This window comes from Aegilops tauschii, chromosome 4, assembly GCF_002575655.3.
Source record: "Aegilops tauschii subsp. strangulata cultivar AL8/78 chromosome 4, Aet v6.0, whole genome shotgun sequence".
Taxonomy (NCBI): Eukaryota; Viridiplantae; Streptophyta; class Magnoliopsida; order Poales; family Poaceae; genus Aegilops; species Aegilops tauschii.
The window spans coordinates 35,709,767-35,781,855 of NC_053038.3; the positions used below are offsets into that span (position 1 = coordinate 35,709,767).

Consider the following 72,089-nt stretch of genomic DNA (forward strand, 5'->3'; position numbering starts at 1 on the left):
AGGATAGACAACATACATCTCATCAAAATATCGAACGAATACCAAATTCACATGACTACTAATAGCAAGACTTCTCCCATGTCCTCAGGAACAAACGTAACTACTCACAAAGCATATTCATGTTCATAATCAGAGGAGTATTAATATGCATAAAGGATCTGAACATATGATCTTCCACCAAATAAACCAACTAGCATCAACTACAAGGAGTAATCAACACTACTAGCAACCTACAGGTACCAATCCCAGACTTAGAGACAAGAATTGGATACAAGAGATGAACTAGGGTTTGAGAGGAGATGGTGCTGGTGAAGATGTTAATGGAGATTGCCCTCTCCCGATGAGAGGAGCGTTGGTGATGACGATGGCGATGATTTCCCCCTCCCGGAGGGAAGTGTCCTCGGCAGAGCAGCTCTGCCGGAGCCCTAGATTAGTTCCGCCAAGGTTCCGCCTCGTGGCGGCGGAGTCTCGTCCCGAAAGCTTGCTTATGATTTTTCTTCGGATGAAAGACTTCATATAGCAGAAGATGGCCACCAGAGGGCCAACAGGGGGGCCACGAGGCAGGGGCGCGCCCAGGGGGTAGGGCGCACCCCCCACCCTCGTGGACAGGTGGAGGCCCTCCTGACGTATTTCTTCCGCTCATTATTTTTTATTATTTCCAAAAATAACTTTTGTGGAGTTTCAGGACTTTTGGAGTTGTGCAGAATAGGTCTCTAATATTTGCTCCTTTTCCAGCCCAGAATTCCAGCTGCCGGCATTCTCCCTCCTTATGTAAACCTTGTAAAATAAGAGAGAATAGGCATAAGTATTGAGACATAATGTGTAATAACAGCCCATAATGCAATAAATATCGATATAAAAGCATGATGCAAAATGGACGTATCACCAGCAAAAGCCCGAATAGCTCTAGAGCGCACTTCGGCGTCGCAAGTTTGGCCTTATATGCATCAGCTCCGAATCATTGTCTTGGGTCAATAGTTGGGTTGCCCGGCTCCTGTGCTTGCTACCCTACTTTCCGTTCTATCGGCTAGGGTAGTAAAGGGAGAACTACTGCGATTGTGCCCTGGTCTAAACCGGATGAGCACCTCAGTAGAGAAAGCCGAAAACTGACTGTCATGATGCAGCGAGAGCTGGTCAACCACTTGACGACTTCTTGGAATCTTTAGCGATTCTCCGTGTCACACGAGGGATCTTTTTCAGATCGAACATGTAAGGCATCCTACGCCGCATACATACCAGGGGCTATGTTGTAGCCCCACAATAAAACTCCTATGGCTAAGTGAAAGTGTTAATGCCCTATAGTCCGATTGCCTGGTTCGCCGCATTATCACCTCCTTCGTGGACCAAGACGTTGGATAAAGAGTGATTAAATGCTTTTCCGAACACCCACGTACTTCCTACGAGGGGGCTGAAGCCGAAGACTGGAAAATTTTCAGTTTATATCAAAAACGGCCTCACAGGGGGAATTCAAGCTTTCAAGCAAAAACATATAAATAGATTAACTATAAAATTGTCTTTTACAATTTCCATACACCTCACTCGAACATTTTGTCTTTCGAGCACTAACCCAATATCAAGCGGGCGGCCTCTAGGACGTCTTCAAAATAATGCTCCGGTTCCGGGTGGTCCTTGCCTTTGGGTGGACTCTTCGTCGCAACATCGACGGCCTTCATCTTCCCCCAGAATGTCTTGACTCGGGCGAAGGCCATCCGTGCACCCTCAATGCACGTTGACCGCTTCACAGCGTCGATCCGCGCCACCGCGTCAACAAGCTTCTGCACTAAACCGAAATAGCTATTCGGAGCAGGCTCGGTTGGCCACAACCGGATTACGACATCCTTCATGGCAGCGCCGGATATCCTGTGAAGTTCAGCCCATTGGGACATCTGTTCATTGAGCAGCAGAGGGCGCTTTGACGCGCCAAAGTGCGACCAAAAAAGCTTCTCCATTGCATATCCATCTTGCGCTTGGTAATACCGCGCCGCATCGGAAGAACTCTTCGGCAAGTCCAGATACTCGTCCGGAGAACTCCACACTTGGTTAAGCTGAGCATAGTCCGGGTCACCGAACTTAGTTTGCAGCAGAAAAGGCTTTCCAGCCACAATCTCCTTCGCCTGCCGAACCTCCTCACGGATTGCTCTGGATTCTGATCGCGCTTCTCTCGCCTCCTGGCTTGCCTTGTCCAGTTCAGCCGTTAAGGCTTTATTCTCCTTCTCCAGAAATTCGCAGCGGCCAGTTGCATTCTCCAGTTTGAATGTCATCATGGATATCTTCTCCTCACCTTGACACCGTGCAGCTTGTTCGGCCTTTAATTCAGCCGATGCCTTTTTGGCAGCAGCATTGCTACGACGGGCCTGCTCCTTGGCCCGGGCAAGCTCTGCTCGAAGAACTTCAACGGCGGCAGCACCATCTGCAGCCATGCACATTCCAGCATCTAAATCTCAGCATCATGCTTATACCACAAACAATGTATGAGGATTGCCCCGAATACATACCTTGCGACTCGTCACGACGCGTATTGATTAATGCAAGATCATCCCCTGCCACGTCAAGCTTCCGATGTAGCTCGGCAATTTCCATAGTCCAGGAAGTGGCCAAGGGGGGAGCAGCCTGTGTTCAAGCTCATCGGGTTAGTCCTCAAAACGATCATTTTTTATCCTCTGTTTGCTTCCTAATGGAAGACAACCTGAGTCTCAAGGGCTACTACCTATACACAGGCACATCTTTGCAAAGGAAACATAGCTGAAAAACATTATGTCACAAACCTCGAAGCCTTTAAGTAGGCTCATGAAGGCTTCATTCAATCCGCTCTTAGCGGACGAAATCTTTTCAATTACTGTACCCATCAAGGAATGCTGCTCCCCCGAGACAGATGCTTTCCGCAACATGTCCCACAATATATCGGGAGTCTTCGGGTTTCCGGACACTGCTCCAGGGGCACAGTCATCCTTTGAAGGAATCCGTTCACCCGTCTTCAGAATCACTGTCAGTTGCGAGCCAGACAGTCCGGGGCCTTTGCTATCATAAGCCCCGGACTCCCGGACGGTCGGAGATCCACCTTCGGGGACTACCGCGTTTGTCCCTTGTGCAACTGGTCGATTAAAAGGGACCCTCCGCGACGACACTTCAGAGTCATCCGCCTTATTGGGCGAGGAGGTTTGAGGAGGCGTCTAGCTCTCCATCATCTCTGGGAGGAGACTTCCCGAGAAAGAGGATTGCCCAGAAAAACTCTGTGCTGACCTGTAAAAATGCGTGAACGCATTACGAATATCTTCGGTTAACAGCAACGAAGCGGACGCTATCAAAGTACCCTGGATTCACTTATGGTTCGGCCGAGGACTTGTCCCCTTGCTGGAGCTGTTCAGCGGCATCGCTTCCCAAACCCAAGCCGCTCGCTGGTGGCATCTTGCCCCTCTTAGAAGACCGCCCCTCCCAATCTTCGGAGGCGGCCCTTTTTCTCCTGCTAGGAGAAGGGATACTAGATCCTTTTTCGCCCCTATCTTCAGGCGAGGAAAGGTCGATCTCTCCGGACTTGGTGTCCGACTTACCTCCAGAACCAAGGTCCTCTTGGGCTTTCTCACTCTCCTATTTGCCCTCCCTTACCGGCGCCTGGCGTGGTGCCGAGGCCAGCATCCTTACTAGCACTGGAGTAGCTGAGTCTTCGGGAAGAGGAGCCGGACACCTGACTCGTTCCACCTTCTTTATCCAGCCCTGGAAAACGATGGATTGCTCAGTATCTTATTATGGAACGCTCGACTATAGGGTGTTCAGAAGTGTAATACTTACCGGGGTGGTTGAATGATTGCTGTGGAGGCCGATGTCTTCGGTGATGGCTGGCAATTGCTCTCGTTCCCCAAAAACAACCTCCACATTCCTTTGTGCGTAGTGCCGAAGAAGTGCTGAAGAGTTTGCGGCCCTTCTGGGTTAAACTCCCACATGCGGCGAGGCCGCCGCTGGCACGGCAGAGTCCGGCGGACCAGCATTACTTGAATGACGTCAACAAGATCGATGCCCTTCTCGGCAAGGCTTCGAATGCGACCCTACAGAGTCCGCACTTCATCAACGGATCCCCAGTCCAACCCCACAATGATCCATGAAGCAAGCCGAATTGGGGGGCCGGATCGGAACGCAGCCGCAGTTGCCCACTTAGAGCCACAAGGCTTGGTGATGTAGAACCACCCCTGCTGCCATAAGTCGGAAGATTCGGCAAAGGATCCCTGAAACCAAACAGTGATAGCGAGCTTGCCCACTATGGCGCCACCGCACTCTACCTGCTCCCCCTCTATCACTTGAGGTTTCACATTGAAGGTCTTGAGCCACAAGCCAAAGTGCGGAGGAGTTCGGAGCAAGGCTTCGCATGTGACGATATACGCCGATATAAGAAGAATAGAGACCGGGGCCAGATCGTGAAAATCTAGCCCGTAATAGAACATAAGCCCTCGGACGAAGGGGTTAAGTGCGAACCCTAACCCGCGAAGGAAGTGGGACAGGAACACGACCCTCTCGCCAGATCTGGGGGTAGGAATAATCTGCCCCTCGGCAGGAAGCCGATGAAGGATTTCCGCGGTCAGATATCTGGCCGCTCGAAGCTTAGCGATGTCCTCCTCCGTGACAGAAGAAGCCACCCACCGGCCTTGACGGTGGGATCCGGACATGATCGGAGCTTGTGCTGGTCGAAACTCGGGTGTTGGAACTCGAGGTATCAAGGGTTGAGGAAGAAGCAGGCCTGAAGGAAAAATACGGGGTTGTACCCCTATATAGAGACTGTGAATATTAAGCGTCTCCTTCCGGGCCTCAAAACTTGCTTGTTCCTAAGGAGTTGTACCCAAACGATGGTTGGGTTACCCACGTCCGGGTTGACAGGAATCCCTTAAAAACGGGAGCCACGATCTCCGTTTGGATAAGACATGCCAATAAAATCGCGTCTTGGGACGTGGGGCGACGGGCCAGCTAAAGCGGTTCATAAACAATGGCCGAAGCAGGCGTGATGTCATATTACCAAAAAGTTGTTGGGGGATTGAACTCGTAAAATATTATATCCTCTGCGGTTGTGTATACAGGTCCGGATACAATCAATACATCTGAAGATTATCTTGGAGTTCGGAAAAAGGGGAACCCGCCTTGCAATGCCGAAGACAATCTGCGTGCCAGACTCCTTGTCATTGAAGCCAGGTTCAGGGGCTACTGAGGGATTCCTGGACTAAGGGGTCCTCGGGCGTCCAGCCTGTTATCCATGGGCCGGACTGATGGGCTATGAAGACATGAAGGCCGAAGACTGTCCTCCTGTCCGGATTGGACTCTACTTGGCGTGGAAGGCAAGCTTGGCGACCGATTATGAAGATTCCTTCTTATGTAACCGACTCTATGTAAACCCTAGATCCCCCCGGTGTCTATATAAACCGGAGGGGTTAGTCTGGAAAGGATACACACATTACCATAGTCATATAGGCTAGACTTCTAGGGTTTAGCCATTACGATCTCGTGGTAGATCAACTCTTGTAATACTCATATTCATCACGATCAATCAAGCAGGAAGTAGGGTATTACCTCCATAGAGAGGGCCCGAGCCTGGGTAAACATCGTGTCTCCCATCTCCTGTTACCATCGATCCTAGACGCACAGTTCGGGACCCCCTACCCGAGATCCGTCGGTTTTGACACCAACACTAAACGCCCTCACCGCCAGTCTTAACGAGGACTTTGGCAATGTGGCGTCCAACCTCACCCTGCTGTCGCAGCCCACTTTTCAGCGCGTTGTCGCGTACCTCAAACTTGAGGAGCGCCGGATGACGAAGCTTATGCAGCGGGTCCAGCACATCGCCCTCGCCGCCGGCACCACCCGCGGTTGCCCTGCTCCTCTAGCCGCGCCTCGTCAACCTGTGCCGGCCGGCTACTACCCGCTGTCGCCCGCATCGCCTACGCCCCCCGGCGCCTCCCCAGCAGCCGCAAGGTGGCGAGGGCCTGCGCAACCGGCGGGGCCACCGCCAGTAGCAGCCGCAGCAGCAACAGGCGCGGGGGGGGGCGCTACCAGCAGCCGCCCCCACCGTGGGCCACCGGGCAGAACCCGTAGACGGGCGTTGTCCATGCCTATCACATGCCCGTCCTATCAGCCCCCGCACCGGGTCTCCTCGGTCCCCGTTCCGCGGGCCACCAGGCGTTCCTCGGCGCCCCCTACCAGCCTTACGGTGCTCTGCTCGCTCTGCCACCGCTCGGTGAGTACGGCGCGCCAGCTCAGGCACTACCCTATGGAGGCCAGCCGCCGCCCCCGCTTCCTGCACCATGGGACCCCGCCCACCTGGCCGCCCTACACTCGGCGCCGTCGCCGAGTAACTACGATGGTGGAGGCGACTGGTACATGGACTCGGGTGCTACTGCGCACACGAGTCCTCATCCCGGTAACCTATCCTCTTCCGCTCGAGTTAACACTCCTACTCGTATCACCGTTGGCAACGGTTCTTCTTTACCTATCACACATGTCGGTAGAACTAGTTTTCCTTCTAGTTCCACACCTATCACTATGTCTAATGTCCTAGTCTCCCTTGACTTAGTAACCAGTTTAGTTTCCATTCGTCGTCTTACTCGTGAGAATCCTCTTACTATTGAATTTGACGGTGTTGGTTTTTCTGTTGGGGTACGCAGTATTTCAAAAAAAAACTACCTACGATCACGCAAGATCTATCTAGGAGATGCATAGCAACGAGACGGGAGAGTGTGTCCACGTACCCTCGTAGACCGAAAGCGGAAGCGTTTAGTAACGCGGTTGATGTAGTCAAACGTCTTCGCGATCCAAACGATCCAAGTACCGAACGCACGACACCTCCGATATCTGCACACGTTCAGCTCGGTGACGTCCCTCATACTCTTGATCCAGCTGAGGCCGAGGGAGAGTTTCGTCAGCACGACGGCGTGGTGACTGTGATGATGAAGTTACCGACGCAGGGCTTCGCCTAAGCTCTACAACGATATGACCGAGGTGAAAATCTGTGGAGGGGGGCACCGCACACGGCTAAGACAACTGTCAATTTGTGTGTCTATGGGGTTCCCCCCTCCCTCGTATATAAAGGAGGGGAGGAGGGGGCCGGCCGGCCCTTCATGGTGCGCCCCAAGGGGGGATTCCTACTCCTACTAGGAGTAGGTTTCCCCCCTTTCCTAGTCCTAATAGGAGGGGGAAGGAAGGGAAGAGGAGAGGAAGGAAAGGGGGGCCGGCCCCCTTCCCAATTCGGATTGGGCTTGGGGGCGTGCCCCCACCTCTTGCTGGCTCCTCTCTCTCCCACTAAAGCCCATGTAGGCCCATTTAGCCCCCGGGGGGTTCTGGTAACATCCCGGTACTCTGGTATATCCCCGAAATCATCCGAAACCATTCCGGTGTCCAAACATAACCTTCCAATATATCCATCTTCATGTCTCGACCATTTCGAGACTCCTCGTCATGTCCGTGATCACATCCGGAACTCCGAACTACCTTCGGTACATCAAAACACATAAACTCATAATATCGATTGTCATCGAACGTTAAGCGTGCGGACCCTACGGGTTCGAGAACTATGTAGACATGACTGAGACTCACTTTCGGTCAATAACCAATAGCGGAACCTGGATGCTCATATTGGTTCCTACATATTCTACGAAGATCTTTATCGGTCAAACCGCATAACAACATACGTTGTTCCCTTTGTCGTCGGTATGTTACTTGCCCAAGATTCGATCGTCCGTATCATCATACCTAGTTCAATCTCGTTACCGGCAAGTCTCTTTACTCGTTCTGTAATGCATCATCTCGTAACTAACTCATTAGACACATTGCTTGCAAGGCTTATTGTGATGTGCATTATCGAGAGGGCCCAGAGATACCTCTCCGACCATCAGAGTGACAAATCCTAATCTCGATCTATGCCAACTCAACAAACACAATCGGAGACACCTGTAGAGCATCTTTATAATCACCCAGTTACGTTGTGATGTTTGATAGCACACTAAGTGTTCCTCCGGTATTTGGGAGTTGCATAATCTCATAGTCATAGGAACATGTATAAGTTATGAAGAAAGCAATAGCAATAAACTAAACGATCATAGTGCTATGCTAACGGATGGGTCAAGTCAATCGCATCATTCTCTAATGATGTGATCCCGTTGATCAAATGACAACTCATGTCTATGGCTAGGAAACTTAACCATCTTTGATTAACGAGCTAGTCAAGTAGAGGCATACTGTCATGACCGGTTTTCCAATAAAAATATTTATTGAGAAACCGATCCCTTTTACGGACCAGTAGAGAAGAATCCTCCTCACTGGTAGACAATCTCTTGATCACAGAAGAAAAACCAGAAGTACTAAATATAATACAAGGTTGAGCGGAGACGGCTCAACAATTTATTACAAGCACGCCGATAATACATAAAGGCGGATAGGGTGGCATAACTACTGACTCACAATAAAAGCGGTGGTGGATATGTCACAGTGAAGTGGGTGACATGACTCCTGAATCTAACAGCTCTTCGAGCATCGGAGTGAGGCTCGAGGATTCTTATTGTGGGTGGCGGAAGCGTGTATAATACAAGTGACCAATATCCAGGATCGCACGGGACTGACTGGGACTCCTCTAGGCGTCGGACTCACTATCAAACTCTTCATCCATGAGATCGCCTTCGTCAACATCTGGCCAAATCAACAAGCCAGGTGAGCACTATGAAAGTACTCGCAAGACAGTTCGGACATAAGATATAACAAATGTAAACATGATGCATATGAACAGATTAATAGAGCGCACTCAGACAATGAGATAGCAATGCATGGGAAATAAAAGGGAAGTCGGGCGGTAGTCCTCCCGAAATCCCAATGTAATACTGAAGGCCAATCGAGTGTCTGAATGACTCCTCGAAAGGATACAAATGAAATAGCAATGCCGCAGACGGGCGTCAAGGCGACACCTCATAAAGGGCTTATAATGGAATATAAATGACAGTGCGTGCCACAGTCGGACGTCTGAGCGACATCACATAAAGGGCTTATATCAAAATTAAATGACGAGCGTGCCACAGTCGGACGTCTGAGCGACATCACATAAAGGGCTTATATCAAAAGTAAATGACAAGAGTGCCACAGTCGGACGTCTGAGTGACATCACATAAAGGGCTTATATTTCATAACTTGATATTTCAGTAGCTCATGAATTTAAATCATTTCAAGGGAATATTCAGTTACGAGATAAATAAAAGGTTAGTCCATCCACAGGAATAACGTTCAACCGGGTTTACCACTCAAGCCTGTTCACCGGGGATTTCCACGAAAACTGACACAGGGACTGACATGGATATGGATATGCTGGCCATGGTCCTTGACCATGGACACGATGACTCGGAAGGATTTGACTCTGCAGAGTTTTGTACTCTTAACCACAGCCAACGGATTTCAGTAGCCACAAGGGACTAGTTCCGTTTACGGTATTTTAGGAGAAACACATCTAACCAGTACACACCCATTCAACATTCCGATGCCAAGAATCACCCTCGGCAACGTTCAAGAAAAACTTTGAGACGGGGAGGCTACAACCTCGCGTAGCATGGGATCAAATTTATACCGCGCGCTCTAAGGGGTGCCCCCCTCTCGGTCCCAACCGGAAACACCCATGCCCCCTGACCGGATGACTGGCTTTAATCCAAGGCCATGGAACCCTCATCCCGGCCCCTCTATTTGGTGTGTACAAGGAAAGAGGTTAGCAACTTACTAAACTGTATTCTTTGCAGAAAACATGTGGCAGCACGAAAGGGGAAGAACGGTAACGTGGCTCAGTCCACGTTAACGTCGGAGTTTATCGGATGACGTAAGACTGGCATGCTACAACAATACCATCTTACTACCTTTCACGTCACCACATGATCAGGTCATCTCTCATCAAAGATCACAGTAACTTCGAAACACACGGTTAGTTGCCTTGCATGCAACGTAATACTCACCGATGCTCATATGCCATGCACAAACCATTCAAGCAAACATGCAAAACACCTATCATATCAAAGGTTCAAACATGCTTGCCTGGTTCGGAGAAGTCGGAGTCTAGCTCGGCGAAGTTCGCGGTTCCGTCACCTCCTCTGGAACCTACGGTATAACGAAACCGTATACTAACGTGAAAATCGTTGCGTGCATAAAAATTGTTCCAAATTTTTTCCAAATAAATACTATAAAAAACTAGACAAAAATACAAGACTGACAGAAAAAGAATCAATCAAAAAGCATCTTTTATTAAAAAGATATAAGGGTTTTAGTCCAAGGACTAATCTGTGATGAAATAGAAAAGATCCAGGGGCTTGTTTGAGAAAAATAGAAAACGGTTCGGTAGGAAGTACGCCAGCCCAGAGAGAAAGCACGTTTTGCCCGAAGGCGCTTTCAGAAAACGGTTCGAAGGGGAAAAGAAGAGAGGCTGACGTGGGGGGTCCCACCCGTCAGGTTCAAAACTCCCAACGGAGCTCGCCGGCGCCCGAAGGCTGCGGTGGTCGCCAGCGTTGAACCACAGCGAGGCAGAGTGATCGGAGGGTACCTACAGGTTTAGGGTGTTCTTCCGCGTCGGTGGGTGGTGGACTTGGCCGTCGGAGAGCACCACGTCGACGGCGACACTATCTCCGGCGGACGGTGGTTCGGGCGATGTTAGAATGCTCCGGTGGGTGCTGCAAGCGTCAAATTGATGCGCGGTTCAGAGATGTGGATGTACTAGGAGGGTACTGGCAAGGGCTGAGGGGTAGGGGTGCACACACAGGAGTGAATCGCGCCGGATCCCGAAGCGGGTCGAGGCGGCCGGAGTTGGGGAAGAAGACTCCCTCGGGGCTCTCCCAGTGGCTTGGCGTGGTACTGGTGGTGTGTAGAGGTGGTGCGGGTTCGAGTTCGAGCTCGGGACCTCCTTTTATAGGCGATCCGAGGGGGTGGCCGTGAACGGGATAGCTTCGGCGAGCAATTACGGCGAGGCAGAAGTTGGGCAGGGGGTTTAGGAGGCTAGGCATCATAAGGGAGGATCACTGGCGCCGTTTCTCTGCTCAAACCTCGGTCGGGCTTGCGTAATGCACTGGCCCTCGACGGAACGGCCGTACGGGCACGGCGGCGGCAGGGAGCGCGCTCCGCGCCTACCAGTTCACGACGACGGACCTGCGGCATCCACGGGTGAGTGGATGGCCACGCGGTGGCCTCTGGTGGCTTGGGCGGCGCTGGACGGCGCCGTCCAACGCTGCGCCTCTCTGGCAGCCGCAAAGGGCGCTGCTGCCGTCGCTCACGGGGTGGCGCACCTCCACCTGCTCGTCGCCGACGCCCGCAAGCTTCCAGGCGTTCGTGCGGCGCAGGGATAAGAAGGAGGCACAGGGCGCACGACGCCACCGCGGCTACTGGCGAGATCGAGAAGGGGTTCTGAAGAAAACGACATCGGCCACTGAAACTGTATCTCTGAACTTCTGAACTTCGAGAGTAACAGTGCCCTTCAGGTGTTCGACAAAATGATTTGGCATGAAGAAAAAAATTTCTGGAGCTGGGACTTGGTGAGGTGACCTCTCAATGCATCCAGGGGCTGCCTGAATTTTCTCAGATTTTTAGGAGGAGAAAACAAATGAATCTCATCAAATTTGACAAATGTGGCCCAAACTTGCAGCAAGCACAATTTGAAATTTTTGAACTGGAGACCAGTGGATCATCATGGATCTTGGTTGAGGGCTCTAAGGACTAGCCAGGGAAATTTGTTTGGAGGCCAAACTCAAAGTAGAAATGGTAGTTCCTTTGTAAACCTCCAAGGATCAAAATAGAAGGCAGAAAATAATTTTGATAAGGAATAAATGGAAACAAAAACATGGGGGAGTTCAACTTGCTGGATTTGAAGTATACCTTGATACAAAGATGGGGAATGGCTTTTGGGAGGGGGTTTCCACTCATGTCGTGGCAAGAGGGGATTTTGAAAGGGGAAAGGATCACTCCAAATGCCATAGGCTATTTTAAAAAAAGAAAAGATTTTCCAAAACTTTCCCAAATGAAAAACAATTGGTGTTGAGCCAACATGAGATGAAAAACCTCCAAGACCAAAGACCAAGTCTTGGGTGAAACCAAACAAAATATTTGTCATAAAAGAAAATCTTTGAGAGGGAGAGTTCTTTAGAAGAAAAAATTTAAACAACCTCCCTCAAATCAGGATAAAAGTTTGAAAAAGCCAGATAAATTTTTTGGGTGTCACACATACTAGTGACACTTTGTTTGTCTATGTATTCACACATGTACTAAGTTTCCGGTTAATACAATTCTAGCATGAATAATAAACATTTATCATGATATAAGGAAATATAAATAATAACTTTATTATTGCCTCTAGGGCATATTTCCTTCAGTCTCCCACTTGCACTAGAGTCAATAATCTAGTTCACATCGCCATGTGATTTAACACCAATAGTTCACATCGCCATGTGATTAGTTCACATCGCCATGTGACTAATACCCAAAGGGTTTTACTAGAGTCAATAATCTAGTTCACATCGCTATATGATTAACACCCAAAGAGTAATAAGGTGTGACCATGTTTTGCTTGTGAGAGAAGCTTAGTCAATGGTCCTGTCACATTCAGAGCCGTATGTATTTTGCAAATTTTCTATGTCTACAATGCTCTGCATGGAGCTACTCTAGCTAATTGCTCCCACTTTCAATATGTATCCAGATGGAGACTCAGAGTCATCCGGGTCGGTGTAAAAGCTTGCATCGGCGTAACTCTTTACGACGAACTCTTTATCACCTAACCGAGAAATATCTCCTTAGCCTTCTAAGGATAATTTTGGCCGCTGTCAAGTGATCCACTCCTAGATCAATATCGTACCCCCTTGCCAAACTCATGGCAAGTTACACAAAAAGGTTTGGTACACAGCATAGCATACTTTATAGAACCTATGGCTGAGGCATAGGGAATGACTTTCATTCTCTTTCTATTTTCTGTCGTGGTCGTGTTTTGAGTCTTACTCAATTTTACACCTTGCAACACAGGCAAGAACTCCTTCTTTGACTGTTCCATTTTGAACTACATCAAAATCTTGTCAAGGTATGTACTCATTGAAAAAACTTATCAAGCGTCTTGTTCTATCTCTATAGATCTTGATGCTCAATATGTAAGCAGCTTCACCGAGGTCTTTCTTTGAAAAACTCCTTTTAAACACTCCTTTATGCTTTCCAGAAAAATTCTACATTATTTCTGATCAACAATATGTCATTCACATATACTTAGCAGAAATGTTGTAGTGCTCCCACTCACTTTCTTGTAAAAACAGGCTTCACCGCAAGTCTGTATAAAACCATATGCTTTGATCACCTTATCAAAGCGTATATTCCAACTCCGAGATGCTTGCACCAGTCCATAGATGCATCGCTGGAGCTTGCACACTTCGTTAGCACCTTTAGGATTGACAAAAACTTCTTGTTGCATCATATACAACTCTTCTTTAAGAAATCCATTAAGGAATGTAGTTTTGGTATCCATTTGCCAGATTTCATGAAATGTGGCAATTGCTAACATGATTCGGACAGACTTTAAGCATTGATACGAGTAAGAAAATCTCATCGTAGTCAACATCTTGAACTTGTCAAAAACCCTTTTCGACAAGTCGAGCTTTGTTGATAGTAACACTACTATCGGCGTCCGTCTTCCTCTTGAAGATCCATTTTATTCTTTATGGCTTGCCGATCATCGGGCAAGTCAATCAAAATCTATACTTTGTTCTCATACATGGATCCTATCTCAGATTTCATGGCCTCAAGCCATTTTGGGGAATCTGGGCTCATAATCGCTTCCTCATAGTTCGTAGGTTCGTCATGGTCAAGTAATATGACCTCCAGAACAGGATTTCCATACCACTCTGGTGCGGACCTTACTCTGGTTGACCTACGAGGTTCGGTAGTAACTTGATCTGAAGTTTCATGATCATCATCATTAGCTTCCTCGCTAATTGGTGTTGGCATCACCGAAACTGATTTCTGTGATGAACTACTTTCCAATCTCGAGAGAAGGTACAATTACCTCATCAAGTTCTACTTTTCTCCCACTCACTTCTTTCGAGAGAAACTTCTTCTCTAGAAAGGATCTACTCTTAGCAACAAAGATCTTGCCTTCGGATCTGTGATAGAAGGTGTACCCAACAGTCTCTTTTTGGGTATCCTATGAAGACGCACTTCTCTGATTTGGGTTTGAGCTTATCAGGCTGAAACTTTTTCACATAAGCATCGCAACCCCAAACTTTAAGAAACGACAACTTGGGTTTCTTGCAAAACCACAGTTCATATGGTGTCGTCTCAACGGATTTAGATAGTGCCCTATTTAACGTGAATGCAGCTGTCTCTAATGCAGAACCCCAAAACAATAGTGGTAAATCGGTAAGAGACATCATAGATCGCACCATATCTAATAAAGTACGGTTATGAAGTTCAGACACACCATTACGCTGTGGTGTTCCAGGTGGCGTGATTTGCGAAACTATTCCACATTGTTTCAAATGAAGACCAAACTCGTAACTTCAATATTCTCCTCCACGATCAGATCGTAGAAACTTTATTTTCTTATTACGATGATTTTCCACTTCACTCTGAAATTCTTTGAACTTTTCAAACGTTTCAGACTTATGTTTCATCAAGTAGATATACCCGTATCTGCTCAAATCATCTACGAAGGTTAGAAAATAACGATACCCGCCATGAGCCTCAACACTCATCGGATTGCATACATCAGTATGTATTATTTCCAATAAGTCAGTTGCTCGCTCCATTGTTCCGGAGAACGGAGTCTTAGTCATCTTGCCCATGAGGCATGGTTCGCAAGCATCAAGTGATTCATAATCAAGTGATTCCAAAATCCCATCAGCATGGAGTTTCTTCATGCGCTTTACACCAATATGACCTAAACGGCAGTGCCACAAATATGTTGCACTATCATTATCAACTTTGCATCTTTTGGCATCAATATTATGAATATGTGTATCACTACGGTCGAGATTCAATAAACCATTCACCTTGGGTGTATGACCTCAGAAGGTTTTATTCATGTAAATAGAATAACAATTATTCTTTGACTTAAATGAATAATTGTATTGCAATAAACATGATCCAATCATATTATGCTCAACGTAAACACCAAATAACATTTATTTTAGGTTCAACACTAATCCCGAAGGTAAAGGGAGTGTTTGATGGTGATCTTATCAACCTTGGACTCATTTCCAACACACATCGTCACTTCGCCCATAACTAGTCTGTGTTCATTCTGCAACTCCTATTTTCAGTTTACTACTCTTAGCAACTAAACCAATATCAAATACTTAGGGGTTGCTATAAACACTAGTAAAGTACACATCAATAACATGTATATCAAATATACTTTTGTTCACTTTGCCATCCTTCTTATCCGCCAAGTATCTAGGGAAGTTCCACTTCCAGTGACCATCTCCTTTGCAGTAGAAGCACTCAGTTCCAGGCTTGGGTTTAGCTTTGGGCTTCTTCATGGGAGTGACAACTTGCTTGCCATTCTTCTTGAAGTTCCCTTTCTTTCCCTTGCCCTTTTACTTGAAACTAGTGGTCTTGTCAACCATCAACATTTGATGCTTTTCTTGATTTCTACCTTCGTTGATTTCAGCATCACGAAGAGCTCGGGAATCGTTTTCGTCATCCCTTGCATATTATAGTTCATCACTGAGTTCTAGTAACTTGGTGATAGTGACTAGAGAACTTTCTCAATTACTATCTTATCTGGAAGATTAACTCCCACTTGATTCAAGCAATTGTAGTGCTCAGACAATCTGAGCACATGCTCACTGGTTGAGCTATTCTCCTCTATCTTGTAGGCAAAGTACTTTTCAGAGGCCTCATACCTCTCGACATGGGCATGAGACTGAAATATCAATTTCATCTCTTGGAACATCTCATATGCTCCGTGGCATTCAAAACGTTTTTGAAGTCCCGGTTCTAAGCTGTAAAGCATGGTGCACTAAACTATCAAGTAGTCATCATACCGAGCTTTGCCAAACATTCATAACGTCTGCATCTGCTCCTGCAATAGGTCCATCACCTAGCGGTGCAACAAGGCATAATTCTTCTGTGCAGCAATGAGGATAATCCTCAGATCACGGAGCTAGTCCACATCATTGCTACTAACATCTTTCAATATATTTTTCTCTAGGAACATGTCAAAAAATAAACGGGGAGCTACATCGCGAGCTATTGATCTACAACATAATTATGCAAAATACTATCAGGACTAAGTTCATGATAAATTATAGTTCAATTAATCATATTACTTAAGAACTCCCACTTAGATAGACATCCCTCTAATCATCTAAGTGATCACGTGATCCATATCAACTAAACCATGTCCGATCATCACGTGAGATGGAGTAGTTTTCAATGGTGAACATCACTGTGTTGATCATATCTACTATATGATTCACGCTCGACCTTTCAGTCTCAGTGTTCCGAGGCTATATCTGCATATGCTAGGCTCGTCAAGTTTAACCTGAGTATTCTGCGTGTGCAAAACTGGCTTGCACCCGTTGTATGTGAACGTAGAGCTTATCACACCCGATCATCACGTTCTGTCTCGGCACGACGAACTGTAGCAATGGTGCATACTCAGGAAGAACATTTGTACCTTGAAATTTAGTGAGAGATCATCTTATAATGCTACTGTCGTACTAAGCAAAATAAGATGCATATATAAAGGATAAACATCACATGCAATCAATATAAGTGATATGATATAGCCATCATCATCTTGTGCCTTTGATCTCCATCTCCAAAGCACCGTCATGATCACCATTGTCAACGGCTTGACACCTTGATCTCCATCGAAGCATCGTTGTCGTCTCGCCAACTATTGTTCTACGACTATCGCTACCGCTTAGAGATAAAGTAAAGCAATTACATGGCGATTGCATTTCATACAATAAAGCGACAACCATAAGGCTCCTGCCAGTTGCCAATAACTGTTACAAACATGATCATCTCATACAACAATTTATATCTCATCACGTCTTGACCATATCACATCACAACATGCCCTGCAAAAACAAATTAGACGTCCTCTACTTTGTTGTTTCAAGTTTTACGTGGCTGCTACGGGCTTTAGCATGCATCAAAACCAAAACGATTTTTTGTCAAGTTTGCTGTTTTAACCTTCAACAAGGACCGGGCGTAGTCACACTCGATTCAACTAAAGTTGGAGAAACAGACACCCACTAGCCACCTGTGTGCAAAGCACGGCGATAGAACCAGTCTCATGAACGCGGTCATGTAATGTCGGTCTGGGCCGCTTCATCCAACAATACCGCTGAATCAAAGTATGACATGCTGGTAAGGAGTATGACTATTATCGCCCACAACTCTTTGTGTTCTACTCGTGCATATAACATCTACGCATAGACCTGGCTCGGATGCCACCGTTGGGGAATGCAGTATTTCAAAAAAAAATACCTACGATCACGCAAGATCTATCTAGGAGATTGATGTCTACTACACAACCTCTTCTTGTAGACGTTGTTGGGCCTCCAAGTGCGGAGGTTTGTAGGACAATAGCAAATTTCCCTCAAGTGGATGACCTAAGGTTTATCAATCCGTGGGAGGCGTAGGTTGAAGATGGTCTCTCTCAAACAACCCTGCAACCAAATAACAAAGAGTCTCTTGTGTCCCCAACACACCCAATACAATGGTAAATTGTATAGGTGCACTAGTTCGGCGAAGAGATGGTGATACAAGCGCAATATGGATGGTAGACATAGGTTTTTGTAATCTGAAAATATAAAAACAGCAAGGTAACTAATGATAAAAGTGAGCACAAATGGTATTGCAATGCTAGGAAACAAGGCCTAGGGTTCATACTTTCACTAGTGCAAGTTCTCTCAACAATAATAACATAATTGGATCATATAACTATCCCTCAACATGCAACAAAGAGTCACTCCAAAGTCACTAATAGCGGAGAACAAACGAAGAGATTATTGTAGGGTACGAAACCACCTCAAAGTTATTCTTTCTGATTGATCTATTCAAGAGTCCGTAGTAAAATAACAAGAAGCTATTCTTTCCGTTCGATCTATCCTAGAGTTCGTACTAGAATAACACCTTAAGACACAAATCAACCAAAACCCTAATGTCACCTAGATACTCCAATGTCACCTCAAGTATCCGTGGGTATGATTATACGATATGCATCACACAATCTCAGATTCATCTATTCAAACCAACACAAAGTACTTCAAAGAGTGCCCCAAAGTTTCTACCAGAGAGTCAAGATGAAAACGTGTGCCAACCCCTATGCATAAGTTCACAAGGTCACTGAACCCGCAAGTTGATCACCAAAACATACATCAAGTAGATCACGTGAATATCCCATTGTCACCACAGATAAGCACATGCAAGACATAAATCAAGTGTTCTCAAATTCTTAAAGACTCAATCCGATAAGATAACTTCAAAGGGAAAACTCAATCCATTGCAAGAGAGTAGAGGGGGAGAAACATCATAAGATCCAACTATAATAGCAAAGCTCGCGATACTTCAAGATCGTGCCAAATCAAGAACACGAGAGAGAGAGAGAGAGAGAGAGAGAGAGAGATCAAACACATAGCTACTGGTACATACCCTCAGCCCCGAGGGTGAACTACTCCCTCCTCATCATGGAGAGCGTCGGGATGATGAAGATGGCCACCGGTGAGGGATCCCCCCCTCCAACAGGATGCCGGAACAGGGTCCCGGTTGGTTTTTGGTGGCTACAGAGGTTTGCGGCGGCGGAACTCCCGATCTAGGTTATTTTCTGGAGGTTTCTGTATTTATAGGAATTTTTGGGGTAGGTCTCATGCCAGGGAGGTCTCCGAGTCATCCACGAGATAGGGGGACGCGCCCAGGGGGGTAGGTGATACGTCTCCTTCGTATCTATAATTTTTGATTGTTCCATGCCAATATTATTCAACTTTCATATACTTTTGGCAACTTTTATACTATTTTTGGGACTAACATATTGATCCAGTGCCCAGTGCCATTTCCTGTTTGTTGCATGTTTTATGTTTCGCAAAAACCCCATATCAAGCGGAGTCCAAACGGGATAAAAACGGACGGAGAATTATTTTGGAATATTTGTGATTTTTGGGAAGTAAACTCAACGCGAGACGGTGCCTGAGGTGGCCACGAGGGTGGGACCCACGCCCACTCCAGGTGGGCGCTCCCCCACCCTCGTGGGCCCCTCATAAGGCGGTTGATGCTCTACTTTGGCCGCAAGAAAGCTAATTTTTGGAAAAAGATCTGGGCGAAGGTTTCAATCTAATCGGAGTTACGATCTCTAGATATAAAAGAAACAGTGCCAGGGCAGAATCCCAGAACGCAGAAACAGAGAGAGACAGATCCAATCTCGGAGGGGCTCTCGCCCCTCCCACGCCATGGAGGCCAAGGACTAGAGGGGAAACCCTTCTCCCATCTAGGGAGGAGGTCAATGAAGAAGAAGACGAAGGGGCCCCTCTCCCCTTCTCTTCCGGTGGCGCCGGAACGCTGTCGTGGCCATCATCATCACCGCAATCTTCACCAACAACTTCACCGCCATCATCACCAACTCTTCCCCCCTCTATGCAGCGGTGTAACCTCTCTCTTACCCGCTGTAATCTCTACTTAAACATGGTGCTCAACGCTATATATTATTTCCCAATGATGTATGGCAATCCTATGATGTTTGAGTAGATCCGTTTTGTCCTATGGGCTATTTGATGATCAAGATTGGTTTGAGTTGCATGTTTTATTATTGGTGCTGTCCTATGGTGCTCTCCGTGTCGCACAAGCGTGAGGGATCCCCGCTGTAGGTTTTGCAATATGTTCATGATTTGCTTATGGTGGGTGGCGTGAGTGAGAGAAGCACAGACCCGAGTAAGTAGGTTGTTTGCGTATGGGATAAAGGGGACTTGATACTTTAATGCTATGGTTGGGCTTTACCTTAATGAATCTTTAGTAGTTGCGGATGCTTGCTAGAGTTCCAATCATAAGTGCATATGATCCAAGTAGAGAAAGTATGTTAGCTTATGCCTCTCCCTCAAATAAAATTGCAATAATGATTACCGGTCTATTTATCGATTGCCTAGGGACAAATAACTTTCTCGTAGCAAAAAGCTCTCTACTAAAACTAATTTAGTTGTGTCTTTATCTAAACAGCCCCTAGCTTTTTATTTACTCGCTCTTTATTATCTTGCAAACCTATCCAAAAACACCTACAAAGTACTCTAGTTCCATACTTGTTCTAGGTAAAGCGAACGTCAAGCGTGCGTAGAGTTGTATCGGTGGTCGATAGAACTTGAGGGAATATTTGTTCTACCTTTAGCTCCTCGTTGGGTTCTACACTCTTACTTATCGAAAGAGGCTACGATTGATCCCCTGTACTTGTGGGTTATCAGTAGGGCGCGCCCCCACCCTCGTGGACGGCCCGGGACTCTTCTGGCCCAACTCTTTTACTCCGGGGGCTTCTTTTGGTCCATAAAAAATCATCAAAAATTGGCACGTCAATTGGACTCCGTTTGGTATTTCTTTTCTACGATACTCAAAAACAAGGAAAAAACAGAAACTGGCACTGGGCTCTAGGTTAATAGGTTAGTCCCAAAAATCATATAAAATAGCATATAAATGCATATAAAACATCCTAGAAGGATAATATAATAGCATGGAAGAATCAAAAATTATAGATACGTTGGAGACGTATCAAGCATCCCCAAGCTTAATTCCTACTCGTCCTCGAGTAGGTAAATGATAAAAACAGAATTTTTGATGTGGAATGCTACCTAACATAAGTTATAATGTAATTTTCCTTATTGTGGCATGAATGTTCAGATCTGAAAGATCCAAGACAAAAGTTTAATATTGACATAAAAATATTAATACTTCAAGCATGCTAACCAAGCAATTATGTCTTATCAAAATAACATAGCCAAAGAAAGCTCATCCCTACAAAATCATATAGTTTGGCCATGTTTCATTTTCGTCACACAAAATGCTCCCATCATGCACAACCCCGATGACAAGCCAAGCAATTGTTTCATACTTAGCCTTTTCAAACCTTTTCAACTTTCACGCAATATATGAGCGCGAGCCATAGACATAGCACTATGGGTGGAATAGAATATGATGATGGAGATTTGTGAGAAGACAAAAAAGGAGAAAGTCTCACATTGACGCGGCTTAATCAACGGGCTATGGAGATGCCCATCAATTGATGTCAATGCGAGGAGTTGGGATTGCCATGAAACGGATGCCCTAGATCTATAAATATATGAAAGCTCAACAAAAGAAACTAAGTGGGTGTGCATCCAACTTGCTTTCTCACGAAGACCTAGGGCATTTTGAGGAAGCCCATAATTGGAATATACAAGCCAAGTTCTATAATGAAAAATTCCCACTAGTATATGAAAGTGACAAAATAAGAGACTCTCTATCATCAAGATCATTGTGCTACTTTGAAGCACAAGTGTGGAAAAAGGATAGTAACATTGTCCCTTCTCTCTTTTTCTCTCATTTTCTTTATATTTTTTTATTTGGGCTTCTTTGGCCTCTTTTTTTTTATTTGGGTTTCTTTGGCCTCTTTTTTTTCGTCCGGAGTCTCATCCCGACTTGTGGGGGAATCATAGTCTCCATCATCCTTTCCTCACTGGGACAATGCTCTAATAATGATGATCATCACACTTTTATTTACTTACAACTCAAGAATTACAGCTCGATACTTAGAACAAAAATATGACTCTATGTGAATGCCTCCGGCGGCGTACTGAGATGTGCAATGAATCAAGAGTGACATGTATGAAAGAATTATGAAGGTGGCTTTGCCACAAATACGATGTCAACTACATGATCATGCAAAGCAATATGACAATGATGAAGCGTGTCATAATAAACGGAACGGTGGAAAGTTGCATGGCAATATATCTCGGAATGGCTATGGAAATGCAATAATAGGTAGGTATGGTGGCTGTTTTGAGGAAGATATAAGGAGGCTTATGTGTGATAGAGCGTAAAGTATCACGGGGTTTGGATGCACCGGCGAAGTTTGCACCAACTCTCGAGGTGAGAAAGGGCAATGCACGGTACCGAAGAGGCTAGCAACGATGGAAAGGTAAGAGTGCGTATAATCCATGGACTCAACATTAGTCATAAAGAACTCACATACTTATTGAAATAATCTACAAGTCATCAAAACTAAGCACTACGCGCATGCTCCTAGAGGGATAGATTGGTAGGAAAAGACCATCGCTCGTCCCCGACCGCCACTCATAAGGAAAGCAATCAAAGAACACCCCATGCTTCAAATTTGTCACACAACGGTTACCATACGTGCATGCTACGGGACTTGCAAACCTCAACACAAGTATTTCTCAATTTCACAATTACTCAACTAGCACGACTCTAATATCACCATCTTCATATCAAGTATCATAGTATTCAATGCACTCTATATGAACGTTTTTGTTATACCCATCTTGGATGCCTATCATATTAGGACTAGTTTCATAACCAAAGCAAATTACCATGCTGTTCTAAAAGACTCTCAAAATAATATAAGTGAAGCATGAGAGATCAATAATTTCTATTAAATAAAGCCACCGCCGTGCTCTAAAAGATATAAGTGAAGCACTAGAGCAAACGACAAACTACTCCGAAAGATATAAGTGAAGATCAATGAGTAGTCGAATAATTATGCAACTATGTGAAGACTCTCTAATATTTAAGAATTTCAGATCTTGGTATATTATACAAACAGCAAGCAAAACAACATAAAATAAAATGATGCTCCAAGCAAAACACATATCATGTGGTGAATAAAAATATAGCTCCAAGCAAAGTTACCGATGAACGAAGACGAAAGAGGGGATGCCATCCGGGGCATCCCCAAGCTTAGGCTCTTGGTTGTCCTTGAATATTACCTTGGGTTGCCTTGGGCATCCCCAAGCTTAGGCTCTTGCCACTCCTTATTCCATAGTCCATCGAATCTTTACCCAAAACTTGAAAACTTCACAACACAAAACTCAACAGAAAACTCGTAAGCTCCGTTAGTATAAGAAAATAAATCACCACTTAGGTACTGTTGTGAACTCATTCTAAATTCATATTGGTGTAATATCTACTGTATTACAACTTCTCTATGATTCATACCCTCCGATACTACTCATAGATTCATCAAAATAAGCAAACAACACATAGAAAATAGAATCTGTCAAAAACAGAACTGTCTGTAGTAATCTGTAACTCTCGAATACTTCTGTAACTCCAAAAATTTCGAAATAAATTGGTGGACGTGAGGAATTTGTCTATTAATCTTATTAAAAAAGAATCAACTTAAAATCACTCTTCTGTAAAAAAAATTATAGCTAATTTCGTGAGCATAAAGTTTCTGTATTTTACAGCAAGATCACATTAACTTTCACCCAAGTCTTCCCAAAGGTTCTGCTTGGCACTTTATTGAAACAAAAGCTATAAAACATGATTAGTACAGTAGCATAATCATGTGAACACACAAAAACAGTAAGGGTAAATATTGGGTTGTCCCCAACAAGCGCTTTTCTTTAATGCCTTTCTAGCTAGGCATGATGATTTCAATAATGCTCTCATAAAAGATAAGAATTGAAACATAAATAGAGCATCATGAAGAATATGACTAGCACATTTAAGTCTAACCCACTTCCTATTCATAGGGATTTTGTGAGCAAACAACTTATGGGAACAATAATCAACTAGCATAGGAAGGCAAAACTAGCATAACTTCAAAACTTTAAGCACATAGAGAGGAAACTTGATATTATTGCAATTCCTACAAGCATATGTTCCTCCCTCATAATAATTTTAAGTAGCATCATGAATGAATTCAACAATATAACCATCACATAAAGCATTTTTTCATGATCTACAAGCATAGAATTTTTAATACTCTCCACATAAGAAAATTTCTTCTCGTGAATAGTAGTGGGAGCAAACTCAACAAAATAACTATCATGTGAGGCATAATCCAATTGAAAATTAAAATCATGATGACAAGTTTCATTGTTATCATTATTCTTTATAGCATACTTGTCATCACAATAATCATCATAGATAGCAACTTTGTTCTCATAATCAATTGGAACCTCTTCCGAAATAGTGGATTTATCACTAAATAAAGTCATGACCTCTCCGAAACCACTTTCATCAACATAATCATCATAAAAAGAAGGCATGCTATCATCATAATAAATTTGCTCATCAAAACTTGGGGGACTAAAACTATCATCTTCATCAAACATAGCTTCCCCAAGCTTGTGGCTTTGCATATCATTAGCATCATGGGTATTCAAAGAATTCATACTAACAACATTGCAATCATGCTCATCATTCAAATATTTAGTGCCAAACATTTTAATGCATTCTTCTTCTAACACTTGAGCACAATTTTTCTTTCCATCATTTTCACGAAATATATTAAAAAGATGAAGCATATGAGGCACCCTCAATTCCATTTTTTTGTAGTTTTCTTTATAAACTAAACTAGTGATAAAACAAGAAACAAAAAGATTCGATTGCAAGATCTAAAGATATACCTTCAAGCACTCACCTCCCCGGCAATGGCGCCAGAAATTGCTTGATGTCTACTACACAACCTTCTTCTTGTAGACGTTGTTGGGCCTCCAAGTGCATAGGTTTGTAGGACAGTAGCAAATTTCCCTCAAGTGGATGACCTAAGGTTTATCAATCCGTGGGAGGCGTAGGTTGAAGATGGTCTCTCTCAAACAACCCTGCAACCAAATAACAAAGAGTCTCTTGTGTCCCCAACACACCCAATACAATGGTAAATTGTATAGGTGCACTAGTTCGGTGAAGATATGGTGATACAAGCGCAATATGGATGGTAGACATAGGTTTTTGTAATCTGAAAATATAAAAACAGCAAGGTAACTAATGATAAAAGTGAGCACAAACGGTATTGCAATGCTAGGAAACAAGGCCTAGGGTTCATACTTTCACTAGTGCAAGTTCTCTCAACAATAATAACATAATTGGATCATATAACTATCCCTCAACATGCAACAAAGAGTCATTCCAAAGTCACTAATAGCGGAGAACAAACGAAGAGATTATTGTAGGGTACGAAACCACCTCAAAGTTATTCTTTCTGATCGATCTATTCAAGAGTCCGTAGTAAAATAACACGAAGCTATTCTTTCCGTTCGATCTATGCTAGAGTTCGTACTAGAATAACACCTTCAGACACAAATCAACCAAAACCCTAATGTCACCTAGATACTCCAATGTCACCTCAAGTATCCGTGGGTATGATTATACGATATGCATCACACAATCTCAGATTCATCTATTCAAACCAACACAAAGTACTTCAAAGAGTGCCCCAAAGTTTCTACCAGAGAGTCAAGATGAAAACGTGTGCCAACCCCTATGCATAAGTTCACAAGGTCACTGAACCCGCAAGTTGATCACCAAAACATACATCAAGTAGATCACGTGAATATCCCATTGTCACCACAGATAAGCACATGCAAGACATAAATCAAGTGTTCTCAAATCCTTAAAGACTCAATCCGATAAGATAACTTCAAAGGGAAAACTCAATCCATTACAAGAGAGTAGAGGGGGAGAAACATCATAAGATCCAACTATAATAGCAAAGCTCGCGATACTTCAAGATCGTGCCAAATCAAGAACACGAGAGAGAGAGAGAGAGAGAGAGAGAGAGATCAAACACATAGCTACTGGTACATACCCTCAGCCCTGAGGGTGAACTACTCCCTCCTCGTCATGGAGAGCGTCGGGATGATGAAGATAGCCACCGGTGAGGGATCCCCCCCTCTGGCAGGGTGCCGGAACAGGGTCCCGATTGGTTTTTGGTGGCTACCGAGGCTTGCGGCGGCGGAACTCCCGATCTAGATTATTTTCTGGAGGTTTCTGTATTTATAGGAATTTTGGCGTAGGTCCGACGTCAGGGGGGTCTCTGATGTCTACTACACAACCTTCTTCTTGTAGACGTTGTTGGGCCTCCAAGGGCAGAGGTTTGTAGGACAGTAGCAAATTTCCCTCAAGTGGATGACCTAAAGTTTATCAATCCGTGGGAGGCATAGGATGAAGATGGTCTCTCTCAAACAACCCTGCAACCAAATAACAAAGAGTCTCTTGTGTCCCCAACACACCCAATACAATGGTAAATTGTATAGGTGCACTAGTTCGGCGCAAGATGGTGATACAAGTGCAATATGGATGGTAGATATAAGTTTTTGTAATCTGAAAATATAAAAACAGCAAGGTAACAAGTAATAAAAGTGAGCACAAATGGTATTGCAATGCGTTGAAACAAGGCATAGGGTTCATACTTTCACTAGTGCAAGTTCTCTCAACAATAATAACATAACTGGAGGTACCAAAAAACCCATGAGAGGTGAGACGAAAAAACCCTGAAAGCGAGACTACCAACTGCTTCATTAAGAGTAGAGAAATAATAAAGTGAACGGGCAACAAAGAAAAACATAAAAGAAAGGACTGTGCTAACTTCCAGTCGACTGGACGTTAGCAACAGATCTGGACGATCGATCCCGCGATTCACTTCTCCAGTCCTCAATCCCATCCCACCGCTTCTCCCGCTTCATTTTTGAACGATCGATCCCGCGATCCACTTCTCCCGTCCTTGATCCCATCCCACCGCTTCTCCCGCTTCATTTTAATTTTCTGGCGTGGTAGAAAAATATGGTAAAAAGTGGTGAGAGGCGGGACTCGAACTCACTACCTCTTGATTCATTATCGAATTTTATATCCATCTGGTCCAGTTTCAAGTTGTGATCACAAAGAATGCCAATAAATATTTGTACTTCTACATACGCGACCAGAAAAACAAGCTGTTTTTCTTTCTTTCCTTTTTATTTACCAAATTTTCTTTCCTTTTGTACATGCTAATCCATGCACCACAGATCTGATAACTCACGCCCTGCTGTAAAGAACATGATAATTTATACGCACGAACCTGATAACTCACGCACAAACATCGTGATAACACACGCACAACAAATATTTTCGCCCAAGTAAAAAGTTACTGTGGTGTTTGTACATAAGTTATCAGCGTTGTGGGCACTCAAAAGTTACCGGAGTTGCATTTTAAACAACCTTTTTTTTCCACGGATTAAAGTTATTAGGGTGTTTCTACCTAAGTTATCAGGTTTGTTGGCGTATATTACCATGCTATTTATACAGAAGTTATCGCGGATGTGTCTTCAACATTTTTTTGCCCGGATAAAAATTACCGTGGTGTTTGGACCTAAGTTATCAGGTTTGTTGACGTATATTACCATGTTATTTATACAGAAGTTATCGCGGATGTGTCTTCAACATTTTTTCCCCGGATAAAAATTACCTTGGTGTTTGGACCTAAGTTATCAGGTAAGCGGTGCGTATATTACCATATTATTTTACACATAAGTAATTGAAGATATGATTTTAAGAAAGAAAAATCCCAGGTCAAAGTTATCACATTGTCTTTGCCTAAGTTATCTGGTCTATGGTGCGCATATTTCCATGCTATTTATATTGAAGTCATCAAGTTGTGTATTTAACCAATATTTTCTGTTGGGTCAAAAATACCATGAGTATTACGTACCACTGAAGATGCCGGAGTATATTTAAGCAACTTTTTTCTGGGTCAAAGTTAACATAATATTTGTTCATCAAGTTATGAGATCTATATCTCGCCAAAAACAAGTCGTTTTCATGGGCCGGACCACTAGCACGCTATAATGATGTTTGTACAAAAGTTATCACGGTGTTTGTATATAAGTGATCAAATTTGTTATGCGTGAGTTACCATGCTATTTACACATAAATTATCGTCAAACAACACTCCCCCACTGGACCAAACTTATCGTGTATACGGTACTTATATTATCATGCTATTTTCACACGAGTTGCCAGGGTGTGTTTCAAAAATTGTTTTTCACCTGATCGAGGTTTCCACAATATTTGTACATAAGTTATCAAGGTTGCGGTGAATAAATTATCATGTTAAGACCATGAACGCAGCTCACATCTATGTACAAAAGAGTACAAGAGTCTAGTCTTCTATGTTAAATCGTGAGCTCAACTCACATCTCTAATATATTTTTGATAAAAATGTATGTTTTGTATATTTTTTGGTAAAAAGTTTGTAAGAAGAGTCTGCCTCAACATGAAGGTATGAAAAGTATCTAACATGAATCAAATCACAATATAGAGTTTGTTTAGGTGGTTGCCGGTAGATTCCTAATACTACCTTGTCTGTTAGATCCCAGGTTCGACTCCCCCAGCCCTCCTATTTCCTTACCGAAATAAAAAGGAAGACAACCCAAAAAAGGCGTCTTGGAGTTGCGCAGGGAATGAGCGGGAATTACAGATCGAGTGGGACGAGTGAGACGTGCGGGAATTGTATCGAGTGGGAACGAGTGAGACGTGCGGGAATTGTGGATCGGGAGTGGGCGGGAGCGGGAGCGATGTAAACAAAGATCGTAGGAAAAAAAATAGACGAGAACGTGCCTGTCGCTAAATGCCAGTCGGCAGGAAAATAGCATTCTCCTAAAAGAAAATTAGAGTTGAAGATAGGTCTAAAGCAAAAAAATGCAAAGACAAAAAGAGGGGTCATAAGATTGTAAGAGGTGAATTGTTTTGTTAGGTTTGCTCCCTACGTGCAACCAAGAGGCGGCTCTCCACTAGTCGACGCTACCCTGGGTTCCCCTACTCCACGCCGACCGCCACGACGATGGGTGGGGTGAGGACCCCTGGATCTGAGTGTCTGGTTCATGTCTTCTAGGTCTCAAGTTCTTCACCATCAGTAAAGTTGGGGCATCGACGTCGATGGGAATAACGATTCCTCGGCTTTCCCCATGCCGATGGACTTCCTTGGAAGGATTTCGATGGTCAGAGTATGATGCCAATTTCGGGCATTAAGTTTGGCATGATTAACATTTTCCCACGGCGGCGACATGCTGCAGAAGGGACAAGGTTGCGACATGTTCTTTCAGCCAGTTCTATCTTCTCCCAACGAAGCTTAGCTATATATGGCCCCGTAAGGGAACTTGTGATGTTTGTGTTCCCCTCATATGTTTGACCGGAGTTAAGATTATTGTCTGACCCTCCTCGGTGCTAGCTTCTATGGGACAATGATCTTTCTAGATCATGGTTGTCGGCGTCTTCTGGTTTACATCGATGGCTTCCCGATCACTATTTGTACAAGCTCATGGGTTTCAACAAGATTGTTGGAGTCCTAGGGTCAAAAACGAGCTCTGCTGACAGCGCGCTATCGGTGGATGCAAAAGGAAGTGATGATTTCTTCAAGGACTTGTCTGTAGTTTCTTATTCTTGAACTGAAGTTCTTGTAAGGCTTGGTTTTATTTAATATATGGCCTTAGGCCTCTTTCACAAAAAAGAGGTCGTTGGGCCCCGGGGGAGAGGGGGTGCTAAGACCTATCATGCCCCCCTTCAACTCATAGGTCCTTTATGATTGCCAAACTTCATTCGCATGTAAGTCTTTCCAAAAAAATATTAACAATGAGCTCTTATCCATCAAGAGTATGTTGACAGTTTGTTGTTTTTTAGATCATCAGCATCACGGTTTGGTGGTTTTCACTTTATTATAGTAAGTCGATATCTTCATTTGCTCATCCCGACCTATCCAGTGTTAGAGGCATGATTGTTGAAATCCTTATGTTGAGGGGAGGGGGCAACGAAAGGAACAAGAGAAATTTCTACTGTTCACATGAACTTAAGACCAAATACATATCGTTGGGGTGGGGGTCAAGGCCCTAGCTGCCCCCCTGCCAGCGCCATGGAACCTATCGGTGCTTCTTGTATAATATCTATAACAGTCAAGCTAATTGGACTAAGGTATAAGATCTAGGGCTAATTTACAACTGTTATCATGCATCGTGAATCCAGATATGTTTTTTGTTGTTGTAAATTTAGTCAAGAACCCTCTCAAACTTTAGAATGATTTTGATTATCAAATAATACTTATAGTGAAACTAACTCTTGTCCAAACTCAAACATTGTGTAAACTTGATACTGGAGGGAGCCTTTTGTTTTTGCAGGGAAAGGGAGATGGAGCTTAATTTGGATTAGCTCAGGAATCCAAGTAATATAACACTGTTTCTTTCATATATCTCCCAAGCGCTTAGCTAGTCAGCTTGGTGGTTGTGTTGTGGTCCGATGATCATGGATGGCAAGAAGACACCGTTTATTCCTAGGTTTCAAACTTGAATAAGTAAGCACCTAGAAGCTTAACCGTCGATTGTCGTAGGAGCAGAAACTTTACATACCTAAAGGAATAATTGGACTATTCTTTTGTTCGAGTTTTGCCAAGAAATTCTCATTACAAGGCTTTGTAGAGGAAGTTTGTGCAATATGCTTAGTATACAAGTATCACTTCTTCATTTCCTTCCACAATAGGTGATACGTCTCCAACGTATCTATAATTTTTTATTGTTCCATGCTATTATACTATCTATTTTGGATGTTTTATATGCATTAATATGCTATTTTATATTATTTTTGGGACTAACCTATTAAGCTAGAGCCTAGTGCCAGTTTCTGTTTTTTTCCTTGTTTTAGAGTTTCGCAAAAAATGAATACCAAACGGAGTCCAAACGGAATGAAACCTTCGCGACAATTTTTCTTGGACCAGAAGACATCCAGAGGATTTTGAGTGCAAGTCTGGGAAGCCACTAGGCGGCCACAAGGACGGAGGGCGCGCCCCCCACCCTTGTGGGCCCCTCGTGACTCCACCGACCTATTTCTTCCGCCTATATATTCTCAAATATTCCAAAACCAATGAGGAGAGCCATGAAAACACTTTTTCACCGCCGCAACCTTCTATACCCGTGAGATCCCATCTAGGGGCCTTTTCCGGCGTCCTGCCGGAGGGGGATTCGATCACGGAGGGCTTCTACATCAACGCCATTGGCTCTCCCATGAAGCGTGAGTAGTTTACCTCAGGCCTACGGGTCCATAGCTAGTAGTTAGATGGCTTCTTCTCTCTCTTTGATTCTCAATACCATGTTCTCCTCGATGTTCTTGGAGATCTATTTGATGTAATACCTTTTTGCGGTGTGTTTGCCGAGATCCGATGAATTGTGGATTTATTATCAGCTTATCTATGAATATTATTTGAATCTCCTCTGAATTCTTATATGCATGATTTGATATCTTTGCAAGTCTCTTTGAACTATCGATTTGGTTTGGCCAGCTAGATTGGTTTTTCTTGCAATAGGAGAAGTGCTTAGCTTTAGGTTCAATCTTGCGGTGCTTGATTGTAACATTCCAAATTTTCCAATCTGGATTGTTAATAGGATCATTCTTTTTCATCTTGATTTCTATGCATATTTGAATTTTCTGAATATTCAAATCATTATTGCAACTTAAGGCAAACTGTTGGAGTGGAGATGACATGACTTCTCCCCTGTTATAAAAAGTTCATAACGATCAAAATATTATTTGGAGTTCACCTGATGTATTTCTGTAATTTTATGAACTACAAATGATTTTTAGATTTGTTTTATACTGCTCTTTGTGTGTTCTTTATTGCATAAAATAGTTTTACAAAATTGCGTTGGGGCTGGAATTATATTTACTGTAGTATATATTAGTAGTAGTATTTTACTGTGTGTTTATGTATTTTAGAAATTCCATTGGCATTTTTTGTTAGCCAATAATTCCTGTAGTTTTCTTTACCAGCAAGTTTTACTGTGCATTTGGTCTGCACACAGCCCGCCTCTATCCTCGCCTACGCGCCGCGCTGAAGCGGAAGCAACAGCAGCTAGCAGGCCAGCCCATTTCGGCGCAGACCGTAGCCCAGACGCAGCTCACCCCGCAACTTTTTTCCCCTCCTGTGACGCTGACACTTGGGGCCCGCCAGGTCGTCTCTTTCCTCAAGACGAACTCCTGTTCGTTCACGAGTTCTTCCTGCCGACACAAATCCTCTTCGATTCGGCCAAGTATTTGCCCCTAGGCCACGTCGTCCACACTATAAATATTCTACAGGTTCTTCTCTGCCAATTTTTGGCAAAATCCCTCTCTCCCGTACCCTTTAGCGCCCCCAAGATCTCGCGGTAGTCCGCCGCCGCAGAAGCTCTTCCGCCGGCAGAAATCGTCGCCACCGCGGGTTCCCAGCACCTCCTATTCTCCCTGTAGTGCTCCTATTGTTTCCCTCTACCTCCCTCATCTATTAGTTCTCGCAGGGAACCACCCAGCCGAGTGATTCGAGCTCCCCCCGACGAACAACTCGGACGTCGCCGCTCCAGCCGGTCGTCGCGGACGCTAGCAGAAGCCCCAGTCGCCCAGGGGGACATCTTCGAGTTCGCCGTGTTCCTCCTCACCTCATCCTTTTCTCCCCGAGCTCGGGAGGCCTCTCCAGCGAGCGCACGCCCGAAGTCCGAGCCGGCCGCGCCGTCTTCCTCAACTCCGGCGGCCATCGAGCCCTGTTTCTCCGGTGAGTCATTTTCGTCCGTCCGATCCTTGATGGACCGCCCAGATTAGATCATACTTGTTTTTTTCCTACGAACCGGTTCAGTTACTTATCGGTAATCCGTCGGTTAGCCATTGTAGCAAACACCCTATGGCCACTCACGCGTTGACACGTATAGCCTCCACAGCAGCCGCGGCAGTGCTTCCAAGAACGCTGCCATGGCACAGTTTTTCTGGCAGATTTCATATCATATTTTCGTTTAGGTATATCTTTTAATCCGTAACTCCAAATTCGTAGATTCTTTTTCCTGTGTACTCCTATTGACCAGGAGCATCTATTAGAACCAAAATTTCACATTTTTGAAATGTTTGAATTTGAATTTGATCAAATTTGAATTTCACCTTCCGGAGGCCATATCTTTCAAACCGTTGATTCAAATCAGTTGATTCTTTTTGCATTGTGTTCCTACTAGCATCTAGATAATATATACCTACTTATATGTTCTGTTAATTAAGTTTTTATTTGAACTCCTTGCTGTTTACTCTATTCGTGGTGTTATGTGAGTACGGTTTATTTATCAGTGCCTTCGTTAATCGTATAGATTGTCCGGAGTGTGAAGCGGATCGGAATTAATCGTTAGAGTACTTCAGCACGTCCAAGGCAAGTTTGTACATTTGATTTTGCTCATCCTATATTCTGCGATGCATGTGTGGTTTTATGCTATGATATATGTCTCGCTTGATATGTGTATCCCGTGTTGTTATGTTTTGGTATTGATTGTGTTATGTTATGGTGTGATCAACTTGCTATGATAGATGTGGGCATGTGTCGAGTGATCCATGAAAGTGGTGAGTGTTTATAGCCGTAGGCTCGGGATTATTAACCAGGTGAATGCGTCACTGGCAGAGCGCTCTGTTGTCCCTAGAGAATGCGCCATTGACAGAGCGCACTTGAGGCGAGGTATAGTTTTCGGAACTTAAATCAAGTGAATGCGTCCTTGGCAGAGCGCTCTATGGTTCCTAGAGAATGCGCCACTGACAGAGCGCGCTTGAGAGACTTCTGAAGTTCTTGTCATGTTTTCTTAGAATCTTTGGGTTATCTTGGGCGAGTAAATTAGAGACGGTTGTGAGTTCAGGTAGTGGAGGCAGGTGAAAACTTTCTTCTCCAAATTAACTTGAGTGTTTTGTTTGTCATACATTGCTTTGTGGATGTAGGTTGCTATATCATATTGTGTGATTTGCCAATACATTCAATGTATTGACCCTTTGTGGCTGCAACTTATCATGTTGCAGGATTTTCAGATGATCAATGAGATATAGTAGGATCGCGAGTCTTCACTCAACATGTTCTCCGGTGGGCAATGATGGGACTCTTCGTTTGTTTATGCTACATTTCCGCTGTTATTATTGAATAAAAGTTAGCTATGTGCTACTCAGTTTGTAAACTTTATAACTTCTGGATCATACGTTATATTAAATAATGCACTTGTTACTTGATATTCCTATGTATTGTGTGTGTTAGCGATTCAATCCAGGGACTAGCACAATAAGCAAAGAGACATCGAATCTTATCAGGTTCGGGTCGTTACATTGATCCCAGTGACACAAGGGGAACCGACACGTATTGTATTGTTGCCATCGAGGATAACAAGATGGGGTTTTCATCATATTGCTTGAGTTTATCCCGCTACATCATGTCATCTTACTTAAAGCATTACTCTGTTCTTATGAACTTAATACTCTAGATGCAGGCAGGAGTCGGTCGATGTGTGGAGTAATAGTAGTAGATGCAGGCAGGAGTCGGTCTACTTGATACGGACGTGATGCCTATATTCATGACCATTGCCTTAGATATCGTCATAACTTTGCGCCGGCAGTAATTTGTTCACCCACCGTAATATTTTTGATCTTAAGAGAAGCCTCTAGTGAAACCTATGGCCCCCGGGTCTATTTTCCATCATATAACTTTCCGATCTACAATTTTAGTTTCCGATTTACTTCCTTTGCAATCTTTTACTTTCCGATCTATAAACCAAAAATATTTACTTTACCGTTATCTATCTCTATCAGATCTCACTTTGTAAATAACCGTGAAGGGATTGACAACCCCTTTATCGCGTTGGGTGCAAGTTGGTGTTTGTTTGTGCAGGTATTCGGTGACTTGTGTGTTGTCTCCTATTGGATTGATACCTTGATTCTCAAACTGAGGGAAATACTTACTCTACTTTGCTGTATCACCTTTTCTCTTCAAGGGAAAAACCAACGCAAGCTCAAGAGGTAGCAGTAGGGTTTTATGTGTTTTATCAGATTTAGATATACTATGAGAAACAATTTAAGAAAAGTTAGGAAATCACCCTAACCGAGGTCTTGGTCCTTTATCAAGCAATTGCTTCTGGACTCTTACTTGAATATATTGGGTTGTTCTATTGTTCTAGTATACAACAAGGAGCAAGACTCCTGGTCTGTACCCATCTTATATCCTACATTTCAACAGTTTCTTGTAGGGATTCTCGAATGAGCTTCTCGGTGAGGTTCTTGGGAAGTCCTCGAACGCTATCCATCGTACCGACCTGCGCAACAAACGCAGAAACCAAAACAGTGATGAAGTCAGAACAGTGAAGTGGATATGCAGTTCCATCTCGACATTTTGAAGTAGGGGCTATTTGGAAGAATTTTCTCACTAGTTCCTTGATGAACGGCAAAGATGATGGATGCATGAGCCTGAGGCCCCCAGCCACGCAAGTCATGCCTCCTTCCTTCACCTGGAACGTAGCAGGATGTATCGAGTGAAATGTGTCATTAGTCCATTAACCCAAAGAAGTTGCATATTTTAGAGAAAAAAAACTCAGAAAGTGATCAGATTTAGGTTATAAACTCGTCTATTTGATCAATTAAGGCCAAAACTGATTTGAGAGAAAACAAACTGTCCACATTGCTGCCACGTCGACGTAAATTGAAGCGCTCGCGCTTGGCTTGACTTTTAGGACCCTCTTAACCAGCGAACGTCAGCTGGGAAGCATGGCAATTATGAATGATTTGCATGACAATTTATGTTGGCCGAGGATGGTAGGTTTAGTTGGCAAGCATGACAAATCTGCTTCAGTTTATTTTTTGCCAGGATTTGCTGTGCTTGCAAACTGAAGTTGTCATCCTCGTGACACTATAAATTGCAATAAAATGTTCGATTTTCCATCCACTCCCAATGAACGTAGGCTGAATAGCATTACATTATTTGCATAGTGTTATTTCTTCGAAATTGCTCTGCATACGATGAAAACTGCGTACGATTTATGTACCACGTGATCTCACTCGTATGTGGAATTTAATCAACGGCTGCTGATGGCTGTCGTACAAAAATCATACAAAGGTTGTCGTACGTGTAGCAGGTCTCTTCTTTCTTATACTAAAGCGGCCAATGGTTGATGTTATTTGCGTTTAAAATAAGTTAAGGGTGCGGTGTGTTGGTCAGGGATTGAACTTACAACTTTTTTGATGAACTCGTCTGGTATGTGGTGAAAATATATCAGCAGATGGACAAAAAGTCCAAAATCATGGTGAGTTTCAGTCTCAAATTCCAGGGAAGTATTAGCAAGTTCAGTTGGAAATGCAGTTACCTCAGGTATATCCCAACCCCCTTTCCTACCCCCGGTGCTCAGGTTGGTCACGAGGATATAATTCACTGCAAACGCTACATCACCCGAGTACCCTGTCACCACAGCAGGCACGAAACATTTGGTTACAGCCATATGCATATTGTATCTTGTCCGCGCGCGTCCACAAGAAGGTGATCAAAACTCAAAAGCCTCGTTACCCTTGATGAATTCCCTGGCTTCCTCCGTGCTCGTCGGCCTCTCCCGTATCATCCCTTTGCTCACCTTAACCTTCATCGACAGTCCCAACGAATACAGATTAATTAAGCTCGAGTAGTCACGGTTTATGCGCCAATCTTAATTGATGTCCATGTATACCTGGTCAGAAGTGATCAGAAGGGTAGGCAGATCTCTGCTGTCTCGATTACGAAGGTTCAGTTGAATGGCGTCGGCCTACACACATACGGCGCGATCAAGAAGCACCCTAGGATTGTATCACAAAGTGTCAAAGTTCATAGCAAACTGAAGATTGTGTCCTGCGCCGTAGCAGCTTGTTGGTACCTTGGCCTCGGCCAAGGCTTTGACCAGCTCCTCCGGCTTCTCCCTCCTGATGGCCTTCTCGTCGATGTCGGCGCTCTGGCAGCACACAGCCCAAATAGCCACTTCATCAGCAAGTATGTACAGGTTAAAAAAGTTATACTATCTCAGCAGAATACGGAAACTTGGTGAGCGGAGGGCACCCCGCCATGACCGTGAACTCGTATCCCATGTCTGACAGGATCGCGCGGCGCGCCGGCGACGACGACCTGATTATGATCTTCAAGGAATCGCATGAAGCGAGAGGCTTAGAGCAGATCGAGGTTGAAGGATACTCATTGCAAATGCTGAGAGGCCGTATAGTTTGACAAGTCACAAGAGATTTGTGTACCTTGAACGATGAGGAGTTGTTGCAGGTGGAAGCCATGCCTGCATTCTTCTCCTGCGGAACCGTGAAGAGGCTCACACACTGTTAAATGGCTCCGCTGCTTCCTTGGATTCCAAGTATCCGAAGCCTTGGGTTTGTCAGAGTTCGAATTTGACAGTAATAGTTTAAGACGCAGAGGGTATTAAGAATAGACCATCGCTAAAGCTGGTTCGTCAGTTCTTTGACGGTTGACCGGTGTGCGTGGCAGTGTGCAGCGCCAGACTCCACCCGGAACCTTCGCCGACACTTCGATAAAAGTTCGTTCAGGAAAAGTAAGATTTGTAGACATGCAAATTAAATACTGCCTCTGTCGTGGCCGGGGCGGGGCAGCTGCTGCTCTGGCTGTGGATGGCTCCACGGTGCCTTGGCAAGTCGGCTGCGGCGGCGGCTGGCTTATACCGGCGTCGGCTCGTCCATACACGGCTTGTGGTGGCCCTTCATCTATCTCCTCATCGTCCGGGTGCTATTTTCGTTGAAGGATGACCCTCTTCGTGCTGCAGCTCATCACTAGTCTCGCGCTCGGGCAGCAGGGCCGAGCTCGTCCCGCGCCCAGCAGCAGGACTGAGCTCGTCTCGCGCCCGGCAGCAGGATCGTGCTCATCTTGCACCCGGCAGCAGGATCGCGCTCATCTCGCGCCCGGCAGTAGGACCTAGCTCGTCTCGCGCCCGGTGCTGCAGGACGAATCGATGGAGGCTTGCCCTGGTTCCAATCGTCTCTTCAGTTGGGGTAGCGGCGGGTGTCGGGTGAGGTGGTATCTGGGTCTCGGATGCCGGGGCGGCCCTGGTGGTGGTTGTGCGGTGCTCTTGGGCTGAGCCTGTTGCTTGGTGTTGCCCGGTGGCCATGGCCGTGTGGGCGGCGTGGTTGTCGGGGTGCGGCGTTTGTTGGCGGTGAGTATTGTTCGGGGTGAAAACCTGCTCTGTCTTCGGACAGACCGGCGATGGCGTAGCTCGTTCCCTTTCTGAAGGCGTAGTCACGGCTCTCATTGTCTTCGTGTGGCTCCTAGGGAAACTTTGATCCTCGGATCAGGAGGTGGCGGCGCTCCGGTGTCGTAACCTTCCTGAAGGCACCATCTTGGAGCCCATGGCTTGTCGTATGCGGCTTCATCTCTTCGTGGTGGCGTGTTCACTCGTGGAGCCCCCGGTTGCTCTTGTAGTGCTAGGGGTCGTGTTGCTGCGCTCAGCGCCTTTGTATCCCGCCTTGGGTGTGTGTGTTGGGGTGGAGTGCGTCTATACTGGGATGTTGTTGATCTTTGCTTTATATATAAAGCGGGGCGAAAGCCTTTTTCGGTAATATTCCCTCTGTCCCATAATGTAAGAATGTTTTTTAAGCTAACATAGTTTGAAAAACGTTCTTATATTATGGGACGGAGGGAGTATTTTTTTGCCAAAGTATTTTTTATGGCAAGTTATATTAGTCAAGAATGGCAAATCTAGTTGGTGAGCTTGGCAAGTCCGCCTCATTTTATTTTATTTTTTGCCAAAAAACCCCGTGGTTAGCCCCAATGGCCGCACTCCTCGTCGCCCGTCTCCTTCCCCGCCCATCGCTTCCCGCCAGCGTGCGCATCTTGGCCCAAGTCGGGGACGGGTGGGCGCAAGCTGTCAATCCCCGAGAAGGTGGCCTTGCGGGCCACCACCCGCAACCCCGAGCCAGGTACTTCCCCATCCTCTCGATGTTCTTTCTTTCTCGAGTTCTAGGTTTTCCGTTCTTGCCAGCATCCCTCTTGAGCATTTAGCCAACGTTGCCCCGGACTGTGGCATTGTGTTACGAGGCGAGCGTCGGCCTCGTTTGGAGCAGATTCGGCCATCCACGCTAAGGAGCAGTTCGATCGGGCCCTCGGAGAGGCTCGTGCTCAGTGTGAGCACGAGCTTCAGAGGACCTCGACCACCGCTGAACCCGAGCATAGAGAGCCCGGAGCCGACAATGGCCCCAGTGATAGTTCAAATATGTGCACACTACAAAAAAAATGCACTTCCGTGATTATACGTGTTTGTCACAGTAGGTCGCGTTTTCTGTCATGCATGTACATCCATGATAAATTTATGACAAAATCAAGATAGTCATACCTGTGCTGTCGTAGAAGTGTTCCATGACATTGCCAAAATTATCATCACGGAAGTGTCCACTTCCATGACGATAAATCGCGCGTCACAGAAGTGCTTTCGTCAAGGGTGACCGACACGTGGCATCCACCGTAACGGAACGCCGTTAAGCTATCGGGTCGGGTTTTGGATCCGATAACCCGTTAACAGCCCCGACCAATGGGGATTTTCCTCATGTAAAATCATCATTGGCTAGAGGAAACACGTGTCGGCTCATCGTTGGGACAGATGTCATCCACTTATTGGACGGAAGGCGCCTATGATACGTCGTCACGTGGCACGGCCCAACAGAGGCACATTCCTGTGAAAAGGCCGGCACGTTTGACTTGGTCAAAAGGTGGTGGGCCGGCCCATGGAAAGCCTGTTAACGGCATGTTCGCATATAGCCCATTTACAGCCCGCTAACCCAAGGCCTGTTACGCCCTATCCGAATTAGGCCCAGTAGCGTCATCTGGGCCATCCAATATGATTCCAGCCCGTTTTCACTTCTGGCGCATGTATGGCCCATGACGTCTTTCGGCCCATATGAGGCCCTATGTAACTCTTGGCCTATTAACGGCCCGTGGTGAAACTGGCCCGTAATGAACAGTGTATCACTTTACACCCATTAACGGCCCGTGGTGAAACTGACCCGTAATGAACAGTGTATCACTTTATACCCATTAACGGCCCGTTATTCCGTTGGGTCGTTTCTAGCCCATGTTATCTTTCGGCCTTCTCAGAGCCCATTTATTCTTGGGCTCATTTCCAGCATTCGTTTACTTACGGCCCGTTACTGTCATTTTCTGCTTGTGGGCCAAATTCAGCTCGTGGTTACAGTCGGCCCGTTTGTGGTCCGTTAATACGTTGGGCCGTTTTCATAGCGTCATCAAATACGGCCTATTAACGATGGCCCGTTATGGTCGGCCCATGAACGGACGATTCCAACTCTAGCCCGTTTACGGCCATAATGCTGTCTGTTTGGCCCATGTTTGGCCAATCGATCATACGGCCCGTATAAGGCCCGATGATGATACGGCCCGCAGAAGGCCCATTGTTTCTACGGCCCGTAGAAGGCCCATTGTTTCTACGGCCCGTAGAAGGCCCACTGTTTCTACGGCCAGTAGGAGGCCCAGTGTCACTATAGTAAATATTAGCCCATGGTTATTGTGGCCTAGTTTAAAAAAATAGGTTATTGCAGCCACTAGCTAACCGCGGAAAAAGAACTGCAATGACTACAAGCAAACAAATAAACAAGACAACAAGGAAATAAATAAGCAAGCAACTAACGCTAGGCTATCACGGCTATTACACATATTACATCCACTGGGCATCAAAGTTCGCCACCAGTGCAAATATAGGGAACAAAGCAGCATATCATATACACTGGTTGTCAAAGTTGGCGACCAGCGCAAATAAATGCCGCAGCAAAACAAATCCAGAACTAAAACCACTTCAGAAGATCTCAAGAAACAATATCCTGGGTATCCATAATGCTGGCAAGATGCTTAGCAAGCTTATTAACTTTCTCTTGTTTGGCGCTTAAATCCTCCAGCGCTTGCTGTTGCACCAGAAAGTATGCATCTGAATTCTGCAGGGACTTCCTCAGTCCTTCAGCTTCCTGTCGCAGCACATCTGATCGATGTCTTTCAACTTGAAGTTGAGACTCAAGAAGACGAACTGATTCAGGCAGCGAGTTCAAAGAGCTTGTGCCAGCAGTAGTGGCCAGTAACTCGAACACTACATTAAGACAGGACTTTTGGGTTCCCTCACTGTCATCAAGATAGTTTTTATCAGCTTTCTTGGAGACCAACAGGGATGTCTCACTATCTTGAACCTTATCTGCATTACTTCCTTTACCATTGGATAACGCGGTACTGTTCTCCAATATTTTGTCCGCATTCTAAAAGAGAAACAAGCAGACACATCACATGTTTACCATGTTGTATATGAAACTCATTTTGGTAAATGAGTTCAGTAGTAAAGTGGACAGGATAACAGCATGAAACAAACATATATCTATGTACCATGGTCACTTTATGGTCTATATCATTCTAGTTTTTGTTGCCAAATCAAGATAGAGACACAGTTCAAATAATATTTGTTCAAGACAAAGCAGAATAGACAGAATATAAGTGTGGGTAACTATAGAGCAATAACAACACTTGTAATGTGCATGACATGAGAACATAACTGTTTATTCAATTGAAACTGAAATCAACATAGAGCAGGTTACAATAGCAAACCAGTTAAAGAAACAGGTTTAAAACATACCTGTTGCGCCATTGGAGTTTCAATTCCATCCTTTAAAATTGAAAATAGTTGGTATGAGTAAATACAGTAATGCAAGAGCAAAGGAGTATGAACCATAGCTACAGAACCTGACCTGAGAACAAATCTTCTTCTCCTTTAAGCGTTGAGTTGGGATTCGGAGTGGTGGTCCTCGTGCTTTGCGCACTGCAGTTCCCTTACTAACTGCTCGTGTTTGGGTGCTCTGTGGTGGAGACGGTGCTGTGTGAACTGGAACTGGGTTACTATCTGCCGGGGTTGGGGTTAGAAGGGGTGTAGCTGGTTCTCTGTCCAACTGGGTAGGGGTACAATCTGCGAGAGTCTGGGTTATGTGTGGTGGATCTGGTCCTTGGGCAAGTACAACTGTGAAGGGTAACGCAGCAGAAAACAAAAAATTTCCGACCTACACACCAGCCCAGGACCACTATGGAGACTGCATACATGGTTTGATCTTTTTCGTTACCGACTCGTAGCGCAGCGGGAAGTAGAGTCGATGACGATCGGCGGTGCAGATTCCCGCAGCTAGGATTTACAACCTCCCAACCGCGAGGATGTATACCATCATCTGCTCCTCAGACAGCCCTCCGGGAGGCGGTCGAACAGCCCCCCGGACGGTGTCGCGGACAGCCCTTCGGGAGGACCTTCGAAACTCGAACGGTCACTCGGACAGCCCTTCGGGAGGACCTTCGAAACTCGGACGGTCACACGGACAGCCCTTCGGGAGGCACTCACGAACTAAGACTGAAACTACGATCTCTCTACAGAGTTGCACACATACGATGTCATCTATCCGGCAGGGCTTCGCCGTCCAGAACTAGTTCCCACCGGAACCCAGACAGCCTTTCGGCTCTACGAAACTATTTCGCTGGGAGGGAGAGAGAAGCCAGATCATGCATGGCACTTGTATGTGAGAAGGGATGATCCTTTAGGCAGCCCCCTCCACCCCTATTTATAGGCCAAGCCCAAGGGTGGCTTCTCCAAGAAGCCAAGGGGGGAATACCAAAAAGGCCCTCAAGGTGGCTTCTCCAAGAAGCCAAGCAAAAAGCACTTTCACTATTCATGACGACATTTTTCAGCGTCCGTTCGAACTGAAAATATTTATGTGGGCTCAGAACATTTCCAGTACCCACTAAAATAATTTTCAACGCGTTCCGAAACAATTTCGGTTTAGTGATTTTCATCTGCGAAAAGCAAACAAGAATGTGTTTTCACTATTCATGAAGACAATTTTTCGCGTCCACTAAATCCAAAAAATATTTCTGTGGGTCTTATAATAATTCCAGTACCCACTAAAATGATTTTGGATTCGTTCTGAAACAATTTCAGATTAGTGAATTTCATCTGCGAAAACAGCCAAAGCGGTACCGGCAGCTCCGAAACATTTTCGGTTTTTATTTCTGAAAATTCCAAAAAGTTTCCAGAATGATTCTGGCACCCTCCAAGAATTATCAGGCATGTGCCGAAACCATTTTGACTTAATGGCATACCCCGAAACAACTTTTTCGGTTTCATCGAAACTTATCCGATGACCTCTCTCTGCGGTACGATTCCGCTGTCCGAAACTTTTTCGGTGATTTTCTCTCAGACTCCCTGTCTAGTATTCAGCAGATAGATGACCCTTAAGCGTGTGACCCTATAGGTTCGGTGAAGTATAGACATGACCCGGAACCCCTTCCGATCAATGATCAACATCGGAGCCGTGGACACCCATATTGACCCCTATACCCACACGAATAAATATTCGAGTGAACCTCCAGTTGCCGTGTGCTATTCCTGTTGCTTCGCGATATGTTACAAATACCCGAGGTGAGACATGTTGGCATTCCCGTGGATCAACAACTTGTCCACTATGCTAGTTACCTCGTTACCGGTTTTGTTCTCTTTTCTCGTTTCATGTTCCGGCATCCCCGTGATCAAATCACAAAGTGTCTGGCCAGACGATGATGGACACGGTAACACCGAGAGGGCCCGAGTATATCTCTCCATCGTCGGAGGAGCAAATCCCAATCTCGAGCTATCAAGTCACTTAACATACTTTCCCATGAACCCGTAAGCTGCCGTAATAGCCATCCAGTTACGGATGACGTTTAACAAACCCCAAAGTTCATGAAGCAAGCATGAAGAAACTCGATACTCTCATGGTCTAAGGAATTATGCAAACATTAACTATCTCTGTGTTATAAACCATTAACTTGTGACGAATGTATCTCATAGCATAACATCAATTCGGGTCGATCCAACACAAATGTCCTTCCTGACATTGTGCCCTCAAAATTGCTTGGCATAGACATGCCCATGATTGGGAAAACATAATCATCATGCAACACTTGAGCTAGTCTTAGAGGCACGACTAGGAATACATTTTACCGTTTATTATTCCACAAGTGCATATGGGTTCTCCCCAGAGCCTTTATGGATATACGGGCTCGGGAACCACAGCAGTTATAGCATGGAACATAAACATAATTATGAACAGGGAGATAATCAATAACATTTATTATTGCCTCTAGGGCATATCTCCTACAAACTGTGGTTCTATCTGCATCAACTGGTAGCACTATCTTTTCTGAAGACCGTGTTGTTACTCCCTTAGATACTGCCATCACGCTCTCCAATTCAAATGGCTGATAAACAAGAAAAGTAATTGAAAGTATAGACATTGTATGATAGACATGTGCAATGGATAGTGGGGAATAAAAGAGGGCATGAAATAATTCATATTATGTTGTCTAACCAAACAGGATAGCATGACACAATTTCACATATATGATGGCTAACTAAACAGGATAGCATGACACAATTTCACATTATGATGGCTAACTAAAAAAGATGGAAAGACATAGTTCAAAATATGAGACTATGTAAACAGGATGACATGACATAACTATATAATGTGTTTATTAAATAGGTTGGCATGCCATAATTCACATACATTCACGGATAGAATGCCATAATTCAAAATATGATGACTGTAAACACTAAACAGGATGAGATGATATAACTATATGATGTCTTTATTAAATGGGTTGCCATGCCATAATTCAGATAGATGATGTGTATGTACTATGTAAACATGATGACATGATATAATTCAAATATATGATTTATATAGTAAGCAAGTAAGCAGATGGCAATCCATATATGATATAAAAACTAAGCAATGCAAGACAACATGCATGACATGGGTAATATAACCCTGCCAAGTTTGAGCATAGACCTCAGGGGGGAAATAAGACTGGTCATCAGTCTCTGAATCCTCCTCTGAGGAGCTCTCTGTAACCAGCAAGATGTCTGCTTCAGCAGGTAGCATTGTCTGCTCTGAATACCTTGTTTTCACTCCGGATACTTCCATCACCGCTTCAAATGGCTGATGCACAGGAAGAGTAGTTGAATATACAAATGTTGTCGACAAATGGAACACGTAATACAAAAAAATGATAGCATGATATAATTCACGTACATGATGATTGGCTAAACAGCATGGCATTGCATAATTCACATATATAATGCCTTTGCAACAAGATAACATTGTATAATTCACATATATAATGTCTTGGAACAAGATGGCAATGCATAATTCACATATATGGTAATTAGACACTGAACAGGTGGCATTCACACAAAGCATGTCTAAACTAATCAAATGACATAGCAATGCGAGACACCATACGCACGATATGAGCAACATAACCCTGCCAAGTTAGAGCATACACCTCGGGGGGGGGGGAATAGGACTGGTCATCTGTCTCTGAATCCTCCTCTGAGGAGCTATCCGTAACCAGCGAGATATGCGCTTCGTCAGATAGCATAGTCTGCTCTGAAGACCTTGTTTCCACTCCGGAATTTGCCATCACCGTGTCAAATGGCTGATGCACACGAAGAGCAGTTGAATGTACTAACATTGTTGACAAATGTAATATGTAACAAAAAAAAGGATGGCCTGATATAATTTACATATAAGATGACTGGCTAAGCAGGATGGCATTGCAAAATTCACATATATGATGCCTATCTAAGCAAGATGGCGTTGCATAATTCACATAAACGATGAATAAACTAAACAGATGGCATTCGCACAAAGGATGTCTAAACTAAGCAGATGACATATTTGATGTATAAAGTAAGCAATGCAAGACACCATATGCATGATATAACCAACATCAGCATGCCAAGTTAGAGCGAAGACCTCAGGGGGTAAATAGGAGTTGTCTTCTCCTTCTGAATCCCCCTCAGAACAGATATCTTCGTCTCGATTACAATCCGAAATGCATGGAGAGGGGGCTACATTTGCGCCTACCATGGAGCGACGTCTGCATGAAATTTTATTGCCACGCAAGGCTGGTCTCTTTTGCTCTACATGTTCAGTTCCATTGTTTACAATAACTGTCATGCATAGGAATAAAACATAGTGAGATTATGTAAGGAGTGCATGCAGAAATCCAGAGTGATCGTAGCAACCTGTGGATAGACCCAAAACCAATAATAGCAGGCAGATAATGGCTTCAGTTAAAAAATATAGATAATGGCTTCTTTACTATTTGTTTCCCTCCCAACATGAAACTCATAGTAGACACCGGAGATTAACCAGATAGTAGACAGATACTATTGATAGCGGCCCCGATATGTACCCCACAACCATTTAAAAACTCAAGTTTGACCATTAGTTTGGAGCTGACTCAGAGTCTAATCGGTGAACAGGACGATAAAGTAGCATGTAATATTAAGCGATGCATAACGTAAGCAGACACGAAAGAGTGCGACCTCTCTTGCGGACCCGTGTAGTCCTCGAGGTCATCTGCTCGGTTGATGATGGTAATGCAGTTTTCATGGCTGCCAGCGGCGGGGAAGAAGATCTGAGGCGGCGAAAGACAGTCTGGAGGCCGGATCCCTGCTGTGCTGGACCCTTCTGTCGTTGGAGCAGCTGAGCTGGGGTGGACGACGGCGCAGCAGGAGCGGGACAAACCATGCAAGGTTTTCTTTGACAACTATCTGTAAGAGAAGTAATTCTGTAAGGGCTCATTTGAATTGGAGGATTCCAACAATGCAGGGATAGGAAATAGACAGGAATAGGATAGGAATGCACGTGCAAAATAGAGAATTTAAAAACACAGGATTTCTGCCAATCTGGGTGTTTGATTCACAACAATTGGAAGATCACAGGATGCAAAGAAGCATGGTGAGATTAAGTCAAACCACAAGAAAATGTACGGTTATAATGCTATTATGCTACTATATCTTAGTCTTGTGCTTCATGAATAGGAATTTGAAAAGGAGGACAAGTGAAAATTAAAATTCCTACGTTTTTTGTTTCAAGGAGACACTAAAGGAACAAATCCGTGTGCTCAGTGGACAATATATATAACATGTAGAGTAAAAAAGAGATGCAACAAGTGTACAACCTCTTTGGCGAAGCCATGTCGATCTCAGCGTGATTGGGTTGGTCGGTGAGGATGCTCCGGCTGACTTTGCTGTCGGAGGAGGGGAAGAAGATCTTAGGCTTCTGGAGATGGTGCCCGAGGTACTGCTCCGCTGTGATGGAGGGTTTCGTTGTTGGAGCAGCTCCGGTGAGTTGTACGACGCCTAGGCTGAAGCAGGACAAGAGAGACAACGAACAACGTTAACCTGAGTGGAATTCTAATAGCATCTCCAATACATGACGTAAAATACATAACCACAAAGTGCTAGATGTAAAATACATCAGCCGCTCATCTCTGAACTTAACTGTCGAAACTGAACTTAACTGTCGAAACTGAACTTAACTGTCGAAACTGAATTTTGCTGTCGAAACTGAATTTTGCTGTCGAAACTGAACACACTAGCAAGGTGAGGCTACACGTCGGTCTACTGACTTTTTCATCTCTCGTCAGTCGATTTTGCAGCCGTTGGATACGAAATCAAGGGCCTGCGGTTCATCTTCAACCTCCACCCCCTTGAGCCGCCAGCCACCACCAGCCAAATAGCAACCCCCCCCCCCGCCCGCGGCCGGCGGTGCGCCGCCCCGCCCGCCCCGAAAACACTCCCCACCGCCGGTCCGCCGCCGCCCCGGCCATCCCTCTAGCCCCCCCCCCCCGTGCCGAGCTTTTTCTCCGGTGATCCACATGCCACCGCCCCGCCAATGCCCCGCCACCGCCGGCGACCACCGCCCCCATCCTGAACCCTAAGATAGATAGTGGGGTACCTCTCCGGCGAGCCCCCCTCCCCGCTACAGCTGGTTCTTCCTTCACCCCGGCGAGCCCCCCCCCCCACCCCCTGAAAATCGACTGACCCAAAAGTTGATTCAGTCGACTGAAGTGTAGCTAAATTGGAGCAGCATCGCAAGCAAGAGCAAGAGCGAGAGCAGCAGCGCGAGCAAGAGCAATAGCAAGAGCAGAACAGGCAGGGGACTGAGAGCAAGAGCAGAGCAGCAGCGCGAGCGAGAGCTAAAGCAGCAGCAGCTCCTACTGATGTGGATGTCGCCTCCGAGTGAGCGACGCCGCGGAGGAAGTGGCCAGCGACGCCGCCGTGGATGGAGCCGCGCCGTGTCGGCTCGGGACCGAGCGCCGGCAGCACCGTGAGATCGAATGAAGAAGAAAATGCGGTGATTAGTGTACAACCTCTTTGGTGGCGCCGATTAGGCCGCAGCTTCATCCGAGGAAACGGTGATGATGATGCTCTTCCAGTGGTGCAGGTGAAGACGGCGGTGTGGGAATGGAGGTGGCGCGAAAGACGAGGGGAACGTCAGGGCAGCTCCTTGGAGGTGGAGAACGGGGTGGCTGAACCGGCGGGATGATGAGATCGACGACGGATCCTCATCCAGTACGGTGGATGAGGGACGTCGAGGTGTTGTTGTGGACGACGTCGTCGGGGAAGAGGCTCCGGCTGGGTGGCGGACGGAGCAGGGTGTGGGGTTTCGTCGCGGGTTTTCGCGGCCTCGGTGTACAAATGGGTGGGCGGATGGGATGGCAGTGGGGAACCATGGCTTAGAGACGCGCTTGTCCGAAATGTGGGGTAAGTTACGAAAGTACCCTCACCGATTTGAGGCGGTTCTTTTGGTTCAGGGGTAGCACGGGCATTTCGCGTGTCGGGATTTCACAGGAGGTGGGAGTTTTTGCGCGCGTTGTAATTTCGGAATAGCAAGGCGCGGGTTGAGATAGAGGGAGTTGCCAGAGCACAACGAGACAAAGATATATATCTTAAATATTTCGGGCTAACAAGGCGCGGGTTGAAATTTCCGGACAAGCCTAACGTGTACTGTACCAAATCAATGCGCACTACAAATGTCATTCAAAACTTTGAATTCATGTTATGTTCAATTAAAATATTTCACTACGTGTATAATGCATGCAACCTACTACTCAAATGAACGTTTTAGTGCATTCCAAACGTATATACTACCGCTTCAATATGAACTAAATTTGAATTCGTTTCTCTATTTGAATAAGATCTACAGTAATGATTGTTGTGAAGTCAAAGCATTTGAATTCGTTTCTCTATTTTAGTAAGATCTACAATCATCATTATTGTCAAGTTAAACCATCGTTTGTGTATTATCTTCACAGCACACCACATGATTAGTCTCGAGTTACATATGAACTATGTGTAATATATGAACTCGAACTAGATTTTTTGAATCCACTTTATTTTGATTTCAAATCACATTACATTTCTAGCTCTAGCTAGATCTTCATAATCTAAACCATGTCTCATATGTATAATGTGTTTATCACATTATGTATGGTGCCCCGCCCCCTACGCCTACAAGTATTTAGATGTGAGTTGCAAACACCACACATTACCACAAATTCAAATAAAATGTGAGAATGTTCGATATATAGTATTGTTTAGATTGTTCGATATTTAGTTGTAAGCTGCAAACGCCACACATTATCACAAATTCAAATAAAATGTGAGATTGTTTGATGTATAGTATGGTTTAGATTGTTCGGCAACGCCATGCATTATCACATTATGGTATAACATGTGCACAGCACGTGTATCACCGCTATATTCATGCATGCAATGTTTAAAACACTGTGATCTCCTATTCAAATATATGAATCCGCTTTCATATCAAATTATGATCTTTGTTAGTCTCTTACACCCACACAATCCTGTAACCTTTGTAGCTACCACTAACTTTATCTCGTGCATGCACACGCCCTCCTCGCCCTCCCCCTCCCTCGGCATTCTATCCACCGGGCACATTCATTTTTTTATTTAGGTCGTTCTCCCAGAGTCTCCACAACTTCTTTACGACACAGACCGATCGATAAACTTCTCCAGCGATGCCTGCCTACAACATACACACACACCTTCAATCTCCTCCTTTATGTGTCCTTGCCTCGTGTCTCTCATACGGTCAGACACACGTGTAAACTCTCGCCCCTTTTTTCATCGATCTCACAACCGCACACTCCTCCCCCTATCTAGCTAGTAGTTGGGCCTCTCGCACCACCTCCTAGCTCCATTCTCTCTGTCTATCCGTCTCACTGGGCCTTATTTGCCTCTAACAAATGGACGTACACCGACCGATCTCTCGCTATACATATAGCTAGCTAGGTCCTTATAACTCGTTTTTACCCACACGTCAATCGAACTACCTCATTAGTTGTGTCTCTCCCTTCCTCCGACAAACAACAATTGATCTACCGATCTACTTAGGTTTGCTTACCAAACACATGGTTCCCCTTCATCATCCATGGATGCGTCCCGACAGATCTATCACGCACAGGCACACACAGAAATACATCCCCACTCTTATTGATAACATTGCAGTTCCACCCTCAGTTTAGTAGGCCTCTCCCACCATCTTCGAGAAGCAACTCCATCACCCATCCAGCACTCTACCCCTCTCCCTCTCTCTCCCTCCCTCTCTCTCTCCTCTCTCTCTCTCTCTGTCCCATCATATTTCCCGTCCTTCAGTTATGTATGGATGTCGACCGATCTCCCTCAAGACATAGCTGGGTCTCTCCTTCTCAACACATATACGAGTCGTTCTACCTCTATAGTTAGGCCTCTGCCTACCCCTCCCCCCACCCCCTCCCCCCCACACACCGATACATCGAGCGCTCTAGTCATGTCTCCCTGCCACACACAAACTTGACATGTGCCCTCTAACGTTCCGGTAGGCCAGTCTCCCCATATCTTTGACTTGCACACACACACAATTTCGATGGCTCTCTTCATCGATCTCGCACCCACCCACTTGATCCTCTCTTCGACTCTATCGATAGCTATGACCCCTCCCTCTCTTCTCATGGATTGCCCGACCCTCTATGTATGATATGGATAGGCCTCCATTTCACACACATTGCATGCAAAATTTTGTTTGAGACGTCATCGACACATATTCCCACAAATAATTCACGAAATCAACCCCCACCCCACCCCCACCCCAAAACAAAAAACACTCACGAACGCGGTTTGTATCTCTCACACACACCCACGTAGGTGGGGGACGTGCACGAAGAGAAGAGGTGCATGCACGGCGCACGTACTCCCGTCTCTTTCCCAACCACACCCGCGCGGTACACGGTGGAGCTCATTTCTGTACGAAAAAGGCAGCCCACGTGGTAATTTGGCACGTGTACTGGTTGTCCACTTGGTGGAGGGAGGATCGTCTACTACGGGTGAACAAACAAATTGCGACTTGATGTGTTATGTTAAAAAAGAGGCAAACCATGTGGGGCCTACCTTAGAGGCAAGGCTCTATACACTGGAGTACTTTTGATGTGTCCCGTCAACTCGCATAATGAGGAGAAGCTTGCTTAGTACGCCGTCTCCCCCGCCCACGGGCGCGGTGACTCGCAGGATGAGGTGAAGCTTGCTCTGCCCTACGCCCGCTCCCTCGCCCATGCACGCGGTGGCTCGCAGGACGAGGAGAAAAATTTACTACTCCCTCCGTTTACTCCTCATCCCTACTACCTTGGTCATAGAGATTATATTATATTGTTTGGAATATATATGTCCTTTAGTAGATTTCAATATGAACTACTAGTACATACTCCAAACACTGATGTATATAGACGTATTTTAGAGTGTAGATTCACTCATTTTGCTCCATATGTAGCACTCTCCCTCGCCCCTCGACCCTCGCCCACGTGGTGGACGTGCAGCAATTCATTCGGTCTCATATAGCCAGAACGATATATACTGCACTACCATTATTGCTCGACTTCCCGAAGAGGCGAAGAGCCAATCGCAAGGTTAATATTTTGGAGATGCCAAGTGCAAGGTTATAGGAGAACGAGTAGTAGGTGCCGCGTCATTTATAAATAAAGTTTATTTTCTTCAGTGGCACGTATGCAATATGATAGGTTCATATGGAGAGAAAAGGAAACCGCTCCACTATATAAATAGTCAGGACGGGCCAGCCTACACGGTTGCTTGCTGGGGTTCCTCTCTTCACACTCTCTCGCACAAAATGACTGTGGCCACATCTCTAACATCCCGGCAGATCACGTCCGCTTGGGGAAGGGGTGGATGCTTAGTGTAGATGCGGTGGCCGTCGCCGACGACGAAAACCCACTGTCGGCACGTCCCGATCAGGGGTCCCCGCCGTTCTCTCTCACAAAGCCGGTGAGGTTGCCTTCGTCCCTTGCTCATTGCCGTGACGTGGGCAGTTGCCGCCTCCCGCTGCTCTCCTCAAGGTTGTGCTACGTCCCTCAGGTACAACTCCCTTTACAGCCGGCTTGCACCACTGCTCCAGCTGCCCACATCACTCCCTGTCGATATTTCTCTACTTCTTTGCCCCGCACATACCTCTACTGGCTTCTACGTACTGTATTTGTGATGAGTTTATGTCTCATCAACTAGTCCCAGTAATCTTATTCTAATCACGCTTCTTCAATTTCTTTGCCACAGGGATGCTCATCTCGATTTTGGTGAAACTGCACAAAATGATCCGATGGTCAAAAGGTTGCAAACTTCATTTATTAGGAAGCTCGAACGTTGCCAGCAAATTGAAGCCTGGTCAGGGTTCACGGTTCAAGGGCTAGGGACTGCATGGATCTTTTTTTCTTTAGCTGCCTCTGTTCCAAAATAAGTGTCAAATTTAGTAGTAGTACAACTTTGTACTAAAGTTTTCACAAAGTTGAGACACTTATTTTGGAACGGAGGGAGTACATATTTGCTATGATCTGTCAATCATTGAGATGCAATAGCATGCATGTTAGTCTCCTTTGTATTTGATGAAATGTTGCAACGGGCAACCTTGGATGCAATATACATGTAACAGAAGCTAGAAGCTTCATAGCATTGTACAAATTTATCTCGCTGATAAATTACAGTACGTACTATAATAGTACTTCCTCCGTTCCTAAATATAAGTCTTTGTAGAGATTTCACCATGAACCACATGCGGATGTATATAGATGCATTTTAAGTGTAGATTCATTCATTTTGTTCCGTATGTAGTGGAATCTCTACAAAGACTTATCTACTAGTAATAGCTAGCCCCCACTACTAGGTATTCTCTATCATCTCCTTGAGCCACATCATCAAAATTGATGTAGCCGTTAGATGAAGTAAATCAGTCCATAATAGCCGTCTGATCTAGACGTTGAGAGGCTCCGCACTAAGCCACATGCAAGCATGCAGAAATACCGTGGCACATGCATGTGAGTGGGTTTTAAATCACATCAACATGTCTGCATGCAAGCATGCACCAGTGGCATGCATGTAAGTGAGCTTTTAAGTCCCATTAACATGTCAAAAAGAAAAATATAATCCCATTATGCAGTAGGAGTTGGCTGATCTTTTTTCCTTACGTGGGATGATCTAAATGATGATGGGAGTTTATTTAGTTTGGCTACCACATTTGTCATGCGGTTATAGAGTTTTTTTAGTTCTATGAAATCGATAATTTTGCGCAGAGAGATATACCACTGTTCCGCGGCAACGCGCGGGGACTCATCTAGTAATATTTAGGAACGGAGGGAGTACTATGTAAAGAGTTAGGTGTCGCACGGTGATAGTGTGAGGTGGGCCATGTAATCACTGAGCCTGCGTCTTTTCACTGCTCTTGCACGCCTCCGCTGTAAGAATGGAGAAAATTGTAATCTAGTAGTAGTACCTCCTTTCGCCGAAAGCGTGGGACATCCAGCAGTCCTACGACCTTAGTAATAAAGACCAATGAGCCGTCAAATCACATAGACCCAGCAGTAAGTTGGACGGACGAAGCAACCATCACTCTTGCGCTAGTGAGAGGTCGCGTCCGCTCTGCCCGGGCATGAATGCGGCACCGATTCTTTGGAGCGGCGCTGACCGTTTCGGGCGGGAAGCGCGCGCGGGCGATGGAGGGGCTTTGGGTGGGCCAGGTTGGTCAGGAGCGGGCGTGGCAGCTGTCCGCATGTCCCTACTGGACACGCCCGGAAACGAGAGGATGCACCGACTCTCGCGGCTAAAATCGTACACTACACAACATCTCTCCGTAGGAGTAGGTCGATCTGTCGCTCTCTCTAACACACACATGCTGTTAAACACACACACACACACGCACACACACGCACCTTGGTCCCGTTGCACCTTCTAACGTGACTTATTACACCTAGACGGAGGGAGTAGTAAGTATACGAGATACGGTGGCACACTGACTTAAGTCGAATACAAGTGCCCAAAATTTGTGTGCATGTTATAATAAGGATTCACTTAAAATAGTACGTGAGCGAACAGAGGGATCAATTGGACAGTGTTCCCGAGCAGTAGCGAGATGTGTGAGGTAAGATACACCGCTGGCGCTTTTAATTTTTCTTATTAATTTGTTTGTTTCACCCTCTGACTGGTGGGACCCAACGTACTACGTGGAGAGAGGTAAGATGACTAAGGCTGCATTATTTCTGCACCACTGTGGATAGTCTTACCACCAAAGCCACATGACACGATTATGATTGAAATCCCAATGACTCCCACACACACAAAAAAACACGGCATGCTTGTCACACGAATGCAGGAATGTATAAAAGCTTATTTCCCTCTCGTTGAACATAACGGGAGGGTTGTGTAGCTGGTTAGCCCGTTCACTCATCAAACTTGAGGTCTCGGGTTCGATAACTACACTTGAGCATAATTTGTGCCAGGAGGATTCTTTGACTGGTCAAAATGTTTTCTAGGTTTTGCACGCTTCACACTCTCTCTCCAGTATATATATACACGCTGGAGCCTCAGCGCTTGTAGTTGCTCTCTTCACACTCTCTCGCCCTCTCCCGCTGGAGCCTCAGCGCTTGTAGTTGCTCTCTTCGCACTCTCTCGCCCTCTCCAGATCTAAACAAGACTTCGTTGGCCTCTCTCTCCCCTCACTGCTGCTCAAAGAGACGGCAGGATCCGTCCGCCGGGAAGGGAAGGAGGCTTAACGTTGTCGCCGTCGGCGAGGGACTACTGGCGCAGCTGTTCACTTTCCACCCAGCGGCGGCGCGGGAGGGCCTCCGACCCCTTCTTCTTCGCCGCCGTCCCGTCGCCCACCGAACCACGCCCCAAGAACCTTAAGGTATAATTTACTTACTCCACATGCATTGCTCTAGCTGCATGTATACCATGAATCTAGGACGTGGTTCAAAGAGGAAAGGAGTGGGGGAAAGTAGTGGGAAAAGTTGTATATAGCATGAATCTAGGACGTGGTTCAAAGAGGAAATGAAGGGGGAAAGTTGTATAGCATGAATCTAGGACGTGGTTCAAAGAGGAAAGGAATGGGGGAAAGTAGTGGGAAAAGTTGTATCGCATAAATCTAGGACGTGGTTCAAAGAGGAAAGGAAGGGGCGAAAGTACTAGTTCAAAAAGGAAAGGAAGGGACAAGGTTGTAGAGTTTGAACAGGACTAGATTTGCTGCGCTCACATAGGGAAAGGTGTCTAAAGATAACAAAACTGGGACCAACACAAATATGCTCCTTGGTTGTTTGTTCTTTGTTGCAACAGACTGTGCATGACCACAGTACATCGGTAGATGCACATGGTGCTGGTGCGTCCACTATCCCGTGCAACTCATTAGCTGTTGTTAATCTAAGGCCCTGTTTGGTTAAGAACTCCCTAGTCCCTACCTGCTTGGTTCCAGGGACTAAACATGGACTAGAGGTTATTAAATGACATGCTAAAAGACCATGTTACCCCTAGTAATGAACTAATAGAGACAAGGCGCGATGCGTGGCAGGGGCAACTGTTGGAAAAAGTCCCAAAAAGACTCCCTCGGGGTCTTCTTTCTTTAGTCCAAAATGCCCACTTTTAGTCCCTAAAAGTCCCTCCTGTTTGGTTTAGATGGGACTGACACGGAGTTTTTTTAGTCCCTACACCAAAATGTCCCTGTAAACAAACACCCTCTAATACTGTCACTGGAAAATTGATGCAATGCCACAGTTAAAAGCAAATTATATGTTTAACGAATTTTATTGTTAATATAATCTCTATGTTAATATTAATCAATGCCACCGTTTGAGAAATGCTACTGTCTTGCTTTCTTTCCCATTTAGATAAGGTAGATGCTTCTTTTTGTTGGCTTCTGTGTCATCCACCGTTATTGACCACTAATTGTTTCCTTTGCACCTCTGTGTAAACATGGTTATCTACCTCACCTCGTTGCCATTGTGACATTTTGTTGCACTGCACAAAACACTTTTGTTTTAAGAGTGTTTTGTGCAGTTCAACCAAAATGTCACACCGACAACGTTGCTTGATTGCTTGATCTTAGTGGAACTGCACAAGAGGAGATCTTACTTCCTATCCGTTAAGGCGAATTTGGTTTATATCTTCTTCTTGTGAGTTGTTTGAATTCCGCATCATGAGAGGTCAGTACTAGCCTTCTTTCACATGATTCTGCAGTGTGCTTTCATATGTTGTGCTACTTGTACGATAATGTTGCTTGATTTTAGTGAACTGCACAAATGGAGACAAGACTTCCAATCTGATGTGCACCGTAATATCCCATTGAGGTAAGATAAGGATATTTCACAAGGAGTAGTTGAAGGATGGTTACATTACTCCCCACAAGACCAAACTAACTTCAGCTTAGAAGGATTGACAAATCTCCATTTTTTTGCTATGATGCGCGAGTACAATGTTGTTCTAGGATTCTTTCTGGTGAGTTCCATTTTTCTAAAAGTGTGCTCTACATGGACCATGTATGTGCCTGTTGAAACTGTTAATTCATAGTACAGTTTGCTTTATACTAATCACTTTTTTGTATTTGTGCAAACAGGGGTGCTCAGCTTGATTTCAAGGGGAACTACACAAAATGTTCATGAATACATCGAATCATTCATTTCCACCACGAGAAAGGAGGTGCCGATAAGTTCAAGGCGTTGCAACATATAAGGGCGAAATCATACAAGCTACGCGCGAATTTGGTTGATTTTGGTGGAACTGCACAAAAAGAATAGCTGGTTTATTTAGCATGAGGTGCCATGTCAATGTCCGAAGTGATGGCAAACCCTGCCCATTCCACAATCGTAGGCATTTGATATTTCGGAATGGGACAACCTTGTCAAATTTTGCTCATTGATTTTAGCAAGACATGCGTTTGATATTTTTGAATGGGACGCCCTTTGCTGTCAGCAGCGTCGATCAATTTTTTCTTTATTCTTTAGTTGTGAAGTAAATATTGCCTCTGACATGTGAGTAGCTGAGATGCATAATCATCAATTGTTTTGAATGTTCTCTATGAATTGCCAGGCCTGTGTGTTTGATTGCAATGTACAGAAACGCTAAAAAGCTGCTCAAACTCTTTGTACTCCTTCTGTTCCTTTTTACTTCGCACATTGTGAAAGTGCATACTTTTTTGTATAAGATTGGTCAAAGTAGAGATACTTTGACTGCAGACAAAACTTGTATGCAGACTAGAAAGGACCGGAGGGAGTACATGTGAAACTGCTGCAAATGAGGTGATCACCCTGGGAATAATGCTAATATGTATTGTTTTGCATGTTCATCCAATGCCAGTGATACAGGAATTCGAACTAATCGAAATAAATTCATTCATACACGATCGGATTTCATATAAACATGCCGGATTTCATTACATTTCATACATTCTTCAACTAAAAAGGGGTGCGCTGGAGGTATAATTAATTAACCGAAGCTACCCACCTGTGTCCCGCTGAGCCGAACAGAAGCTTCAGTGACTTAACAGTAGGTGCAGTTGCGTAACTGACATGTGGCCTATTGGGCCCACGTGTCAGTCAGCCAACTGCACCAGCAGTTAAGTAGAAGCAGCGTTCTTCTCCAGCGCAGCTCTCCGACTCCACGTCGCTGCCAAGAAGCTAACCGGCCGTCAATGGTCAACCCGCCTAGCTTGGCTTCAACCGGAGGGTAGCAGCGGTGGCCTTACTTGGACCCGAGCGGCGGCGACCTACCATGTTCTACTCTTCCTCGTTTTTTGTGTGGCGCGGCCTCGTTGGCAACGGGGCGGGGCCTCGGCAGAGCCGGCGATGTCCTCTGTCTCGTTGCCGGCGGGCGGCGCCTCAGCGGAGCAGTGGAAATCCTCCACCACGTTGCCGGCAGGGTGGGGCCACGGCTGAGCTGGCGATGTCCTCTGCCTCGTTGTTGGCGGGGCAGGGCCTCGGCGGAGCCGGCGGTGTCCTCTACCTCGTTGTTGGCGCCGCGGGGCCTCGGCGGAGCAGGGCCTCGTCGACGCCAGCGGAGCGGGGACTCGTCGGAGCCGGCATTGTCCTCTGCTTCGTCCTCGGTCTCGCCAAACAGCGCCTCGCCCGCTTCATCGCCCTCTTTGCTAGCCTCTTTGTAGGCGGCCGCAGCCTCCGCCACCCGCATGCGATACTGCCAGCACTCGAGGAGGCCCTTGCGGGCGGAGCGGTACGAGTCAAGCAGCGCCTCCTGCTCCGCCCGCTCCGCGGCGATTTGCTCCTCCGCCTGCAGGTGCTCTTGGAGGATGTGGTGGTTGTAGGCGGCGTCGGCCTGCGCCTCCCGGAACTGCTCCTCACGCATCTGCCTCACCCTGTCCATATATTGGGCACGGGCCTCGCCGATGGTCATGGTGCAATGCACCGGCGAGGATGGCGCGGAGGAGGGGGTTGGCGCCGGATCATCGACTACCATGTTCTCCATTGGGACGTCGTCGTCCTCCGGCTGCCTGCCGGCCAGCCGGTCAGCAGCAATGGCTGCCATCTCCTTATGGTCTGTCGTCCGCCCGTCCCGAAGAGCGCTGGAGCGCGAGGAAGCCATGGTGGGCAGTAGTGGTGCGGACAGGAGAAAGGGAACGGATGCGGATGACTGCGGCTATGGCCGGTGCAGCAGTTTATATAGCAATGGTGGGCGGGCGGAGGGACGGACGTGTGGCGCCGGAGTAGCCGCCTCGGCAACCGCGTATCATTAATGTGGGCGGCAGATGGACGGACGGACGGCACTTGTGTCGTTTGAAGGCGGAGCAATCGCCTGCACCGGGAAGCGGGGCAGGCGGCGCTGATTGTTTCGGGCGGAAAGCGCGCACGGGCGAGGAGATGACTTTACTTGGAGAGGATGACAATGGGGACCCACCAGGTCCATAGCCTCACGTACGCAAGTGCCTCCTTATTATATATATACTATAATTTATTTTTCTTCCTCCTGGTTTCCTGACATCACGGTCCCACACCATTGTCAACCTATGTAGTAGTCAATAAACGAGAGAATTGCACAAGAAGCGGCCGACAGCTGGGACCAAGCAGCTCGAGCAGTATTTGTGTTTTTGAGGTGTGAGCACTGCAGAGTTTTTTGATGTTTAGCCCAGATATTAATTTTTCTCCTCTGAACAACAACGAAAACATCGCTGCAGGTATTAACTGGGCGTGCTGTGGCCCGTCAAGCCCAGGCCAGATATCCAACCCAGATATTAATTTTTTTTCAAGCTGAAAATGGCTAGCCCAGCTATACTTTTTTTTAGGAATACCCAGGCAAGGTCAAGTTGTTATTCTCCGCCCCGCTGGGCTGCAAATCTTTCCTAGGAGGGATGCATTAGGCTTAACAAGAAAATGGGCTTTGAGAAATAATAAATGGGATGTAATTATAAAAACTGGGCAGTAACTATAAAAAAATGCACCAAACACGTGATTACTTTATAAAATATTATTTTTGGATATTGAAAATTTTAATTTCATTAATTGTTGCGAGCGCAATGTTTCGTTGGATTTTTACGTAATATAAATTTATATTGAAATTGTATTTAATATGACTAGAAATTTCGGGATAAAAAATTTCAGATCCCATCAAAATGTGGGAAATTTTATTGAATTCTGTTTTGAACGGTTGGTTGAAATGGGCTGTACTTTTAACAAACTGCAAATGGGCTGTAGTAAATTCCATTTGAATTCAAAAATGGGCTACACATTCTTACAAATCTCAAATGGGCTATAAGTTTTCTGCCACACACTTCTGGCCTTACTAAGTTGACACGTCCCCTAAAAAAACAGAATTGACGCGTATGCAAGGCTTTGTCAACTTATAGTCAACACACGATTCTAGCAGCAGTGGCCGTTGGATGTCCATCCAACGGATGCCGTGCTTCTTCTTCAATCTCGGATATTCTAGCTTCACCCGCCCAAAAAATGATTCCTCCCCCTGACATCTGGGGCGCACCGTTTCGGAAGCTGACCTGTGGGCCTACTAAGCTGATCTGCATGCATTCAAAAAAAAAGTTGACGTACCAAGGGCTTTGTCAACTTAGTCAATATAAACAATTCTAGCTGCAGTGACCGTACGATGTCCATCCAACGGCCGTCGTGCTTCTTCAACCTCTGGTCTTCTTGCTCTAGCCGCCCAAAGCAGCGCCGGTCGTGCCGCCTGCTCCTGCCTCCCGTGGCCGGCTGTGCTGCCGCGGAGGCCTCACCGCCCCCTACTACTCCCACCGCTGGCCAGGCCATCCCTCCACTCACCCACACCCCCTGTTATTCTGCGGCGACGGCAGCCTCACACCGCAGCCGAACCAGTGAACGCTCGTACTCCTCTCCGCGTGGGCATCCACTGCCGCGTCTTGCCCGGCTCCGCGTCGTCCCCTTCCTAGGCCTCATCGTCGTCCACCGCCGTGGTGCTCTCGGCGCGGCGTGGTCAATGTGGTCAACGACCGACTTCCATCGGAAGAGTACTGTACGTGGAGAGGCTGACAGCTGGGTCCACGGCAGCCGCAAGGAAGTGCCTCCTTATTACGCGGAAAATAATTATTCCTCCACCTGACAGCGGGGACCCACCGGACAGGCCACCAGTATTTTGTGAAAAAAATCGTTTCCCCCTGACTACTGGGACCCACCGGACGGGCCACCGTATTTCGTGAAAAAAACGTTCCCCCCGCTGTCAGCTCGGACCCACCGGAAGTGCCTCCTTATTACGCACAAAAAAATGAATACTCCCCCGGCTAGCTGGGACCCACCTTGGTGGGAGGCTGACTTGTGGGCCTACTAAGTTGACGGGGACGAAGGGCTTTCTCAACTTAGTCAATATGAACGATTCTAGCTCCAGTGACCGTACGATGTCCATCCAACGGCCGTAGTGCTTCTTCAACCTCTGGTCTTCTTGCTCCAGCCGCCCAAAGCAGCGCCGGTCGTGCCGCATGCTCCTGCCTCCCGTGGCCGGCTGTGCTGCCGCAGAGGCCTCACCGCCCCCTACTATTCCCACCGCTGGCCAGGCCCCGCGGGGACGGCAGCCTCACACCGCAGCCGAGCCAGTGAACCCCCGTACTCCTCTCCGCGCGGGCTTCCATTGCCGCGTCTTCCCTGGCTCCGCGTCGTCCCCTTCCTAGGCCTCACCGTCGTCCACCGCCGTGGTGCTCTCCGCGAGGCGTGGTCAACGTGGTCAAGGAACGACTTCCATCGGAAGAGTACTGTACGTGGAGAGGCTGACAGCTGGGTCCACGGCCACAGCCCAGTTTTTTGTGATTTGCCAAGTAAGTCGCTTTGTCAGGCCTGTTGGGCTGCAAATCTTTCAAGACGAGGAGAGCTTTCATTCGGCTGGCCGAGAAAATGGCCCATCAGTAATGAGAAATGGGCTGTACATTTTTAAAACACATCAAACCTGCAATTAGTTTCAAATATCTTTTTTTTCATTTCAAGATTTTAAATTACATTAATTTTTATGCGTGGAGAATTTGTTGGATTTTATATTGATATACATTTATTTTTAAATTCAGTTTGAATGTGAGTCGAAATTTCGGGATTAAAAACAGTTCGGACCGCACCGAAATATGCAAAATTTCGTATAATTTTTTAACCGTGGCCACAATATGGGCTGTAATGCTAACAAAAAGAATATGGGCTCCAAAAAACCTTAAGAATTAGCAAATGGGCTGTAAATTATTAGAAATAACGGCAGATGGGCTGTGTGCTGTTTTCCACAGATTTGAGGCTTTCCTAAAAAAAGGTTGACGCACAAGCACTGACTGTTGGATGTCCATCCAACGGCCGTCGTGCTTCTTCAATCTCTGCTCTTCCTGCTCCAGCCGCTCAAACAAGCGCCGACGGGACTGCATGCTCCCTCCTCCCAGCGGCCGGCTGTGCTGCCGCGCAGGCCTCACCGCCCCACCGTACTCCCATCGCTGGCCTAGCCATCCCTCTACTCACCCACACCTGCTGTTATTCTCCGGCGACGGCAGACGAACCAGTAAACCCTCATACAGTCGTACTCCCCTCCGCGTGGGAAACAACTGCCGAGTCTTCCCTTCCTCCGTGTTGTCCCCGTCCTAGGCCTCACCGTCATCCACCGCCGTGGTGCTCTCGGCGCGGCGTGGTCAATGTGCTCAACGACCGACTTCCATCGGAAGAGTACTGTGCGTGGAGACGTTGACAGATGGGTCCACGGCCGCAGCAAGGAAGTGCCTCCTTATTACGCGCAAAATAATTATTCCTCCACCTGACAGCGGGGACCCACCGGACGGGCCACCGTATTTCGTGAAAAAACGTTTCCCCCTGACTGCTGGGACCCACCAGCTACACCTTCGCACGCAAGGAAGTGCGTCCGGGCAAAAAAACAAAACGATTCGCCCCCCTGACTGCTGGGACCCACCAGCTACATCTTCGCACGCAAGGAAGTGCCTGACAGTCGGGACCCACCTGGTCGAAGTGTACGTAGCGTTGTCATTCTGGTCGCGAACGTGTACGTACATATATACTGGTGGATGTAGAGGCGCGCACGTGTCATAGTAGAGGCGCGCACGTAGCATGTACACGTACGTACAGCGGCCAGGGTGCAAGAAAGAAAATACGGCCACGTATGTGTACATATGGGCGGGGTCTCGAACGCCTACTCGCGCATAAGTACGGCGAGGGTTCGTTGACATGGCTGGGTCAGAACGGAGAAACAACGTCGTCGTCGTGTTCATGGGGAGGCAACAGAATGCGTCGTGTTCATGGGGAGGCAACGGAATGCGTCGTGTTCATCGGGAGGCAACGGAACGCGTGGGAGCCAACCGGCTGGGTCGGAACGGAATGCGTGGTCGTGTTCATCGGGAGGGCTTGGACGGAACAGGCGATGGAAACGAGGCCTGGCGTACCGCACAACGGAGGAAACGGACCTCCTACGTTCGGAACGGGGTCCTGTTGATCGGGAGGGGTGTGGCGTACCGCAAAACGGAGGAAACGGACCTCCTACGGTCGAAACGGGGGTCCTGTTGATCGGGAGGGGTGTGGCGTACCGCAAAACGGACGAAACGGACCTCCTACGGTCGAAACGGGGGTCCTGTTGATCGGGAGGGGTGTGGCGTACCGCAAAACGGACGAAACGGACCTCCTACGGTCGAAACGAGGGTCCTGTTCATCGGGAGGGGTGTGGCGTACCGCAAAACGGGACTCCACAGGATACTGTTCATCTCCACCATTGACCTCCTCCAGCCTCCATGGGCTACCGTCGACCTCCTCCAGCCTCCATGGGCTCATGTTCATCCAGCCTCCACCGCGCGCTACTCCACCGGCTACTGTTTAACCACACCTCCACGGGCACCCCTCCACCGTCTACTATTCATCCAGCCCTCCACACCACGGGGTCCTGTTCAACCACCCCTCCGCGGGCACCCCTCCACCGTCTACTGTTCATCCAGCCCTCCACCACACCACGGGGTCCTGTTCATCCAGAGGCAACGCCACCGCTCACTGTTCATCCAACCCCCCCCCCCCGCAACGCTCACTGTTCATCCCAGAGGCAGCATAGATTGGCTTCAGTTAGCAGCAGTAGCGAAGGAATCGCTCGATCGGGTTCAGTTAACAGCCATCGATCGATCGCTCGGGTTCAGTAACGCGTAGCCTGCAGTGCAATCGCTCGGGTTAAGTTAGAGCCCAACGCCTCGCTCGGTTTCAGTTAGAGCCAACGCCTCGCACACACGCGCGTATGTGTACGAGAGAAACGCGCATCGCTCGGCCCCCGACCTCCCACCGTAACCGGGAACTCCCCGAAATTTTCCTCGCCCTCGCTTCTACCACGGTTTTTTTCCGTCATGGACGGCTCAAAGAATGTCATGCAGCTGCGTCTCCGGCCCGCCCAGGACGAAAAGCCCATTTTCTGTCATGATTTTTTGTCATAGAAGTAGGAGCCCACCACATCTATGATGATACCGGGTTTTGTCACAATTATCGTCATAGAAGTGTCATATGTATGACAGAAAAAAACTTCGTCACGGATGTGTCTTTTTTGTAGTGGCATCCCACTAATACGACGAATCACATCGACGACTTCACCGGCTGAGGCATCATCTTCGTCACCGAGCTCAGGCCCAAGAGGGTCATTTTCGGAGCCACGTACCAACAAGCGATGACCGAATGCCTGCAAATCCTGACTGAACGAAGAACTGACGCATGGTCAAATATGTTGGGTTACGCAGCGCCTGATACGTCTCCAAGGTATCTATATTTGTGAAGTGTCCGTGCTATAATTTCATTATTTATATATGGTTTTGGTGCACTTTTATATTTTTTTTATGGACTAACTTATTAATCCAGTGCCCATGCCAGTTCCTGTTTTTGTTGCTTGTTTTTGTTTCACAAAAAATCAATATCTAGGAAGGTCCATATAAGATGCCAATTTTTGATGATTTTTTCTAGACAAAGTAGGGCCCTAGAAGCTTTGGGAGATGTCGAGACGAGCCACGAGGGCCCCACATGGACACATGGCGCGACTAGGGTGGTCGCGCCACCTGTCCATGTGAGTCTGATGTCTACTACACAACTTTTATTCTTGTACACCCGGTTGGGCCTCCAAGCGGAGAGTTTGGTAGGACAACGGTAAATTTCTCTCAAGTGGATGACCTAAGGTTTATCAATCCATGGGGGGTGCAGGATGAAGATTGTCTCTCTTAAACAACCCTGCAATCAAATACAAGAAATCTCTTGTCCTCAACACACCCAATACAATGGTAAATTGTATAAGTGCACTAGTTCAGCGAAGAGATGGTGATACAAGTGTATTACGGATAGTAGATATAGGTTTTGTAATCTAAAATAATAAAAATAGTAAGGTAAAAAGTAACAAAAATGAGCACAACGGTATCGCAAGGTTTGAAATCAAGGCCTAGGTTCATACTCTCATTAGTGCAATCTCTCAACAGTGCTAACATAAGTGAATCATATAACAATCCCTCAACATGCGACAAAGAATCACTCAAAGTTCTTATCAATAGCGGAGAACAAAAGATGAAATTATTGTAGGTAGCGAACCACCTCAAAGTTATCTGATCAATCAACTGAGCCATCCCTATAAGTGTCACAAACAATCCGAGAGTTCGTAACAATAACATCATATGGTACGCATCAATCAACTCTAATGTCACCTGAATACTCCAATGTCACCACAAGTATCCGTGACTCAATTATTCGATATGCATCAAACAATTTCAGATTCATAATATTCAATCCAACACAAATAACTGCAAAGAGTACTCCCAAGTTTATATCGGAGAAAGTAGGATGAAAACGTGCATCAACCTATGTGCCTAGATTAACTCAATGTCACCATAGGAATCCGCAAGTTGATTATCAAAACATACATCAAGTGACTCAATAGAATACCCTGTTGTCACCACGGGTATTCACATGCAAGACATACATCAAGTGATCTCAAATCCAAAATATTCAATTTGATAATAATGAAACCTCAAAGGGAAAGACTCAATTCATCATAACAAAAATAGAGAGGGAAGAACACCATATGATTCAACTATATTAACAAAGCTCGTGGTACATCAAGATCGTGCCAGATCAAGATCAGGAGAGAGAGAGACAGAGAGAGAGAGAGAGAGGGGGAGGGGGAGAGATAGAAAGAGAGAGACAGATCAAACACATAGCTACTGGTAAATACCCTCAGCCCCGAGGGTGACCTACTCCCTTCTCATCATGAAGACTGGCGGGATGATCAAGATGGCTTCCGGTGATGATTTTCCCCTCTGGCAGGTGTTGGGGAACGTAGTAATTTCAAAAAAATTCCTACGCACACTCAAGATCATGGTGATGCATAGCAACGAGAGGGGAGAGTGTTGTCTACGTATCCTCATAGACCGTAAGCGGAAGCGTTATGACAACGCGATTGATGTAGTCGTACGTCTTCACGATCGACCGATCTTAGCACCGAAAGTACGGCACCTCCGCGATCTGCACACGTTCGGCTCAGTGACGTCCCACAAACTCACGATCCAGTAGAGTGTCGAGGGAGAGCTTCTTCGGCACGACGGTGTGATGACGGTGATGATGAAGCTACCGGCGCAGGGCTTTGCCTAAGCACTGCAACGATATGACCGAGGTGGATTATGGTGGAGGGGGGCACCGCACACGGCTAAGAGATCAATGATCAACTTGTGTGTCTATGGGGTGCCCCCTACCCCGTATATAAACGAGTGGAGGAGGGGGAGATGCCGGCCTTCTAGGCGCGCCCAAGGGGGGAGTCCTACTCGGATTCCCCCTTCCCAAGTTGGAGTAGGAGAGGGAAGGAAGGGGGAGAAGGAGAGAAGGAAAGGGGGCCGGCCCCCTTCCCAATTCGGATTAGGCTTGGCGGGGGGGTGGGGGGGCGCCCCCACCTTGTCCGCCTCCTCCTCCTTTCCACTATGGCCCATTAAGGCCCATTGACTCCCCGGGGGGTTCCGGTACTCCGGTATATGCCCGAACTCTCTCGAAACCTTTCCGATGTCCAAACATAGTCATCCAATATATCGATCTTTATGTCCCAACCATTTAGAGACTCCTCATCATGTCCGTGATCATATCCGGGACTCCGAACTACCTTCGGTACATCAAAACACATAAACTCATAATACCGATCGTCACCGAACATTAAGCGTGCGGACCCTACGGGTTCGAGAACTATGTAGACATGACCGAAACACGTCTCCGGTCAATAACCAATAGCGTAACCTGGATGTTCATATTGGCTCCCACATATTCTACGAAGATCTTTATCGGTCAAACAGCATAACAACATACGTTGTTCCCTTTGTCATCGGTATGTTACTTGCCCGAGATTCGTTCGTCGGTACCTCAATACCTAGTTCAATCTCGTTACCGGCAAGTCTCTTTACTCATTCCATAATGCATCATCCCGCAACTAACTCATTAGTTACATTGCTTGCAAGGCTTATAGTGATGTGCATTACCGTGAGGGTCCAGAGATACTCTCCGACAATCGGAGTGACAAATCCTAATCTCGATCTATGCCAACTCAACAGCTTTGCTCTGCCAGACGTTCATAACATCTGGTGTTGCTCCTGCAGCGGGTTTGGCACCTAGCGGTGCTTCCAGGGCGTAATTCTTGTGTGTAGCAATGAGGATAATCCTCAAGTTACGGACCCAATCCGTGTAGTTGCTACCATCATCTTTCAACTTAGCTTTCTCTAGGAACGCATTATAATTCAATGGAACAACAGCACGGGCCATCTATCTACAACAACATAGACATGCAAAATACTATCAGGTACTAAGTTCATGATAAATTAAAGTTCAATTAATCATATTACTAAAGAACTCCCAGTTAGATAGACATCCCTCTAATCATCTAAGTGATCACGTGATCCATATCAACTAAACCATGTCTGATCGTCACGTGAGATGGAGTAGTTTTCAATGGTGAACATCACTGTGTTGATCATATCTACTATATGATTCACGCTTGACCTTTCGGTCTCAGTGTTCCGAGGCCATATCTGCATATGCTAGGCTCGTCAAGTTTAACCCGAGTATTCTGCGTGTGCAAAACTGGTTTGCACCCGTTGTATGTGAACGTAGAGCTTATCACACCCGATCATCACGTGGTGTCTCGGCATGACGAACTTTCGCAACGGTGCATACTCAGGGAGAACACTTGTACCTTGAAATTTAGTGAGAGATCATCTTATAATACTACCGTCGAACTAAGCAAAATAAGATGTATAAAGGATAAACATCACATGCAATCAATATAAGTGATATGATATGGCCATCATCATCTTGTGCCTTTGATCTCCATCTCCAAAGCACCGTCATGATCACCATCGTCACCGGCGCGACACCTTGATCTCCATCATAGCATCATTGTCGTCTCGCCAACTTTTGCTTCTACGACTATCGCTACTGCTTAGAGATAAAGTAAAGCAATTACATGACGATTACATTTCATACAATAAAGCGACAACCATATGGCTCCTGCCAGTTGCCGATAACTCTGTTACAAAACATGATCATCTCATACAATAAAATTTAGCATCATGTCTTGACGATATCACATCACAACATGCCCTGCAAAAACAAGTTAGACATCCTCTACTTTGTTGTTGCAAGTTTTACGTGGCTGCTACGGGCTAAGCAAGAACCGTTCTTACCTACGCATCAAAACCACAATGATTTTTCGTCAAGTATGTGATGTTTTAACCTTCAACAAGGATTGTGCGTAGCCACACTTAATTCAACTAAAGTTGGAGAAACTGACACCCGCCAGCCACCTGTGTGCGAAGCACGTCGGTAGAACCAGTCTCGCGCAAGCGTACGCGTAATGTCGGTCCGGGACGCTTCATCCAACAATACCGCCGAATCAAAGTATGACTAGTATCGCCAACAACTCACTTGTGTTCTACTCGTGCATATAACATCTACGCATAAACCTGGCTCGGATGCCACTGTTGGGGAACGTAGTAAATTCAAAAAAATTCCTACGCACACGCAAGATCATGGTGATGCATAGCAATGAGAGGGGAGAGTGTTGTCTACGTACCCTCGTAGACCATAAGCGGAAGCGTTATGACAACGTGGTTGATGTAGTCGTACGTCTTCACGATCGACCGATCATAGCACCGAAAGTACGGCACCTCCGCGATCTGCACACGTTCGGCTCAGTGACGTCCCACGAACTCACGATCTAGCAAAGTGTCGAGGGAGAGCTTCGTCAGCACGACGGCATGATGACGGTGATGATGAAGCTACCGGCACTGGGCTTCGCCTAAGCACTGCAACGATATGACCGAGGTTGATTATGGTGGTGGGGGGCACCGCACACGGCTAAGAGATCAATGATCAACTTGTGTGTCTATGGGGTGCCCCCCTCCCCCGTATATAAAGGAGTGGAGGAGGGGGAGATGCCGGCCTCCTAGGCGCGCCCAAGGGGGAAGTCCTACTCCCGGTGGGAGTAGGATTCCCCTTTCCCAAGTTGGAGTAGGAGAGGGAAGGAAGGGGGAGAAGGAGAGAAGGAAAGGGGGCCGGCCCCCTTCCCAATTCGGATTGGGCTTGGGGGGCGCGCCCCCACCTTGGCCGCCTCCTCCTCCTTTCCACTATGGCCCATTAAGGCCCATTGACTTCACGGGGGTTCCGGTAACCCCCCGGTACTCTGGTATATGCCCGAACTCTCTCGAAACCTTTCCGATGTCCAAACATAGTCATCCAATATATCGATCTTTATGTCTCGACCATTTTGAGACTCCTCGTCATGTCCGTGATCATATCCGGGACTCCGAACTACCTTCGGTACATCAAAACACATCAACTCATAATACCGATCGTCACCGAACGTTAAGCGTGCGGACCCTACGGGTTCGAGAACTATGTAGACATGACTGAGACACATCTCCGGTCAATAACCAATAGCGTAACCTGGATGCTCATATTGGCTCCCACATATTCTACGAAGATCTTTATCGGTCAAACCGCATAACAACATACGTTGTTCCCTTTGTCATCGGTATGTTACTTCCCCGAGATTCGACCGTCGGTATCTCAATACCTAGTTCAATCTCGTTACCGGCAAGTCTCTTTACTCGTTCCATAATGCATCATCCCGCAACTAACTCATTAGTTACATTGCTCGCAAGGCTTATAGTGATGTGCATTACCGAGAGGGCCCAAAGATACCTCTCCGACAATCGGAGTGACAAATCCTAATCTCGATCTATGCCAATGATGTCTACTACAAAACCTCCTTCTTGTAGACGTTGTTGGGCCTCCAAGTGCAGAGGTTCATCAATCCGTGGGAGGCGTAGGATGAAGATGGTCTCTCTCAAGCAACCCTGCAACCAAATAACAAAGAGTCTCTTATGTCCCCAACACACCCAATATAATGGTAAATTGTATAGGTGCACTAGTTCAGCGAAGAGATGGTGATACAAGTGCAATATGGATGGTAGATATAGGTTTTTGCAATCTGAAAATATAAAAATAGCAAGGTAACTAATGATAAAAGTGAGCGTAAACGGTATTGAAATATGTTGAAACCAGGCCTAGGGTTCATACTTTCACTAGTGCAAGTTCTCTCAACAATAATAACATAATTGGATCATATAACTATCCCTCAACATGCAACAAAGAGTCACTCCAAAGTCACTAATAGCGGAGAACAAACGAAGAGATTATTGTAGGGTACGAAACCACCTCAAAGTTATCCTTTATGATCGATCTATTCAAGAGCCGTAGTAAAATAACACGAAGCTATTCTTTCCGCTCAATCTATCATAGATTTCGTACTAGAATAACACCTTAAGATACAAATCAACCAAAACCCTAATGTCACCTAGATACTCCAATGTCACCTCAAGTATTCGTGGGTATGATTATATGATATGCATCACACAATCTCAGATTCATCTATTCAACCAACACAAAGTACTTCAAAGAGTGCCCCAAAGTGTCTATCGGAGAGTCGAGACGAAACGTGTGCCAACCCCTATGCATAAGTTCACAAGGTCACTGAACCCACAAGTTGATCACCAAAACATACATCAAGTGGATCACGTGATATCCCATTGTCACCACAGATAAGCACATGCAAGACATACATCAAGTGTTCTCAAATCCTTAAAGACTCAATCCTATAAGATAACTTCAAAGGGAAAACTCAATCCATTACAAGAGAGTAGATGGGGAGAAACATCATAAGATCCAACTATAATAGCAAAGCTCGCGATACATCAAGATCGTGCCGACTCAAGAACGCGAGAGAGAGAGAGAGAGAGAGAGAGAGAGATCAAACACATAGCTACTGGTACATACCCTCAGCCCCGAGGGTGAACTACTCCCTCCTCGTCATGGAGAGCGCCGGGATGATGAAGATGGCCACCGGTGAGGGATCCCCCCTCCGGCAGGGTGCCGGAATAGGGTCCCGATTGGTTTTTGGTGGCTACAGAGGCTTGCAGCGGCGGAACTCCCGATCTATTATGTTCCCCAATGTTTTTAGGGTATATGGACATATATAGGCGAAAGAAGTCGGCCAGGGGAGCCACGAGGGGCCCACGAGGGTGGGGGCGCGCCCACGGGGCAGGCGCACCTCGCTGCCTCGTGGCCACCTCGAAGCTTCCCTGGTGTCTACTCCAAGTCTCCTGGATTGCTTCCGTTCCAAAAATAACTCTCCCGAAGGTTTCATTCCGTTTGGACTCCGTTTGATATTCCTTTTCTTTGAAACACTGAAATAGGCAAGAAAACAACAATTTGGGCCGGGCCTCCGGTTAATAGGTTAGTCCCAAATATAATATAGAAGTGTTTAGTAAAGCCCATAAACATCCAAAACAGATAATATAATAGCATGGAACAATCAAAAATTATAGATACGTTGGAGACGTATCAGCATCCCCAAGCTTAATTCCTGCTCGTCCTCGAGTAGGTAAATGATAGAAACAAAATTTTTGATGTGGAATGCTACCTAGCATATTTATCAATGTAATCTTCGTTATTGTGGCATGAATATTCAGATCCATAAGATTCAAAACAAAAGTTTAATATTGACATGAAAACAATAATACTTCAAGCATACTAACAAAGCAATCATGTCTTCTCAAAATAACATGGCCAAAGCAAGCTATCCCTACAAAATCATGTAGTCTGGCTATGCTCTATCTTCATCACATAAAATATTTAAATCATGCACAACCCCGATGACAAGCCAAGCAATTGTTTCATACTTTTGATGTTCTCAAACCTTTTCAACTTTCACGCAATACATGAGCGTGAGCCATGGATATAGCACTATAGGTGGAACAGAATATGGTGGTTGTGGAGAAGACCAAAAAGGAGGAAGATATTCTCACATCAACTAGGCGTATCAACGGGCTATGGAGATGCCCATCAACAGATATCAATGTGAGTGAGTAGGGATTGCCATGCAACGGATGCACTAAAGCTATAAGTGTATGAAAGCTCAAAAAGAAACTAAGTGGGTGTGCGTCCAACTCGCTTGCTCACGAAGACCTAGGGCATTTTGAGGAAGCCCATCATTGGAATATACAAGCCAAGTTCTATAATGTAAAATTCCCACTAGTATATGGAAGTGACAACATAGCAGACTCTCTATCATGAAGATCGTGTTGCTACTTTGAAGCACAAGTGTGGTAAAAGGATAGTATCA

General features: G+C 45.9%; 1 protein-coding gene and 1 long non-coding RNA gene across 2 annotated transcripts; one reads left to right on the top strand and one right to left on the bottom strand.

Annotated features, from left to right (window-relative positions):
• Positions 1-31,922: 31,922 nt before the first annotated feature.
• Positions 31,923-34,662, top strand: LOC120962387 (uncharacterized). The gene is made up of 3 exons (XR_005753152.3): positions 31,923-32,158; positions 32,235-32,485; positions 33,063-34,662. It is a non-coding gene; the product is annotated as an uncharacterized lncRNA (long non-coding RNA).
• Positions 34,663-34,849: 187 nt separating this feature from the next.
• Positions 34,850-37,057, bottom strand: LOC109736964 (uncharacterized). Its single transcript, XM_073497327.1, has 7 exons — positions 36,796-37,057; positions 36,612-36,686; positions 36,429-36,503; positions 36,272-36,341; positions 36,075-36,166; positions 35,142-35,222; positions 34,850-35,030 (listed from the first exon to the last, which is right to left on the bottom strand). The coding sequence occupies exons 1-7, from the start codon at positions 37,012-37,014 to the stop codon at positions 34,941-34,943; spliced, it is 702 nt and encodes a 233-aa protein (XP_073353428.1). The 5' UTR covers positions 37,015-37,057; the 3' UTR covers positions 34,850-34,940.
• Positions 37,058-72,089: the final 35,032 nt, after the last annotated feature.

Excerpts from the sequence above, each read along its gene's own strand:
- LOC109736964 (XM_073497327.1), bottom strand. The coding sequence starts at position 37,014 with ATGGCTTCCACCTGCAACAACTCCTCATCGTTCAAGGTACACAAATCT. Across the intron at positions 36,687-36,795 it reads GATACGAGTTCACGGTCATG|AGCGCCGACATCGACGAGAA; the intron begins GCGGGGTGCCCT and ends GTGTGCTGCCAG. Across the intron at positions 35,223-36,074 it reads GGGGTTGGGATATACCTGAG|GTGAAGGAAGGAGGCATGAC; the intron begins GTAACTGCATTT and ends GCTACGTTCCAG.